At 39.5% G+C, this 62,653-nt stretch overlaps 1 protein-coding gene, 1 long non-coding RNA gene and 1 other non-coding gene across 4 annotated transcripts; all 3 read right to left on the bottom strand.

The window, feature by feature from the left end:
* Nucleotides 1-9,336: 9,336 nt before the first annotated feature.
* Nucleotides 9,337-19,394, bottom strand: LOC141569439 (uncharacterized). The gene is made up of 2 exons (XR_012493055.2): nucleotides 18,947-19,394; nucleotides 9,337-10,230 (listed from the first exon to the last, which is right to left on the bottom strand). It is a non-coding gene; the product is annotated as an uncharacterized LOC141569439 (long non-coding RNA).
* A 3,540-nt stretch (nucleotides 19,395-22,934) lies between these two features.
* On the bottom strand, nucleotides 22,935-23,065 carry LOC141570282 (small nucleolar RNA SNORA18). Its single transcript, XR_012494287.1, has one exon. It is a non-coding gene; the product is annotated as a small nucleolar RNA SNORA18 (small nucleolar RNA).
* Nucleotides 23,066-29,550: 6,485 nt separating this feature from the next.
* On the bottom strand, nucleotides 29,551-42,369 carry OSTC (oligosaccharyltransferase complex non-catalytic subunit). Of its 2 annotated transcripts, XM_019741923.3 has the most exons (4): nucleotides 42,146-42,366; nucleotides 38,411-38,504; nucleotides 36,870-37,067; nucleotides 29,551-30,115 (listed from the first exon to the last, which is right to left on the bottom strand). In XM_019741923.3, exons 1-4 carry the CDS (start codon nucleotides 42,282-42,284, stop codon nucleotides 30,097-30,099), a joined length of 450 nt encoding a protein of 149 aa, XP_019597482.1. In that variant the 5' UTR covers nucleotides 42,285-42,366; the 3' UTR covers nucleotides 29,551-30,096. The 2 variants fall into 2 exon arrangements, with proteins under 2 accessions (XP_019597482.1, XP_019597483.1); XM_019741924.3 differs by lacking the exon at nucleotides 36,870-37,067 and having other exon boundaries at nucleotides 42,146-42,369.
* Nucleotides 42,370-62,653: the final 20,284 nt, after the last annotated feature.

Below are 62,653 nucleotides of genomic sequence, written 5' to 3'. Positions count from 1 at the left end.
TTCTATATAGCAAACAGAGATATTTAGAAGTGATTTTCTAGAGAAGGGGTTGAGGGGCAGCAATCCCAATCAGATTGCCGAGAATTGGGGTCCTGCTCTTGGAGGAAATTTTGTAAGGTAAGCACCTTGTTTTTCCATAGGAGTTTGGGGGGTGGCTTTGGGGGACTGATGGAGATGCGGAGGCTGTCAAGGCCACTTGATGATGGCTGTACTGGCTCGAAGACTGCTTCTTACTCCTCATTTAGTGTAATCAAATATTACATAAGGAAATAGTAAAATCAGTTACAGAACTAAAAAGGAATCAAGTTCCCAGGTTACTTATAAATATGTTTAAAAGGCAGCTAAGGGAAAATACCTTAGAAGGAGAGAGAATGTAAAGTGTAGAGTGCTCCACCCTCTTACTCCAAATCCTGCTCCCACCACCAATTCAGTTTAATTCTCTCGACTCCTATGAGCACCCACATGGGGCAGAGAACTGAGCATTTTTGATCCCTTCAAAAATAATAGAATTGACTTCAGGCATCTACATGGTGACTTACGAAAGCCCTTACAAAATCACCTCCCTCTAGCACTGGAACTTCTCCAGACTGACTCTAATCTGTCCTGGTATTCTGCCGGATTTGTCCATTTGTCTTACTCTACAGGCTCTCTGGAAAAAATGCAAAACATAGCTTTATAGAGGTTTAAAATTTCTGCTGACTTTTCATATATGCTGCCTCTGCTGTCTTAAATATTTTAATTAAATGCTACTATATGTATTTCATTCTTGTGTCATTGCAGTGTCTCATCAAAGGCACAATATTATAACTATGACGATATCTAAGCATATTGAACAACTTTTTTCCTGAGTAGTTCATGTAATAGGTATGTAAACCTGGTTTTTCTTTTTTCATAGCAATAATATAAAATACAACACGGCAAAACATATGCAACTCACTTATAAGCTATAGACACCACATATCTTTGTCTTTAAACTGTTCATAATTGGTGGGTTATTTCTTAATGGTGTTGGGAGAACTAGGCAGACTACTGAAGAAAAATAAAGTTATATCCATGGTCCACACCTTACACTTGGTTGAATTCCCTTAGGTAAAAGATTTAAGTGTTAAACATAAACAAACTAGATAAAAATGGGAGAATTTTAGAAAATGTAATCGTGAGTGCAGAAAGCCTTTTTATATGTGTTACACAATTCAGAAACGAAAAAAGATTGAAAAATTTTTTCTACCATGTAAAAGCCCATTTGTAAGAAGCTCTTAATTACATATATTTGGAAGTAGCTATGTGGAGAATTATTAGCAAGCTGTAGTTAGAGCAACATAATTTACACATTAATTATTCTATGTATATATGTGTGTTTATGTGTATATATGGGGCTGTGTGTAGACTAGTGGGGTCCTCAGAGCAACTCCTTTCCTTGTCTCTTCCCAGTCACTCCAGAGTCTATATCCTCACACAGCATTAGAAAGGCTGCTTTCTTCCTTTTCCACCTTTGTTTGCACTGAGAGGTGGGAGAAACTGGGGGTTGGCAGAGAAGAAAATGACTGCTGGGCTGCCTACTAACAGGGAATGGAGTCAAATTGAAAGCTCACTGCCTTGAGGATCTTGAGGATCTGTAGCCCAGTCTGTAACCCCAACCCAAAGCCACCTGTCACTATCTGAATAAGGGCCTTCATACATGGAAGCTGTCCCTCATCTGACAGGGGCTGTTTGAAAATATTCAAAGAAGAAAAGCATGTGAAAATAGGATGGGTTTTATAGATTTTATTATTATTCTTAATTATTATTATTATCAGCAGTGACAATGACATGGGACTTGCAAATTGAATATATTTCTATTCATGCCAGGATGAGTTCTCTGACTGTCCCAGGGCCCAGGAATTCTAGGAAAAATACTGGGACAGAGCAAGGTTAACTTGCTGGCGTAGAACACAGGCAGTGGTTGTTCTTGCTGAAATAATTCCGCTGGGACAACAGAAGCGACTGCTAGCAGTGGGAGGGGCCTGGGGTGCACACACACACACACACACACTCACACACACTCTAGCCCAGGGTGTTTGGGCCATCTGGGGGAATGAGAGGAACTGCTTTTTGAGCCCAGAAGGATGTGGCATGGAAAAGGTGTTAGTATGAATAGCAAGCTGTCCCTGTTACAGGATTGCATATAAAAAGGAACAAAATCACAGCCTAGCTATCTAACCATCTGGATTACAGCCCCAAATACTCCTTGGGGACAGCCCAGTTGTGGCTTTCTCCTTTGCTCTGAGATCTGATCACAACGATTGGCTGTCATAGTCTCTGTGTTCTGAGATCAGTCCTTCTGCCCATTTCTGCAAACCTAGCTAAGTCTGGGTCTCCTCTTTCGTAACAAACATTCTCTAACTGCAGTTCCTCTGCTGTCATCACAGAGCCAGGACTGCAGAACTTCAGTCCCTGGTTCTACATTTCTTGAGATAGTCACCTGCTTTCTTTTGCCTGTGTCCTAATCTCCAAGTTGTCCCCTCACTCCTCTGTTTCAGGTTGGGTTTCCCAAGAGTCCAGCCTGATTAAAGCATTTGTGTGAGTAGTTACAGAGCGGGTTACCACTCTGGGCAGCCTGAGTTCCATCCTGCCAGGAACTTAGGGAGACAGTGAGAAAATGCATCAGAGTTTCCCACCCTACAGGGCAAAGCATTTACTTACTTTCAAATTCCCATGCATCATTAGCTGAGGGCTGCTTGGGGAGGATTAAGTTGCCTACAACTCTGGCTGATCCCTGCCTGGACCAAGTGCAAGAGCTCAGGCAGAGTCACAGGTCCTTGCAGTATGACACTTTCCACAGATACTGGAATGGTGAAGTCCAAGAGGACATGGGCAGGGCACAGCAGCCTCTGCAACAGCCTCCTGGTCCCAGTTTTCCTATTTGTAAAATGGAGGTAATACCTGCATCACAGATTTGTCTCTTCTTACAACATTGTGAGCAGCACTTAGCACAGTGCTTAGCATATGACAGATAATCAAAAAATGCTGATTCTACTCCACCCTCCACACTCCAGCAATCTCTAGTAGAATCCACCAGAGATGAGAGGACAACCTCTATGAGAATTATGTAATTACATGTTCAGGAGTCCCCTGCCCGCAGCCTTGAACATACACTGTCCTGTACAAAGGGAATATTGACTGGGGAGTGAGGTTATCGCCTCCTCTTTCTGGAAATCATGACATCTGTCAGTTTCATCACCTTAGGTGTAGGGCAAAGTGAAGCTTGCTTAATAATGCTTATCTCTAAATCAGCCTTCTGCCAGAGACAGCAATTGGCAATGGACTTTCTCTCCACCCCTTTCACTCTGTCCTGGCCTCTAGAGAAAGTGAATCTGTAGCCTTTGACCCCTGCTGGTAAGCTCTGCCACATTGTAGCAAATGATGGTGGTTTTTTAAATAATTTGTCCTTAATTGAGATTCTTTAAAATATTTCCATGGACACCTGTCAGATACATACATATATATATATATATATTCTCCTTTGCAGCTCTTATGAGATAGGCACCAAGATTAGTCCCCTAATAATAAAAATTAAAGCAATTAGGATTAAGATATTTTAAGTGGTTGCTAAATATGCCAAGTATTTTGCTTAAGTATAATGCACTTCAGGTGTATTATTTTATTTACTCCACACATGATAATGTGCTATTTTTATCTTCCATTTTACAGATGAGTAAACTAGGTCTTAGAGAAGTGGTGACTTGCCCAATGTCCCAAAACTAATAAATTGTACAGTATACCTTTACTGTATATCTAAATTTGTGTAATGACAAGTTACAGACTGAAGTGGTGGGTATACATACACATTCATGCATACAAACATGCTCACATGTCTTCTGCTTCTGCAATGAATGACTGTCACAGTAATGGTACGTTCTCCAACTTGTGTCATTTCTCTGTGGCTGATGGCCACATATCAGAGCACTAACAAACAAGTATGATGATTCTCCTGCTCAGACTGGCACAGTGAGTATACGTGATTGTGGGAAAAATGAGATGATGGAGGAAGAAGAACACACGCCTTGTAACCCCAATTGTCACAAGTACATTTGATAGCCAAATTGTTCCACATCTGAAGGATATACAATTACCAACTGCACACAAAATTAGCTTCTGGTTGGACCTTAGAGAAAGTAATTGTCTGTGGACACAAGAAATACCTGCCCCAAGACCAATAAGATCCTCTGCTGCAAAAATTGGAATTGGAACAAAGAGCCATTAGAGCCTCTCTGTTTAGCCAGAAATGCAACACAAAGTCGGGAGCTGTGAGGGAGCAATGTGCCCTGTGCCCAGAGGAGCAGAAAAGTCTGTTTACCAGAGAAAGATCAGTGAAACAGTGATACATAAAGAGGTAGAAAAATGAGGTTAAGAGAAAGAGCCATGAGGGCTTGGTGGCTCCCCTTTCCGGTGCCTCCTGGACCTCACTGCACACCTGTCCTGGAGTCCCTGAAATGTCCCATTATCCTTTTAATTCAGATCTATATTGGTTAGTTAGTTGGTTGGCTGTTTTTTGTCTTAAAGTAGTTTAAGAGTGGAAGGGGGTTTTAGAGGGAAATGTCCCCCCTTTTTCTCTGGTAAAACGTAGAGAATTTTCATTCACCAATCCTTCCAGCAGAGCCTCCAAGCTTCCCTCAGCGTCTGTTCCTGTCACAGCTCTTCATGCTCTTCTCCAAGTGTCCCTTTTAAGCTCCACCTGTGCTCTTTGAAGGTTGCTTCATAACAGTTCTCACCAACACTGTCATGCAGCCCTAATCCCAGATTTATCATGTGGTGCCCATTTTTACAATAAACAGGATAGACACCAGGACCTACCCCTTTTGAAAACAACCACTAAAGTACATCCCTCTAAACTGCTAGAGATGGCATGACACAGGCACTGGCTATTTTCCGAAAAAGAGCTAGAGGGCTCATGTATGTTCTTGGAGACAAGGAAAGGGTAGAGAATGAAGAGAGTGTAGACCAGATGTACATTGGAATTACCTGGGGAATTTTCATTTTTTTAAAAAGATTTTTATTAAAAATATAGTTATCATATAATATTATATTAGTTTCAGGTGTACACAATAGTTATTCAACATTTACATACCTAAATAAGTGATCACTATGGTAAGTCCAGCAACCATCTGACAGTGTACCATGTTATCACAATATTATTGACTATATTTCCTATGCTGTACATTACATCCCCATGACTTGTTTGTTTTATACCGGAAAATTTGGACCACTTACTGCCCTTCACCTTTCTCTCCACTTTTTAACTTTTCAGTTACAGTTGCATTTAATATTATTTTATATAAATTTCAGGGGTATAACCTATGGTTAGCCATTTGCATACTTTAAGAAGTGATCCCTATTGCGGTTGATATATACGATGTCAGAGGGGAAATAGATTGGGGGGATATCACTTTGTGAGGAGTGAAATGTCTAACTATTACATTGTTTTGAACACCAGAAACTAATAAAAATAATGACCCCTCTGACTAGTCTAGTACCCACCTGGCACTATACATAGTTATTACCATGTTATTGACTATATTCCCTGTGCCGTACATCCCCATGACTGTTTCGTAGCTATCAGTTTGTACTTCTTCCTCCCTCCTTCTTTTACAACGTGTCCCCAACCTCCTCCCATCTATCACCCCAACAAATCTAGTACCAATATGATACCATATACAGTTGTTAAAATATTATTGACTATATTCCTTATGTTATACCCTACATCCTCATGATACTGTGTAACAACCAATTTGTACTTCTTAATCCCTTCGCCTTTTTCACTCATCCCGAGCCTCCCTCCCATCTGGCAACCATCAAAATGTTCTCTGTATCTATGAGTCTCTTTCTGTTTTGTTTGTTTATTTTGTTCCTTAGGTTCTACATATAAACAAAATCACATTGCATCTGTCTTTCTCTGTCTAACACTCCACTCAGCACAATACCCTCCAGGTCCATCCATGCCGCCACAGAAGGCAAGGACCCATTCCCTTCCCTGGCTGATCAATGTCCCATTGCATATATGTACCACCTACTCTTTATTCTTCCATCAACAGACACCCAGGCTGCCTCCACATCCTGGCCATTGTAAACAATGCTGTAATGGACATACAAATGCACACATTCCCACAAAGTAGCATTTGGGTTTCCTTGGCTAAATACCAGGAAGTGGAATTACTGAGTCCTTCTTTGTCTCTTGTTATAGCTTTTGTTTTAAAGTATATTTTGTCTGGTATAAGTATTGCTACCCCAGCCTTTTTTTTTTTTTTTTTTTTTTTCATTTTTATGAAATAGCTTTCTCCATCCTTTTACTTTAAGTCTGTGTGTGTCTTTCAATCTAGGGTGAGTCTCTTGTAGGCAGCATATGTAAGGGTTTTGTTTTCTTATCCATTCAGCCTCCCTATGTTTTTGATTGGAGCATTTAATCCACTTTCATTGAAAGTAATTGTTGAGAGATAGGTAGTTATTGCCATTTTATTATTCATAATTTTGCTCTTTATTTTTCCGTGTTAAAGAAGTCACTCTAACATTCTTTTCATTTTTTTAAATTGGGGAATATTGGGGAACAGGCTGACTGGATGTAGAATTTGGCCACGTCCACAGTTGATGGGCTGCTGTTCAGGGCCATACCCCATGGAGTGGAATTTGCCCCAGTGGGCTCTGGTGCCTGTTGAGACCGCCCTTTGTATGTGCCTCTTGTGGGTCTAATTGTGTGGTGCTCTGCTGTGGTCTGAAACCACCTGTTGGCTCCTGTACGGTTCAGCTGATTAAGCTTCTGGTGGTATGCAAGTTGGGTGAAGCAGGGTCTCAAAGAGTCAACAGGGTGGAGCAGCAGAGCTCACCAGACCAATCAGATTTAGTTCTGGCCTGTGGGGGCGGGCACAACACAGGAAAGATGGCTCCCGCCTGCCAGCTGCCTGGGAGAAGAGCCCCATAGAGGGAAAATGAGGACTATACCTCCTTTAGTCCTCACCCTGAAGTTCCACAACTCAGTCTCTGCTCATATGTCCCTGATGCCGCCAGAGTCACCGTCCCTCCGCCAGAGCCCAGGGTGAGTGCCTGCGCGGGCCTTTTAATAGGATGTCTGGGTTTCTCATAGCTTTCCTTCCCATCCGGATGGTCTGTTTTTCACAGCCAGATGTTGCAGGGGCTCCTCTTCCTGGCACCAGTACTCTGGGCTGGGGAGGCTGGTGTGGGCCTGGGGTCTCTTGCTCCTCTAAGAGAAACCTCCGTGGCCAAGGTATCCCGCCCAATTTTCATCCGCCACATGGAGGTTTGAGGCCAGCCCATTTTGTGTCTCCATCCTTCCTACCAGTCTCGACATGGCTCTTCTTTATATCTTTTGTTGTAAAACTTCTGTTCAGCTAGACTTCGGGTGATTCTCCATGTTGATTGTTCTATAATTTAGTTGTAATTTTGATTTGTGTTCACGGGATGAGGCAAGCACAGTGTTTATCTCCTCTGCCATCTTGGATCTCCTCCCTACCGGGGGAATTTTTAAATCATGATCCCAGCCTCAGAGATTTGGATGCAATTGGTCTGGAACCCCTTGCCAGGATATTAAAAACCAGCATCCCAGGTGATTTCAATGAGCAGCTAAGGCTGATGTGGAGGAGATACATTGTTGCCAGAAAGTTGGGCAGGTTTTAGGAAAAGTTAAAGGTGGTGAGAATTATGTTGACTAAAATTTTTATCCTCCATGGCATCTAGTTTTAAGTAATGACTATCTGTTAAGCACCTGCTATGTGCCAGGAACTGCTTTACAATAATTACCTCCATTCATCACAGTGACCCTGGAGTTTTTATAGCTGAGAAAGCTAAAACTCAGGAAGTGAAATACCTCCACTAAGGATAAACTCCTCAGTCACAGAATTTGTATCTTTCCCGATCCAATAGCCATTCTAACGTTAATGTACATCGGGATGACCAGGGGCTCTTGCTAACAATGCATCCCTTTGTCCTATGTCACGTGGTTAAAATAGGTTTAGACTTGTTCAAGTCTTTCTCTCAAGCACCCCAGGTTAGTCTGATACACCTGGTTCACAGACAACTTTGGAGAGTTTCCCAACTATACTGTTTCCTCTAGCACAGTGCCCCCAATATAGTAGATTCTCAAGAGAAATTTATCAGAGGGAGGGAGGGAAGAAAGGAAGAAGGAAGGAAAGAAGGAAGGAAGGAAGGGAGGAAAGAAGGAAGGAAGAGGAAGAGGAATAGACTCTGGACTATGGTAATAATTGATTAATAATAATTGACTAATAGTTATTAATTGAGTATTCCTTGGGATGACGGTTACACAATAGTTACAAATAAATAGTTACACTTCACGTATCTGAGGGGCTGGCTTGTCAACCTTTCTTCCTATTTGATGTCAAAAAGGTAAAATGAGAAACCCTGAAGGTGAGGGGTTTTGAGGCAGGGAAGGGGCCGAGGCTGCAGTGGGAAGCAGACAGGATGGATATATCCTTCTGCAGAGTCACCAAAGTGGCTCAGATAACAGCAACATCCAGTGCCAAAGAAAGACAGGTCTCTTGAGCACAAAAGTGCTTTTTTGTCCACACACTTATTCTATTTAACTTGATTTTGACATCCATGAATAAAACACCCCTAACACATAAAACTGCAGAGGGTCAAGCCCACAATTCCAACTGGCATTTTAGCTCTGCTTAATAAATAGTACCATCCAGCAAGAAAGATCCCATACGTAAAGACAAGGTCTTAAGTGAAGTGGCAAGAACAATTTAGCAATTAAATAACTTCTTGCACAAGCAGGAGAAAATCACTCAGAGTTATAACCTTCACCCTCAAAAATCTTTGTATTGAAAAAGGAATAATTTCCAAGCCCCAGTGGCACATAATATTTTATCTAACCACATTTGTGGCCAATAAAGGAATCGGGACAGTCCCTCAGAGTCTGTCCACTGCCACTGGCAGAACTGTATTGTAATAGTGACAAAGGGCCAAGCCACATCTCTTCCTGCTTCTCCCTCCTCCCCAATTCTTGGCCACCACCTTAAACTGCCTGTCAAACCAAGTGAAAACAGTTGAACAGGGACCGAGAGATATAACTTCAGTTAACATTTCTTCTTTCAACCAAACATATTTGGACATAACTGACGTCTGAAGGACTTTGAGTATGTGTTTGTTGAATGAATGAATACGTGAAAGAATTAATTAAATGAAAAATAGCCTGGAATCATTGTAAACAATGTTACATAGCAAGGAAAAAGTCAAATGCTTGGCACTGACTCAGAAATTCTATAGTAGTTGCTCAATAAATGAATGTTAAATGACAGGGAATAAAGTACTCTTTGAGACACTGACCCAGGTAAAAAGTATATTTATTCAAAATCCCAGGGCCATGTTTCAAAAATTCGCCCACTACTAAAAAGCATCTGGCGTTTTTATTAAAAATAAAAATTCCCCAGTCTCCTGCCATGTAGATTCTGTTTCTGCAGATCTACTGCAAGGTCTGGAAATCTGTATTTACAAAATTCCTAAATACTCTAGGGTGAAAGTATTAAGGCAGTTTGCCATTTTTCTTCAGTGTAGTGGAGTTTGATGTTTTCCTTCATTCAGCTAACATTTATTAAGTTTCTACTGTATACCAGGCACAGGGTTAGGTGCTGGGCATCCAGTATGACAAGCAAGACCACGTCCTTGTCCTTAAGGGGTTACTTTGAGGGAGATTTACAACTCATTAGATGGAGTGAGATAACAATTCAAGAGCATCTGAGACCAACACAAACAAAAACCACTTTATCAAGTTCCTGGTCAGTGGATGAGAAAGGGAAGAGAGTAAACAGAAAGAAACTTCTCTACAAAGGATTAAAATTCAAAGTTCAGGACGATGCAGAATGTGTTGAATGGCTATTTTCTTATCATCACCACACCCAAGGTGGTAGGTATGGCCTGAGAAGGGATGCATTCCAGTGGTTTGCTCAGGTCACCTCAGTGACAAGAAGTTACAATGGGGCCAAGGCGAACGCTCTTGCCTGACCTCCAGAACAGGAATGTGTGTCTCCCTGGGGCCTGTGCGACTTGACTTACAAGAGTTTCCAGAAAATAAATGTGGTAATTACTGAAACAGATGAGTGAAGCTTTCATGGCTTTCTGAAGAACATTTGCTGTGAAGGTTTCCTCAGGGAGGTGCTGGAGAGCCTGGGACCGTGCGCGTTTCCATCTTTTTCACAAGTAGAAAGCACTTGGGTTACAGAGCTGAAGTACAAAAAAGCACCAGTTTTGGAGTTAGAGAGCATGAACTGAAATTCTGGTTTCTCTACTTATTCGTTGTGTTAGTTGACATAGTGCTTGAGCCTATTATCTCGTCTCTTGGGGTCTTTGGAGCATATGTGACAGAATACATAGGAGGTGCTTAGTAGAATTCCTGGGCCATAGTAGACAATCAACAAATCATGGCTATTATTATTTTCATAGACATGCAAAAAAGGATGCAAAGATCTGTGTGTCTATGGATGTCAGTTGTTGTGGCTGACATTTTTGCAAGTTCCCTACCTATGGAAGCGTAGTTGCTACACTTGTCTGCCAGGTTTTCCATATACAGAATTAAGCTTTGCTTCCTCAAAGGACGTAAGCATGATGACCTAGTGGGGTTAACACCACCAAAGGACGATCCCCAGGAATGACCTAGCTGAAGACATGTTTCCAAGGCCTCCGCTTTTGTCTCTGATTCCTAACAATTGAGAATAGTTTCTGGTGGCCAAATTTGGACTGCAGATGTTAATGACTGAATTATTAACAATATTCACTTTTAGCTCAGGAGAGAATATGAAGAAGGATGAGTGTTGGTAGATCATAGAACTTAAACTTGGAGAAAAAGTTGGTTTCAGTGAGTGAATGAAACACCAGAGGCGCTGGGGATAGGATGAAAGCAGTGGGGACTTGGGGTAAGGAGAATCCTAAAGGAAGACAGGGAGGAAAAGATGGTCAAAGAGAGGGCAGACTACCTCACTTAGGATCTTGGGTACTTTGAGTATCGCCTGGGTCTCTCCCTAACATTGAATAGGGTGCCAGGTCACGTGTTCAGTGGTTCATTCATTCAGTCAACAGGTATTTATTATGGACCTAACATGTAGCTGCTCATCCTAGCAGATCCGTAATAAATTCTTGAATTAGATCATCAGACCACTCCATGCAAGGACCGACTTTGGGCAGATTACTTTACTTTCATGCCTTCATACAGTAAAATAAGTATAATAGTAGTACTTACCTCATAGATATGTGATAAGGATTAAATTAATACATGTAAAGTGCTAAGAAGGGTGCCTTGAAAATGGTAAATTCTCAATAAATGTTAGCTGCTGCTTATTATTAACAGAAGGCCATTTGGGTGTCAAATTAGCAATTCTATTTTTAGGAGATTATCAAATCTTTCCTTCACCTCAACCCCCAAAATACACACTCCAGTTCAAGACCATATGATTTACAGTCAGCTCATTTCTCTCAGATTTCAAAATTTCAGAGCTTTTTCCTTTCCTTCCGTTTTATACTTAATATGGTGATTCTTCTGTTTCACTTCATTCTCATTCCTTTCTCTCATTTTAGCAGCTTTGGAATTCCTATTTTGTTCAGAGTATTCATTTTATTCATATACTTCTTGCTCTCTCTAATGAGTCCTTGCTTCTCTAACACCTATAACTGGAGACAGTTTAAAAGACCCAAATAGAAAGTGCTCAATAAATTTTCTCTTTTTTCCCCTTTGCTCTCATCATTTCTTCTAGGATGACTTTCTATTCTTGAGATCTGTAATACAAGTTTAAAATGACTGGTTCATCTTAAGTTGATTAATAGACTTTAATTCATTCTTATGCCCCTAAACTGAGGACTCTCACAGGACTCAACACAAGATTTACTTATATTTGAGCTATGTCTACAATTTTTTTTTTCAAATCTCCCTGTCTCCATTTGTCCACCATAGAGAATGGAAATCTCATCAAATTGCTGCTGACCCCACAAGGGTATTATAAAGGTTAATGAGGCAATTTCCCAGCAGTTCTTTGAGTGCTGAGAATGTACAAATGTTATTATTGCAAGATTATTGAGGACTTTCAGTGCTTATAAAATAGCAGACATTCTCCTCAGGTTATTATATAAGAATTCTTAATTTTAAATTTTCAGATTTTAGTGAATTTGATTGCTTTCATCTTTGAGTTTATTAAGTATTTTATTGATATTTGATGAGATGGAATTCTGAAAGTCTTATGTAAATTAGAATGTATATGCATACATACAAATACATGTATTTATATATGGGTGTGTGTAAATGCTTATATCTTTATACAACATCTGCGATTTTACATATAATACTAGAAAATCCTTCCAGACTTAAGTTTCTGAAAGAAAATATTAAAGACTTGAGAAAGGAATATTTAACCATCACTACATCCTCAATTTGGTACTTGAATCCTCCCTAAGTCATTAGTGACAAATGTTATCCTACCTATGCTTACATGTCTCCATTCACAACTAGTTCCATCTAGTATCAACTTCCTAATATGTAGAGAATTCCTCCTTTTGCCAGAAAACGGCTATTTCATGTTGTCATTTCTCCCTGAAATCTCCAGCTCCTGATTTGCTGAAGAAATTGAAGCAATCAGAAAAGAACATCCACAATCTCCAGCACCATACCTTCTCTCTACTTTCTATGGATGGATCAACTGTCTGTGCTCCCAGCTAAGGCCATCCTCTGTCACCTACTTTAGGACATTGCACCACCATTCTCCTCTCTGTCCTTTGCATTATCCATTTGTCTCTCTCTACTGAATTATTCCCTTCAGTTTACAAGTATATTGCTAATTTGCCTAGCTTAAAATAAGATTTTAAGCCCTACTTGTCCCTTTGACCAATACTCATTTCTCTTTCCATTCCTTTTTGGCAAAAATCCTTGAAAGTATTTCATGTACCCACTGGTCCAATGTCTCTTCTCCCATTCTAATACCAATGCCCTCACCACACCTCTGAAACTGCTCTTCTCAAGACCCACGGTGACCTCCACATTGCTAAACCTACTGATTATTTCTCAGTCCTCATCTCACTTGACCTAGCAGGGACATTTGATCCAGTGGATCACTCTGTCCTCCATGAAATACGTTCTGCACTTGGTTTCCAGGACATCCCCCTTGCCTGCTTTTCCTCCCCCTTTTCTACTTAGTCTCCCCTGTTGGTTCTGCCTTTGATATGCATCACCGCTAGCCCTACCCTCACTATCCCAAGCCTTGTCCAAGCTACTATCATCTCTCACCTATATTACTGTAACTCTCCTCATAACTAGTCTCCCTGCAACTGCTCTTGAGATATTCTCACCACAGCAACCAAACTGATCCTGTTAAAATATGTCAAGTTGAGTCATTCTTCCACTCAAAGCACTCCAATGACATCCCATCCCATTTGAATTAAAAGCAAAGTCCTTATTATGTCCTACCAAGCCCAGCATGATAGGATCCTGTGTTATCTTCTGACATTTTCTCTTCTACTGCTCTGCCCTTCGCTCACGCACCTCCAGATACATGGCCTCCTTATGGAGCCCTTGAACTCACTAGGCCCACTTGACCTTACGACCTTTATACTTGCTCTTCCTACTCTTCCCTAAATTGCCTCACAGCTCTCTCCCTCACGTCCTCCCTTTCCTTACTCAAGAGTTACCTTCTCAGTGAGGCCTTCATTGACCTATCAACAATTGCAAGCACCCTCCCCCAAATTCATATCCACCTTTTCTGGGGTTTTTCTCTTCTTTAGCATTTCTCATATCTAACCATATTTCACTCACTTATTTATCATCTGTCTTCCACACTAACATGTAAGCTCTCCATTGCCTAGAACAATGTCTAGAAAATAATAAGCATTCAATACAAATATTTACTGAATAGATGATGAATGAAACAGGCAGATCAGTTTGCTGTGATTGGTAAATTGTTAGGAAAATAAAATTCAAACACTGGCACCAAAGCACCTCTTTGCTGTGGACTAGGCCATCCATGGGCTCTGTTGGTTTCTCGTGTTGATGAGGTACTGGCTGGGTGACCTTCACCTCAACCCCTCAGTAGCATGGGCTGCCAACAATCTCCCTGCAGGAACTTGTGCGTGTTCAGGGAAGACAGGCTCTCCACCAGAAGGAGTTTGCCAAGTTTATTGTTGTTAACTAATCAACAGAGGCCAATAGGATTTTGTCGTTTTTCAATATTTTACTAGGTTATCAGGTCTCAATCTTCTTGGCTTTTGCCTCTTAGTTTTGTTCCAAATCCAATTGGTAAAGATTTCTATTCAGATTTAATTAAACTCATAAGGAACTGGCTGTATTATGATTTTCTGCTCCTAGAGTTTGTCTCTCAGTGTCAGCAGAACATAAACATTTAAGTAAGATATCATTCAGCATTCAGCAACATTTATAGAGCTACAAGATTCCAAGTACAATAATGGATGCAACAATAAATAAGACCCAGTCCTTGCCTTTGAAGAGATCAAAGGCTAGAGGGGGAAAGAGACTTATAGACTGATTCAACACACTGTTATAAGCCCAGTAATGGTCAAAGGGTTATGGGAACACGAAGTAGAAAGCAACAAAGTCTGCAGGGAGAACTGAGCTTGAAGAAAGAGAAGGAACTTGCTGCGAAGGGAAACTACAGGAGATTCTCCCACCCACAATGATCCCTGCTCTATCCAATCTGACACAAAACAACTGTCACCTTCTGCTCATCTTGAGGCTGAACAGTGACCCAATTAAAAATAACTTGATTCTTTACAAAATTTTGTATGTTTTATATTCATGTCATTTGATCCATCCCTAGGTTCCCATCATTGGCAATCATCAGACTAAATAAAATACCACAGGATAAAGTAACCCAGAGTACCTGCTTGATAGGTTTTCCACCTTAGACTCACAGACTATTAGAGCTGGAACTTTAGAGACTAGTTTTGCCCAAACTTGATGCTCTCCACCGCTGAGGAAGCCAAGGCCCTAGGAGGGTGACTGCCCTCCCCCAGTGAGCACAGTGAGTTAGGTCACTCCGTCTCTCAACAGGATCTAATTTGAACACATATTAAGTGAATGAATCAGTATCTGCAACATATTTTCTGCGTTTTCCAAGCCAGTCTTACTGTTCTCCAAGCCCAAAACAGGCATCGTTGCTCTGACCCATGCTCCCTGTCCACTCATCATTTTGGTTGCAAAGGGCCTATGTATCCAGGAGAGACAGTGCCAGGAGGCCTGACCTGACCACTCTCCCACATCTAAAGAAGTCCATGAGTCACCCCAAGTTTAGCCTTTAAAAAGGCCCCAGCGTGGCTTTTAAGGGTTGCAACTCAAACTCCAAACCTACATCTTTGTTGGGGTGTTAAAACCTATCACATCTTAGAGTTGCAGTGTTTTTCAGATTCCCCAGTGTATTCGTCATTGAACCACATTCCTCAGGGTTTGTCCTGATCAGGAACAACAAAGGGGATGGAAAGAATGATGTCCCCTGCTCAGCACTTTGTTTTCCCTTCCTGGTCATAGCTCCATGGAGCAAAAGTTCACAGCCATATGTAACCAGCATCATCTAGTGGACATTTGGCTCTTTCAGCTTCAGTTAATAGGGAGGTATTTTAAAGTACCAAAGGGAAATGAAGACAGAAAGCCTTGTAGCAGTCAAGGCCACTCAGGGTACCATGGTAGACTGGCCGTCCAACAGTTCCAAGTCTGGGTCACCTAGTCATCTTGACTCTGTTACTCTATTCCCTTCCCCTCTTCCTGCTCCTGTGGCTTTTATTAAGACTCTAGTGCCTCTCCTGCTTTGCCAACTACCATTAAAAAAATATCCAATTACATCATTTTCCAAGTACAGAGTCACAATTTGACATGAATGATCGATCATTCTTTTCCTCTGAAGTGTACACTCATGCATGTAGAGTCTTTAAATAATCTTGGTTACTCCTCAGCTAAGCCATGGGTCTGGTTGCTCCTTAGACCTAGATTAGAGAAGTAATAATAACATCAAGTGTTTGTGTAGCGCTTTGCCTCCAGTAACTTCATACCCTTATGCTTATTCATTTTGCTTTATAACATTCGTCTACCTGACATTATATACTTGTTTGGTTGGCTATATCGCCCCCTTTAGAATATAATCTCCACGAGGACAAGCTCTTTCTGTTGTTTACATTATATTACACATATATTATGTTATGTTGTTTATGTTGTATCACCAGCATCTGAAAGAATAACTTGACAATCAGTAGCGTTCTTTAAATATTTGTTGAACAAGTAAATTTAATCTCCTAACAACCTATAGGTGCTATGATAACCTCTTGTTTCAGGTAATAAAACTGAGGTACTGAGGGGTCAAGTACATTGCCCAAGGTCACACAGTGAGGTGGTGGAGGCAGATTCAAACCCGACTCACCCCAGAGCTCTGCCACTGTGCCCCACTGCCTCCTGGCTTGCTGCCTGGGTGCTCTGGGAAGAAAGCCTTCCTTTCAGGCCCTGCCTATTTGAATCAGACTCAGACTGGGTTTACAAGTAAATGAAAGAATTGTTCCCTCTGGAACTGTGCTGCTATCAGCAGCAGCACAACTCTTATCCCCATTAGAAGGAGGAATAGCATGGCAACCACTGCATCCAAAATGGCCAGGGGCCATTGTCAGACCCAGAGAACCAAACTGCCAGGGCAGCCCTGGTAGCTCCGCTGAACGGTGAAATAGCAGCATCTCAGAAAGTTAAGGAAGATGATTTTGTACAGGGATTGCTCAGTGGGGCTGTAATCTAAACTACTGTACGTAAAGGGCCTTTGGGACAGACGTTTCATGTTTTTCCAAAAGATGACCCATCAGGTCTTCGTAAGCAATAAGGGAAAACATGCCCCACGTTGACGTCCTGAAGGAGGAATGTCAGGTTTACTCCGCTGGCAGCCTCCTGGAACTGTCATGCCAAGATTGTCTCAGAGGACAAACCTTCGGGTCTGTCTCGGTTAAGAACACAAGTGGCTGGAGGCAAAAGTATTACAGTTGGGCAGGAATACTTTCGTCACAGGTGAACATGTCAAGAGAAGAATAGTGATAGAATTTAAATAGGAGCAGAATCATAGTATTTGAGCTGGACTTATATAATACGACTTCCCTTTCAGAACAATTTGTGAAATGTGACGGATATGTATGGAATCTCAAATGAATACGGTAGTTCCGGCCTAATAGCTATACCCTAATACACTTAAATATTCAAAAATATTTGTTTCTAGATAAATATTAGCTGGGATTCACTTCAAATTAACCTGGGATGGGAGTGAGGCCATGGCAGTGGGCATTGATGAAACAAGATTGGCCGTGAGTTCATAATGGGTGAAGCTGAACAGCGGGTAAGCTAAACTATTCACTCTTCTTTTGCCTGTGTTCAAAATTTCCATAATAAAAGTGAACAGATAAGCAAATCATAAAAGTAACCTTAAAAAAAAAAAAAAGTAACCTTTACCTGAGATTTACTGAGCCCCTCCCATGAGCACAGCTCTAAGCCACGTACAGCAGAGTGGGTACCACGGGTGCCTCCTCAAAGAGCTTAGAGCGCTAGCAGGGGAAAGGAAGCACGCAACAATGAACCAAAATCCCAAATCCGCAGTGGGCCTTAGTACTTTAAGAGAGATAAAAAGGAAACCCAAGGGGGCTCAAGTCCCAGTTGCCTGGTGAGTACTGTGCTAAGGGAACCGTCCTGTTATTAAGGTGTGAAATACGATTCCAACCTAACTTACAGTGCCCATGACACTAGTTGCATAGACTAAGCATTTGTGATCTTCCGTGGCATGGGATACGGAGGGAAAGTAGAGAAACTAATTTTCTCCCTGGAAGGACATGGCTGTGCTCACGCATGCTGTTTTAAACGAAGTGCAAAGATTTAGCTAGGAAAGAAGCTGGGAGTCGTAATGAGGGACATACTAGGTGCAGTCAGGGTACTGTCAGATGGAGGTTTTCAGTGGTTAGGTGATCCTAAAAATGTCTCTCCAATAAGAGTTGGAAGCACTTTTTTTCCTTTACTGCAATCATCCTGCCAAACAGTTCAGTATTCAAGTCTACTGGCCAAAGGGCCCCTCTGTCCGGGATGGACAGGAGAAACCTTGCCAAATGGTTTGGGGGTGTTCCTTTTCCTGGGCCAATCCAATCCTCCCCCACTTTTATCCCTGACCCACCTGCAGACCAGCCACAGCACAAGTGGGCAAGTCTCCAGACTGCGCCTAGACCACCTGGATTGGAGTTGTTGTCCCCAAACTTTCAGTGTTACGTTTACAGTTTCTTGATTTATAATTCAAGATGTCTAATTACCTCAATTATGGGAATCTTCCGCTAGTTTAATCAGTGCTCTCATTTGCATTTTTCTTAGTTCAGCTCATTGCTGAAGCCATGAACAACCTATGTGAGCAAATTCCTTGACTTACTCTGTTCTCATGCCTGAGTTTAGTTAAATGACATGCAAAAAGCTGCATTATGAAAAGGAAGTAAGCCACTTACATGTAACCTGGTACACAGAATTTGTATAGGATTAAACTAACATGCTTTCAAAGAAACCGTGTATAAAAACATTCCAAATTCCAGCAAATTAAAGGCTGTGTTAAATATCTGTAATTAGTAATAAGTCGAGCAATGTATTTCATAAACTTTAAAGCATTCCCCCAATGTTATTTCTACTTAAGTCCCCAAACATAAATCAAGCTCCTATTATATGCGAAGTTCTATGCCTACTTCTCAGATGCAAACGAGTGAGACTACACAGGTAAAATGTAGTAAGTGCTACAACAGGTGAATATGAATATAAACTAGAGCTATGGTGCAGAAAATCTCGTACAGAAGTAAATAAGAAACAGAATCAGACCCTGAACTCAAGCAATTTCCAATCTAGTTGATTCTTCTGTATAAAAAATAAAAGGTTCCTATTCCTGTGAGGTCAAATAAGGACATGTACCTGGAACACTCCATCGTGTTAAGAGCAGCGACTCTGGATCCAGACTGTAGGTCCATCACCTCGTATCTGTGCAACTTTTGCCAAGTGACGTGAGCTCTCTGAGCCTCAGGTTCCTCATGTACAAAATGGGACTAACAGCACTACCTCACAGCAGTGTGAGGGTGCGTGAGGGGACACAGGAGTGCTGGGAACAATGCCCGGCGCACAGTATGCCATCAGTAAACATTAGCTATGTTTAATACCTAACAAAGCTTTCCACACTCAAAGAAAATTCTCTGGAGGACAAGAATCAGGGGTTTAAAAGGTTAAAAGTCCTAGAGAACGGAATGCTGTGCTAAGGCTGGTGCATCAGCACTTTTCCTTATTTATTCCCTGTCTGTTCAGAAATACTGATTAACAGGCTCAGAGGAAGAGCTCCAAGGTGAATTTGAATGACAAGGAAAACAACAGACCTTCTTGATGTAAAAGCAATTTCCTCATTAAAGTTTGACTTTAGTAACAACCAGGGTATGTGACATTTGAGGGGTTCGGGGGACGGGAAAGAAAGAAAAAGCAAATCCTCACGTTAGACCAAAAAGACCCAGAGACAGAGTCACTCTTCAGCTTTTTTGGGTACATCTGTCTGCTCTTCTCAAAGTGCTGACCAGGCACGGCCCGGGGCAGAGGACACCCAACCACGTGGTCCAGGCATGTGATGAGCTTGTTGTGAAGCTCTGCACAGGTGACTCAACCTCCCATACCTCCTAGAAGAGGCTTACGCCAAGGGGGATGTGACCTTTCGTGAGGACACATTCCAAGCTGAGAAAATGGAAGAGCTAGTCGTTTGTCCTGGTCTACCTTCAGGAAGTGACTGAAAGATCTGGCAGACCTATGATTTGATTGTTGAACAGGGAGAAGTGGTATCACCAGCTGAAGTGCATTTCTATCTCGAGACAGCTCTTACTCAGAAATGTGCAAGTACAATATAACCACCACCCTGCAATGAACAAGGCTGTTTATGAAATAAAAATACTTGATTTTGATATTGAAAAGCCCTAAGAGAGCTTTGAGAGAAACAAAGAGAAAACAAAGTTTCAGAAACATCTGGATTTTTCTTTTTCCTGTTTTGAAGCATCATTAGTTGGTACCTCGGGGGGGGGGGGGGAAAAGATGGCATTAGTATTAGTATGTATTTACTGATAAAAGATACTAAGTATCAAAAATGTATGCATAAATTGAAAATATTCTTGAACTCTCTGCATGGCTTCACTCCTATATATGATCACTATAGCCTTAAAAAGATGCATTTCCCAGCTTCTGAGTTCCTGGGAGGTATTTGAAGGCCACAGAGGATCAGATGTATCAGCTCCTGTTTTAACAGGACAGTCGGGGATTTAACTCTGGGCCTCAAATCATGGCATTTAAACATTGGGAGATGTCTCAGTAATCACTGAATCCGGTTTTCCACATGAAGAAATTTCTTCTTCTTTTTTTTACTTTTATTTATTTAAGTGTGTTTTTCCAGGACCCATCAGCTCTAAGTCAAGTAGTTGTCTCAATCTAGTTGTGGAGGGCGCAGCTCACAGTGGCTCATGTGGGGATCAAATCGGCAACCTTGTTAAGAGCACCGCGCTGTAACCAACTGAGCTAACCGGCAGCCCCAAGAAATTTCTTCTTGGTAAATAGTAAGTGTTCCCTGGAAATCTTTACCACATGTAAAAACAATAATTTGAGATAGGCCTAAGAACATAATTATATAAATCTGAAGCAGCGGCAACAGGACTGTGCCTAGGCCTGGTGCCTGGGAGGCTCTCAATAAACGCTTCTGCCTATTCAATGATCAAGGGCCCCATCTGCTGGTCAAGTGGAATTCATTCGTAGCCCTACAGACAATGATTAGAAAAACCACGTGTCAAAAAATTTAAAGAGAAAAGGAATATCAAAGGGGAAAGAAGTGTTACAGATCATCTGATCCATTTACTTCACAAATGAAGAAGCTTATTATAATATTGTATATTGCTAACTAGAAGAAATGGAGAAAGTACGACAAGTTGTCAAAATTATAATTCACATATAGTAAGTCTGAAAAAACTTGACTGTGAACAGACAAGTATGAAATTTTATAAGCTAAAAATACTGCACATATTGAAGACGCTTTCTGGTTTAAAATTGCTACTTGCTCTTCTCAGGGAAAATGGTAAACTGGGAGTTTGGATTTGAAGTCAAACTAATGTTCGAATTGAAGTTCCACCCCTGCTAGCTGTTTCTTGGTTAAGTTACCTCTCTGGTTTAATATCCTTCATCCTTAAATTGTGAATCATAATACTCTGCTATAAGGATGAGCGATCACCTATCTAAAGCATAACAGGGTGCTTCCGGTAGGACCCCCAAAATCGGAGGAAAAGGTGGAAGGATGACTGTGGTTGTTGCCATTATTTACACTATGGACTAATCATAGCTTTCCTACATGCCTAACAGCAGGATTGTCGGAATTGAGGTAATGTACAGGAAAGGTCTTTGTCAATTGAAAAGGTGCAATGCAACTAAAAGTGAGAATTATGAGTTAGACACAGAGAGATGGTATACTAAAGATTAAACTTTTAATCACCAATTTAACAACAAAATCTTTTAAGAAGAATACATGAGAGACATTTCTTGGATAAACTATGTTTTAAATACACCAGCTTTCATTTGCTACCTGGAAAGACTGTTCTGGGTTCTCTGTTTCTCTAAACCCAGCTCAAAAACTGAGCAATTCCTTTTTTGGTACATCTCTGTCTTCTCACATTTCAGTATATGCAGCTAGAAGAAGGTAGTTCACACTTTCTGCCTGGAAATCTCCCAGTGGGATCCATGAGTTCTCAGTGCCCTTTCTACTGTCCACGTTACTGTAGGCAGCAGTGTTGGCAAACTTGCTGCCTTTACGTCACAAGGGTCCCTTTTCTTCAGCCTCCAAGGTCATTTTCCTCGCTGTCTTCAAGCTCTCATCAACACTTCTCTGAGGGCCTGTTGACTGTTACCTGTGGTCTTCTCGAAACCCCTCTAGCTTGCATTCTCCATCTCAAGACCCTGTCAGTTTCCATTCATCACTCAGTCCCAAAGCCAATGCCACATTTCCATCACAGTTATTTATTGCTGCATAATAAGCCACCCCAAACTTAGCACCTAAAAGCAAGTTTATTAACATTTCTGAAGCCTTTCAAGGCCAACTGGGCTCAGTGGGCAGTTCTCCTTTGGGGTATCTCATGCGGGTATAATCAGATGGCAGCTGGGACTGGATGTGCACAAGGCCTCACTCACAGGACTGGCCATTGATGGTGGCGGCCAGCTCAGAGCTCAGCTGGTATTGACAGGAGCAGCCAGACGTGGCTTTTCTATGAGGCTTGGGCTTCTCGTGTTCTTGCAGCTGGGTTCCAAGAGCCAACACAAGAGGAAACAGACAAAAGCTGCCAGGCCAGTGAAAAACTGTGCTCAGCACTGGCACAGGGTCACTTCTGCCATCTTCTGTCGAACAAAAATGCTGCAAGGGTTAGAGAAATCTAGGGTTTCCAGTAGGGCATTCCCACCAATTCTCAGGAATTTTTTTCCGCTTTCCCATTCCCGAATCCCGAGATATAAACTGTTTTCCGTTCTCCATGATGAATCATTTCCACAAAGTGACGGCCAACACTACCAACCACCTGGCTTCAAGGAGCCGATTTTCCCAATTTCCTGACAAATTTTTCTCAGGATTCGGGAACGAGAAAGCGAAAGAAATTCCTGAGAACGGGTGGGACTTCCCGCCTGGCAACCCTAGAGATCCTTTCCACTTTTAGATGGGGAGTGTGGCAAAGTCGCTCTATATAAAATAAGTAGGACAAGAGCTATTCTTGCAACCATCTTTGGAAAATGCTATCTGCCATTTAAGGATTAAAAAATAAATAAAAAATAAAAAAATAATAGATTGTTGGGATGCACCAATACCTAAAATAAAAAAATGTGTTGACTATTAGATCTTTCATAATAGCAGCTCTATCTTGTAGTTCCTTCCCACAGATCTAACACATAGATCTGCGAGTAAAGGAAACCACATCTTGACTCTATGAGGCATTTCCAACGATGTAAGTCTACAGAAAAAGCCCCATCAGGACAGACCTCAACTGAAAATAGTTTTTTTAAATTATGATCATAGTGAAATATTCCGTACATAATTTTAATTATCAATGTGTTAAACAGTAACTCAAAAACAAGCAGGACTAAATTATATATTATTTAAATAGTCATACAAATGTGGTAAAACTATTATTTAAAAAGCAAAGAAATGTTCAACACAAAATTCAGAGCAGTGGCTACCTCTAGAGGGAAGGCAAGGGAATGGATAAAATAAAACACAAAGATATGCTCAGTGGCACTGGTAACATTTTAATTCTTATGTTGGATTACTGGTTCACAAGATTTAATTCATTTTATTATGCTTCCCAATTTACATGTCTCTTTCATATATCCTTTTGACTGTATTACATATTATATAATAAAGTGTTAATATGAAAAATGACATGTATCAAGTTTTACAGGGGAAACAAAGGAATGTAAGATATCAAAGCTACAATTTCATTAAACTAATGATCTGAGTGTTTTTCCATAGTCCAGTCCTTTCTGAAAAAATTTCCTGTCATTTTTTCAACCTGAAAGTGTTCTTAAAAAGTGCCTATGGATGATGTGCTTCAGGAGGTTCATGCATTCCTTGAAATAACAGGAACGTGTGTGTGTGTATGTGTGTGTGTGTGTGTGTGTGTGTGTGTGTGTTGTGTATTGGAGGCCATGAGGAAGAGGGAAGAGTCCATTCTCTTGGCAAGAGTGTCTAGATAAGCAGTGCCCAGGAGATAAGGGGATGGGTTTGGGCGCCAGAAAAACGTGGGTTTGAGTCTTGGATTGAACATTCCGGAGTGTGTGATCTTAGTCAAGTTGCTTATCTCTCTGAGATTTGGTTCCCACATCCATGAAATAAGAATCATAATGTCCACCTCAGAGTGTTATGGCACAGATGAAATGAGATAGATAGATAGATAGATAGATAGATAGATAGATAGATAGACAGACAGACAGACAGACAGACAGACAGACAGACAGACAGAAGATAGATAAATAGGTAGTTTGGCACATTTTTGATATAGAAAGTACACGTTTTGATGATTATTCTTTTTATCATAATTGAATCAAATCCTCAGTTGGTCCATGACCCAAAAAATTAAGCAACACTCTTAGAAGAAGCAACACTTGCCGATTCTGTGAATTTGGCTCTCCTTTCTCCATCGTAAATGAGCAAAATGCAAATGAGCTCATTTTGTCTATTGCCGCGAACAGGCACACGGTTAGATTCTGGGGATAAGTAAAGAGCTCACACTTTGAAAAGAAAAACTGGCTTACAAAAATTTTGTATTGAAATACAAGATTCATAAAAGTGAACACGTCATAAATGCACAGCTCAATGCACTTCCTCTCAGTGCACACACCCATCTACGTAGTGCCCAGATCAGGAAACACTACCAGCAACCCAATCAGCTCTCCTCATGTCCCCTTCTGGTCACTACCCTGCCTTTCAAAGTATCCACCCACTCTCTAACTACGGAAGAGACTGGCTTTTAGACCATAAATTAGGATATAGGACAAAAAGCATATGATGTCCTTGCAGAAAGCTGAAGGGATTGTGAGCCAGGCACACTTTAGTTCAATCCCAGCCGATCCCTGTGAAATGGAGACCATGCTATCTACTAGAATGAATCGTTGTGAGGATTGGAAGTAATATGGACCAAGTACCCAGCACAGCACCTTCCGTTGTGGACTAAGCCCGCCACTTCCTCTTATGACAGTAAGAGACCTGGAAGATGGTTGGCATTGTTGTTAAGATTAAATAACAGATGTAAAGGCACTTTTCAAAGTTGAAATATGTTATATAAAGTGTCATGTTTTGCAAAGATACGGCACATTTGCTATGTGGGCTTAAAATTGTTAGATAATTTCCTGTCGTATCAAAGTAGGACGGCAGTTTGGGGACTCTGAATTACAGCTGTTCCAACCTATTAACCTGGTCAGACCTTGAGGGCGGTGTTTAGACTGGCACCCACACTGTGCTCTCAATAGAAAACTCTTTTTCTGAGGTGCAGCAATTGCCAACTTAAGCACTTAATGGCCTGTGTGAAGGTTCATCCTTGACAGGGGGCATCTGAAGAAATGGGCTTTAGAAAGACGAGATGCCATCCATTAACCAAAGGCAGCTCCTTGGTCTTCAGTGGAGCAGTGGCGTCATGTCACATGCTGCATAGAAACTGTTTCCACCTTGCAAAGGATACAACATAAATCATAAAACACTTTAAGTGGACATATATCTAAAAGCAGACATACCCTGCTTCAACTGTATTTATCACATATGCCTACGTGTGCACATTTCCACCACTCCCATCCCCAAGGGAGTACGTATAATCATGCATTAAATAAAACTACAGTGTGAAGGGGAAACCAACAAAAGATAAGTTCAGAGCTAACATTTCTGGAGCACTGAGTATGTTCCGGAGGCTGTGCATCATCTAATTCTCAGGACATCCTATGAGGTAGGCAGTCAGCTGCATTTTACTAAGAGGAAAACGACGCTCAGAGGATCTAAATAATTGTCCATGGTGACACAGCTAGTAATTGGCAGAGTTGGGACATGAACCCAAAGCTGATTGGTCCCAAGTGTCAGGTCCTAGTGGCTCGTGGTTTTGCCCCTCTAGATCTGTAGTGACCTTTGCTGAACCCTGATACCAGCATATGATTTGTCCCAAGGAGCAGGCAATTGTGCTCTTATTAGAAATATGTGACTATTATGTTTATTTAAATTGGACAAGGTTCTAAAGGGCCAGAATATTTAGCTGTGCAGGAAACAGTGCAGTGGGGAGAAGGGCGCTAATATTAAGATGGGACATACCGTATGTTTAAGCGGAATAGCACTGATTTCAGGAAGCTGAGATGTACTGGAGTAAAAATTTCCATGGATCCCTTAGAGTTATTTGAAAAAAAAAATTTACTGGACTTCAGAGGGAGGAAAAGATATTTCTTTAAGAATTTTCCTGAAGAATTTCAGATTTAACCTTTTGAGTGATCAGAGCACAACGTGGATAAGACAGTGTGCAGGACAGTGCTCAGAACTGGCGGTCAGGAGACTTGGTTTCCTACCTCTGGCAAAGCTGTGTGCCCAGAGCAACACACTCCACCTCTCTGGGCTTCAGTTTCCTCATCTGGATAAATGAGTTTGAACCTACTGGTCTTTGAGATCCATTGCAACCCTCAGATGCTGATGCCCGGGGAGAACCAGCCATGCCTAGAGGTGACCAGGTTTAACATGAGTCTGTGAAAGCTGAGACTGAGGTGAGATATGCCCTCCTAAGGATGTGCTCCTAAGCACAGCTTTGGAGAAGTGTGTAGCCACCAAAATAGCTATGTCAATCTCAGTGTAAGCATCCCAAAAGCAGGACAGAATCTCTCGGGAGACTTATTTTTGAAGGAATATAGACACTGCAGTGAGAGGATGATCATAAAGGAATCAGTCCCCATGTTTCTGAGTCTGAAAAGCTAGAAATGGTGAGCCTGGAAAAAATGGAGGCTCCTGAAAGGGTTTTAATATTTGAAATGTTGGCTTTCATTACGTACTAGTTATGTATGTCTAGATCTAGACAGAAGGGATGGACCTGAAATCAATGAGCTAAAGCAAATAGGACATTTCTAAAAGACACAGAGATCTGAAGATGGAATTCACCTTGAGAGGTAAAAACATTCCCAGCACTGGCAGGTTCAACAGAAGTTCGAGGGCCGCATCGTGGATAATGCAATTAAGCTTTGTGTTGTCTCACATACTTTATAGCAAATTATTTAAACTAAATGCCATAAACTTGGTAACAACTGGACTTGGGGTAACCTTGCAAGGAGGGAGCTCGACAACCGGGTACAGGAGGGCTGGGGGTGGTGGTTTAGGGAGGGATAGGCAGAGATGAGGGAAGATGTAGGAGTTTCCATTCAAGAAAATGCCACTAAAATTTTATCAAATCGAGGTAATTTCCTCTAGAGTGGTTGAAGCTGTTGAAGGTAATGATCAAAAGAGGCTGGCAGCCATGATTCCCACCACTCTGACCCAGAGTAACAGAAGTGATCAGTTTTACGGGGAGAAAAGCATGCAGCAGACCCACAGAGTAAGTCAGAAATAAACAAGGGACCTTATAGTACTAAGTTCTCAATTCCAGGACACCTAATCCCCAGCAGCCTGTCTGTCTTAGCATGATACTCTAGTATCCTAACAGCCAACCCTCTAAGATAGCTTAAGTGAGTTTCTCTAAATGCAATTAAGAGTCTTAGTACATAAATAAAACAAAGAAAAACAAGTAAAATAATTTTTGGAAAAAATATATTTGTACTTGAAACTTGTAGGCAGATTAGCAGCCCATGATTCCAAAAACAAATGAAAGCCTTACCTCTTCCCAAATCTGGGTTTCAGGGCTCTTCCCATGGACTCTTACAGCAAAGAGAACTGGCCTGTTTGTGTAGATTCACCAGATTAGAAATTCCTCATGGGCAGAGGTTGTCTTTTTCTTGCTCACTGATGTAACCCATCATCTGGCATTGTCTTTTATAAATAAGTGTACACTTCTTATTACTACATTCAAGAAGTGATCTTCTGTACCAGAAAATAGCACATGATGGAAACAATTAGCCTGCTATGCAGAAGACCTGGGTTTTAGTTCAAGCTGTGGTAGCAAATGAATGTCAATTTACTTACTAGCAAAACGGGAAAAGAGTCCTTATTCCAGCTTTACACTTTAGAAACACACCATTTACTGAGAACCTGTTACCTCACACTTCCCAATTCAAGCAAACATTAACAATATAGTCTAATTTTTCTTTTATAAGCAAAATATATAGGATTTCCTCTCACTTTAATCTTGTAAAGAGGATGTTTTCTTTATAATCTGTGGCAGAGATGTGTGGCTCAGATCCATTTGGACTCACTGTCGAGCTGCAAGAAGTGGGGCTCGCTGACAGCACATTGTTAGTTTTGTCAGGGTGCACCTCAGCTTCTAGCCAAGATCCTGCGAGTAATTGCAAGGTGGCCAAAGACCTGACAAGGCAGTGGGACAATGGCCTAGCCATTTCCATCCAACATACTCCTGACAGGCAGGCTCTGCTGTAATGCTCCCCACTCGGCTGACGGCAACCGTCAGCTATGCCTCACAAAGTAACAGCTTCCCCGGGCTGATTCTGCGTCCTTCCTTTACCTGTAGCTGGAGTTCCTCTTCACTAAACCATCTGGCACTTCTAAGTATTTTAGCACCCACTTCCTGGAGAATCCTGTGATAAAATCAAAGACTGGTTTGCTTCAAATCTAGTCTACTAATTTACTCTCTCTTTCTCTCATTTACTTAACCTCTGCTGATGTTAATAATGCTTGGCAGGCTTGCTGTCAGGCTGTGACCTTTTAGTCTAGTATCTCCAAAAGCATTTTAAATCTAGTACAAGGTACAACAATTTTTTTCCTCACGTAAAACATTGCAATTTTACCAGAAACATTATTTAGATATATTTCATTGTAGTTAGTAATTGTGCATTTATTATAAAAAGAAAAAACAAAACAAAACCTTAAGAGCTGTGACAGAGAAAAAATACACCAAATATCAATAGCACCACCTGGTGGAGCTTAAAAGGAACTGTCCACAACTCAGTCGTTTAGGAAAAGACCTTTGGAAGCCATTAACACCTTATGTTATCTTCTGTCCAACTAGTTTATGTTTTATAACACGTCTAAATAATGAAAAATGTAATTAAGGTTAAATCAAATCTTCTAAGTTGGTGAGTACATGCAGGTCTTGTTTTCCATTTTTGGGACTTTGGAGTATAGCAGAGCTCTCCCCATCTCTTATCACCATAGTATAAACTATTATCTTGCTTGATTTTTGTGTGGCATTTAGAAGAATCTGACATTTTATAAACATTTTTATCTTTTGAGTATCTGGCTTCCCTACAAGATTTTGATTATCTTCTCTTCCCTCTATGAAGACAGAGACTTTATCTGTCTCATTCACCACTATAATCCTCAGTGGTGCTTGGCATATAATAGGTACTCAAAACTTCTTGAATAAATGATTTTCAGTTTAATGAACAGCAACTTTTAGATCAGCCTTGGAATTCGAAAAAAAAAATTCACCTGAGAGAAACTTTTACTGTAAACTTACAGGTCTTGGGATGAGAACTGAGCCACTAGAAAAGTAACGTTCATGGCCACTCAGGGAGAACGGAAAGGCCTGGCGGGAAGAAATGAGGAGAAGACCAGACTGGTCTAGAGATGTTTTTAGATGCACTCAAAATTGTGTTAGTTACTGCAAATGAATGGCTGCAGGGAACTTTCATCTAACACATCACATTTCCAACAGCTCTGACACAGATATGCAGCCCGTGCCTGAGCACTTACAGGGATGTGGAGTTGCTACTTCACAAGACATCCTGCCACCTGCATTTTGAGGCCTTCGGCCACAAACAGCAGCTAAAGTCACAAGATGGGACTGAATAACTGTAGACCAAAAGGTTAATATCATCAGTCAATTTAAAAACAAACATAAAAGGTGTTCATTAGAAAATTATTTATTTCTGCTCCTTTCATACACCTAAATGTTCAGGAAACAGTCTTACATACGTATCTGAAATAATGTACTGTCACACACTGTTTAAAGGCAAAGCACCATAGGTAAAGCTGATCAGCTGTCCAGAGTCCTCAGCTTTCTGTTACATTAATTTCTGAAAATCAGAAATGTCATCTCCAAAAAATGTTAAGGGGGTTGTAAAAAATAATCACTCTATTCAAAATTATAGTTGTAGAAATGGAGTATATTTTCCTTAAGAAATGAAAAACTGAGAAGAAAGTGCTACTTAACATTGTTGGTACGTCAGTATAGGTCAGCAGGAAAAAAATACTATGATAAGCTTCTCTCTTCAATACCAAGAAGATATTGTAGTCCGAGTTTTAATATGCTTCCCATGTTTTCCACTAGATGCTTCTTTTCTGCGGCTTTTCATCCTTTTCTATATTTCACATCAGAGGATTGGTACAGCCTTTAAAACTTCATGAACAGGAGCAAATCCAGTATCCACGAATTTCTTCTCAAAAAGGTACTCTAACCCATCAGATAACCCCTGTAGAAATAAAATTTAAAAACACAAAAAGTGAAAAGGAAGCAACATTGCAAAATGCCCAAACAAATTTTGTGAGTCAAATGACAATCTAAAAATATAATTGTGTGATCCTTTTTATGGCTCTTATTTTATATCTTGCCCCCCGCACATTTTTATTGGGCCTTAGTTCCATTACCCTTCCCCCTCAAAGGATAAAGTTACCAACCAATATGCTAAACAGCATAGAATGAGAAAAAAAAGGAAAGAAAATGTTATGTAAAAGTTAGAGTCAGAATCAATTTCCTTTGGACTCTTACAACTGCAACAAAAATCACAAACTTTTTAATGGAAAGAAGCTGGTTTGGATTTTCTAAAGACCTCAGTATTATCAAAGGAGAGGGTGGGAAGATCAGGAGCTACTCACACCTGGGCAGTGAGGCCTTGAGCTCTCAAAAAACAGTGTGCAGAAGTGTCCGCCCCTGCACCTCTATTCCTTTAGGAAATGTCCATGTACCAGGGAGGGACCTTAGTTGCAGCTACTGAGCAGGTCAAACTCCATGTGGATGAAACAGGAGATCCTTTTACAAAATGTGCAAGTTAGGCCCTGGAGCCCCCTTTAAGTTAAAGCATTAAGTTTGATTTTATAAAGTTCCAAACTTTCTCTTTTGCAATAAATCCTGACAACCTATTATTAATTAAGGATCCACAAGATCAGGGAAAAACAAGGAAAACTATATAAAGCTATCCACATGAAGAAAGGGTTTAAAACACCCTGTTCCCACTGATGCCTTCAGAACGTCTCTTCTTTTGACCCTGCCTCCAACACTTAGTGAATAAGCCTGACTCAGTTCCTTCATCTATAAAATGCAGTTACCTCAAAGAGTTTTAACGATTATACCAGGGGTGCCAAAAAGTGTATACAAGTGGACACTTTGAGCACAAGCAGTAGTTCGCTGTAATCACAAGTGTCTGGACACTGACGGTAACTACTCTGAGCACCGCTTGTAACTGCAGAAGTCAAACGTGACTTGTATTCATCTCTTGTTATAGGTATACATTGAGTATTACAATTTTAATAGTTTTCCTTTCTTAAAATGTGTATACATTTTTTGGCACCATCTGTATAAGACAAATCTACTTACATAGGAACTGCTATGCATGGTAATAAGCACTTGATAATGTTAGCTGCTATTATTAGTTCAAGTTTCTTTATCTGTAGGTTAAGGAATCAAAACTCCTCATCGGATTAGATCTACTACAGTGCTTGGCACATAGTAGACACTCCAGAATGTGATTTTCCTCCATTCCAGCTTCTGGACTCACTTGATCTACAGGTCCTAATGTGCAGACAATGGGTCCTCCCTAGAACTCACTCACTTTTCCTTCTGTTCTATCAGCCTGGCTGATCCACACTGAGTACAGAGAGAACTTTTATCTCACACAACCACCTTTGTAACAATTCTGATACAATCCAGCACTTCTCACCCACCCCCCAGCCCCTAAACGCAACTGAATAAAACATGAAAAGGCTCTTAGGATATATATTGACTTTGAAGATCCCCACATAAACATGCTATTATAATGACTGATACTTCACAAAAAGCATACTTTTAAGACCCAAACTTCACAAGAAAAAATAAGTTCAAGATTTTAAAGAAGTATCCACTAATATCTGTAGCAGTGGAAGCTGCCCAATAGCTAGCTTACACTTTACAGCCCTAAAGTACGAGGAGTCTTTAGGGGTCGTTGCCTGTCATCTGCGTGTGCTGGTATGTGAGCGTGCACTTTTCACATCGATCTCTGGATACACAGTATGTAGTGATGTTCTTCCTTGTAACTAGTGTGTGCCCTATGCCTACGTAGTATAAATCACGGATTATTGTCAACCTAAATGTAGATGGAAGAGAGTACTTAAATGGACAAATCCTTGTTCAAAGCTGCCAAACATACATAGTCCTTTAGGAAAAAATTGGGGGGATATTAAGAAATACTATAATGTTATAAAGATACTATGTTGGAAGAAAAAACAAGTAAATATACTTCTTGGTAGGGAATAAAAGTAAACTTCTTGAAACATTTACTATGGTTTGTCCTGGAATCATTTAGTTCCCTCTCAAGGCCCAAAAAATGTCATGATCTTTAATTATTATATTCAGGCCTGTGAGAATTTTATACAAGTAAAATTATGGCAAATACTAAGTACTTAGATAATACAAGCATTACAGGTAAATAAAAGTAAATCGAGAGCTCAGAAAACCACTAGACATAGAAGCCAGCATGTAGGATCTTCTATTTCACCTTTATTTTAAGGTGTTCATTCTTTCAGAGTGCTTTCTGCGTAGGAGGCAGGCACTGTGCTAGGGTGGCACTAACACAGAAATTTCTCATAACACTATGATATGCATTCTTGTATTTAATCCTTGCAACAATCCTAAAAAGGTGGGCAAGATGAATATTATTCTCATTTTACAGTTGAAGAATGTGAGACTGTGGGGACAGTTAAGCGGTTTGCTCAAAATCACACGGCAAGAACAGAACAGAACCAGCTTTAAAACACAAGTGTCCTCACTCCTGGTCCATTAGCTTCTGTAATGGTCCTAAAACAGAAACCTCACTTTCTTTTAGAAACAGAAATCGCATTATCTATTTATTTTTGAAATGGTGGCCATAGTTCAAAACGAAACATAGAACTTTTAGGATTCTGTTTATCTTTACAATAAAAACACTTATAATTAACATTAATATTATGCTTAAGAGAACATAAAACGCCTTCTCATTAAATCTTGAGACTAACTCTCTCTGAATCACATAATTAACTCCATTTAACAAGTTTGGAATCTGAACATTCACAGAACTGACACAAAGTCTCAGCGAATAAGCAGCAAGCCCCAAACTGGCCTCCAAGTTCCTCCCTCCTCCCACCACACACCACCCTCAGCAGCTGTACATTTTGTTTTGTTAGAATCACCTCTCTTTGCTCACAATGAGCCCTGGATATGAGATTTCACTCATTGAAACAACCTTGCTTATTCAGACGCCAGACTCTCTACCACCTTAACTTTCTGAATACAGCCCAAACCTGAAAGCAGATGAAAGAGACTCAAAAGGCCAGGCCATCAAGCTCTCCTTCAGCCAGGACTGATTTAAAATGCAATCAAATGCCTAAGTTATCTATTTCCTCAAATCACAGAATAACCAGTGAACCAAAGAGATGGAAGGAAAGGATGAAATTACAACAGGTTACAATGATAACAATGAGAAGTGACAGGTTACACTGAAGAAGTTAACTAAAAAATGGAAAAGTACTTACATGTCTAATATAAGTATAAATGTAAAATGACCTTGAGTCAAAAAGCAAAATTTTGCATAATGTTCAGTGTTCGGCAAATAAGTTATCAAATAGTAAATATATGCTAAATACAAATGTGAATGTTAAGGAGGCAATAAAGCAAAACCCTTTTGAAAGAGGTCTGTCAAAAACGAGTAAGAAAGTTTTAGTACATATAGGGTTAAATTTCAGTTATATGAAGAAGCAGATATATGCATCATCTTATTCCCTAAATTATATTAATTTTAGTAAAATATTATTATATTCTTATTTTTCATGTTCCCCCTCCCTTTAGGAAAACTTCTGAACTGATCCCATCTCAGGATTTACTCAGGGGCTCCTTAGCTTTTTCTCATCAGCTCAAATTGCTAAAATGGAAATTTTTGCCAGTCTGAGTAAAGCAGGCCTTTGTCTTCAATTACATAACAGTATCTAATTAGACTATGTTATACAGCTTTATAAGTTTAGGCAAGTCACTCTGAGACTGCCTAAATGTAGGAACCCATCCCTCTATTCCCAACCACTGTGCCTAATTTTAGGCCATTATATCATGACACTGCAGGCCATCTTTTAACATTTTTAATTTTAAGATTCTGCTATTATGTCAAAAATACCCTAATAGTGGAGTCTAAAGAGAATCTAATGACCATTCACTGTTTCTCAGAAGAACCCAGAACAAACCTGTACCACAGTCTTCTACCCAGTGTACAAACATTATTTCATTGAGCCTGTGTACATTTAAAATGTACCTCACACACACACACAACTTCCCATACGTTATCTTATGAACTGTATTAGTAAATTTTTATTTTCAAAATGAAAACTGTTTCTTTGTAACTTTGTACTAGTACAAAAAACTATTAGGCATTAAAATTTGATTTTTCATTTTAAATGTATTGTCATGTATGCAAACAGTCAAAAAACAGTTATTCATTTTATTAGCTCCCACATTTCTTCAAGACAAGGCATCAAAAAAAGCCAATTTTTATTTGTAAAATTATATCAGTAGGAGAGACATCAAGTGTTTAAAAAAGCATAAATCAGAAACTATAAAATTAGTAGTACCATTTCACCACTACTGTTTTCTCCTTTTTAAAGGTACTTCTTGCTAACGATAACATACTCTTTATGAAAGAGTCCAACCGTGGAGGCTATCATGATACATCCAGCATAGCCTTCCTTTATCTCAGGTGCTAGCAACTTATCTAATCTGAAAAAAAAAAACCATGGTTACTGGTGTTTTTAAATGTCTTCTTGTTGCTGTTGCTGTTCTACTTATATGTATCAAGCTGTTTACATATGTGGGGATCAAAGATAATGTGTGTGCAAGAAAAGCATCCCCCCTCGTTGGTGGTACTAACCACAACCCTACCATGTGCAGTATGTACACACAGACCTGCCTCGTCACTGCGTGTGGGGTCTGCAAGTATTCCAGAAAATGCAATACTTGCTTTTCTAAAATTGTTCATTGTTTTTCCCCACTCCACACCTGAGGTATCAGACATTAGGAGCTGTAGGTGGAAATTGTATTAAAGAGGGAGTCATAAATTCCTTCCTCTTAAATATTTAAATCCTAGAGTTAGCTGCATTGACAACTTAACAGAAAGAAGCAATTTTCTGCTTAGATCATTATTCTGCTTTGGCTACATCTAAACATAATCTACACCTGCAACCCAAAGAGTATATCCTACTTTCTATTTCCTATTGTTGGCTTAGTCAGCAATCTTGGCTACTCACCTTCTAGAATGAGGATAGGAAGACAAATGTTTACATAAATAAGTGCAAAAGTAAGGTGGAGGCAATCCAAAGAATTAAACACTTTCCAAGTTTTTTTGTAAGCAGTCGATAGCTCTATTACCCTAAAAGTCAAACGCCTGAGCTCAAAGAAAACCACACTCACATCCTAAGTATAGGACCTAAGACCATAAGAAAGAATGGGAAGCATACGAAAATGAGAACAAATCTAGTTCTAAGGGTAAAACCAGCCCACTTCTGTTCTGCTGTCTCCAAAAGTTCCTTCTGTTTTGATTGCTAATTTTTAATAGCCTCTTTATTATTTCTGGGAGCCTCCTCTTTTCTTGTTTTGCTATGGGAAACTTCAGCCTCTTCCATATATTCTTCCAGTGTACCTTTTCCAACAAGGGCAGGAAAAAGTCGAACAAAAAGAGGAGGCTAGAGTACCTAAGTCTTCATACAATTTAGCCAATGGCCAAAATTGTCTTCCCAGGACAAAAACAAGAGCCACGGGCAGAGTAGTCTGAGGGAACTATATGGGCACACCAATATTCAGCTGACAAAGAACACTGTGCTCTTTTTTCCCATCCTGCAGGGCTAAGATGGGAACATGACTGCAGGATAAGTACTTCTGACTTTCTAGGGGGAAGTTTCTAGGGGGAAGTCTACTCCAGATGTGTTCTAGGTCATAGGCAGGTTAAGCCATAGAACAAGTGAACTTGTGAAACTCAAACACATTACTGTACTCCCTTTTATTGTCTCTTATGATAAAGGAATATCAGTTCTAAGAAATCAGTTTAGTTGACACTTGATATTTAACATATTCCCTAAAAACTGAATTTACTAAGAGCTGATCTTTGTAATGTGTTTCCCCGAAAATAAGACCTAGCTGGACAATCAGCACTAATGCATCTTTTGGAGCAAAAATTAATATAAGACCCAGTCTTATTTTACTGTAAGATAGGGTATAATACAATGTAATAACAGGTCTTACATTAATTTTTGCTCCAAAGACACATTAGAGCTGATTGTCCGGCTAGGTCTTATTTTCGGGGAAACATGGTATGGTATGCTTGCTCAAAGTTCATGTGGTGACTAATGTATCTATAAGTGAAATCAGAATATAGGGAAATGTGAACAAATTTGTCCACATCACAAATTAGTGATCTCAAATGGAATTATGAAAGTTGCCATAAAACCAACTTATCTTCTTCTTCTAAAGCCACAGTTAAGTTTTCTGAATCAACATGGTCTAATTACATATATATGAAATTCTTTCCCAGCTTTTTGGGGAGGTAACAACTCCCCTTCCCCATCCAAAGCTTAATGGGTTTTCCTTGTACCAATATTCAAAGAGCAGTAGCAATTAATGGCTTGAAAATATTCCCTACTATTACCATTACGACCAGAATCCCATGTTACAGACTAACTAAAAAGGACTTTAGAGAAACAGTGCTGAGTGATGCTACAGCAAAATAACGGAATTTTCTCATGAACATGTATGAAGATAATAGTCAGGACGACCTATTAGTCTCAAATTTGCTACTACAATAGCTATAACCTTGAGCAAGTCACAAATTTCTTTAGTTTTCAGAATTTTCATCTGTTTTACATGAGTTAAATCAAATCGCCTATGATTTTATGTGATCCAGGTAATTATTTTACCAACTGGCAACAGAAGTTGCTGATTACACAAAGTACTTAATAACTTACGGCAGTTTCATTCTCATGAATACTCTAGCCATGAAAAAACTCAATAGGACACAGACGAATCCAATGAATAGAAGAAGAAATCTATTGAGTTTTGGAATGTTTGGTGCATTGGATCGGTCGAGGATTATGAAACCTAAACCTCCCATTGTAAACAGGAAGCTGGATGCGAGTCCCTCCATAATATATTGTCCATTTACTCTGAAAAAGAAAGACCATGGAAAACAAAAAAATGAAAATTCTCAGAAAAACAAAAAATTTTTCCTTAGAGTGAAATTCTGCTAAAACATTTTTTATTCTTACCCTTACAACTATTTTACTACATTTATGGATATTCATTTTTAACAAATATTTATTGAAAGCCTACTATTTATCGAGCACTATTTTAGGTTCTGGGGCAACCACAATGGAGCACATGTCCAAAGAAAATTTTAAAACCTTAACTAACACAACTGTCTATGAAAAGCAAGTCACATTTTAATTATTAGCTTAAAAAGCCAATTTATTATATATGAACCCTTTACCCAGAACTTTAATTTAGCTTTTAAAAGCTATGCTGTTTAAATTTCTACCAATTTCAAATTAATTTTGAATTGGTTAGAAATGTTTCTTGAAAAGTTTTATAGTAATTAATAAATCTCTTGTTTCAAAAGGAAAAATTTAAAAGCAAGCATTCTTAACTAAGGCTCCATGAACCCCACAAGGATTCCCAGTGATCTATAAACCCTTCCAGTTATATGCAAACTTTTGTATCTATCTGTATCTGATTTTTCTAGGGATACAGAGCTTTCAAAATTCTCACAGTTCAAGGACCCCCGAAAGGTTTCTCTACCATCAAGATCTCCTGTCATCTACATCCCCTACCTAGAGAATCACAATAATCTTTCCAGGAACATTCTATGCCTGGAATACCATTAATGTAAGCATAAATACAAATATGTTTAGGTAGACAGTTATCAAGTGGATTTTAGAAAGCAATACAATAACCATTACTACTAGAATCCCATATATTACAGACTAACCAAAAAGCACTTTAGAGAAAACCACACTAGAATGGTGTTGTATTGCTGAAATGGAACTCCCTGGTCTCAAAAATTATTTTTATTTTAGTCCAGGGATCCACAGATTTTTTTCTTAAATGGCCAGACAGTATATATCTTAAGCTTACAGGCTATATGGTTTGTGTCATACTTACCGATGTGGCCTGAAAGCAGCCACAGATAGTATATAAACAAATGGGCATGCCTAGTTCCAATAAAGCTTTACTTACAAATTGGTTTGCTGATCCCCAGAATAGTATTTTAAACTGATACCCTCCTGTAAATAAGTGATCATATCATTGTAGAATATTACATTTCCTAATAAATAATACACTTCTACTCTCGCTGCGGCCCACTTCCTGCCATCTCCAAACTTAGCATTTTAAAACAGTTACTGTCTAAATACAGACGGACGCCATAGGTTTCACTGTCTTTTTAAGTAAGCAGGCATGCCCCAGCAACCTTCTTTCCCACCACCAAATCATTCGAAAAGGCATCTTTTACCTGTAGGCCAAGAAAGCTACTGGTCTCTGATGCCCGTGTTCATCCGTCATAGAGCCAACACTTGGAGGTTCAACAATGACATCATAAATTATTCCTACATGAAAGACAACGGTATAAATTAGACTGGATTCCTAATTTTTTAAATAGGATTCATTTTCATCTGCCTCTAAAGGTTCATTTATATTTAAATATAACTGTTTTTATGTATTATTACAATCAAATAACGTACGGCTAATCTAAACTTCAGATAAACCATTCAGAATTCAACTCAATACTGTAGAATGACTTATAAAACAATATTATCTCTACCAATGTAACTTTATTAACAATTGTCACCTTAATAAATTTTTAAAAAAAAGTTGCTAAGAGAATAAATCTTAAAAGTTCTCAACACAATAAAATTTAGTAAATGTATGGTGATGGATATTAACTAAAAAAAAAGGTATTTCATAAAAGAAATTCATTCAGTAACTATTCTGATACTCAAGAATGACTCCACAATAAAGGAGATTTAACATTAAAGACTGTATTTCAGTTCAAGAAACTGTTCCACATAAGCTTGGATTTGCTTCTACAAATTGAGAGCTACTAGAGAAATTTTCTTGCTTAAATGTGAAATAAGGAAACATTTTAAAATCTCACCATTAGCTCTAGAGATTCATGATCATTCATGTTAATGTCCATCAATATTTCACGTTTTCCGAAACTCCCACCATCAACATCTACTCTTTATCTTCTCCATTGTTTTCCAACATCATTTCCAGCTTTTCTTGAGCATAGAAAGACTGTCTCCCTCACCCTTAACTAACCCCACCCCCAAATCTACAAACTGGTAGCTGCATCCATCCTCACCTCCTTCCCTCCAGCTCCTGTCAAGGAAGAATCACTTCTCCTACCGAGGTGGGACGCCTTCTGCAATTATCAGGATTCCATCCCCTCTTGCCTTTTCAGACTTTGTTCCTTCAGTTATCTCTTCTCTCTCCTGTATTTTCCACCTGTCCTTCCCCTGTATCAACCTTCCCTACACTCCAGACCCTACTAGCTAACATCCTATTTCTATGCTTCCTTTTTGAAAGGGAATCAGGCTTCCTTCTGGAAAACAATTGACAAACTTGCTACCTCCCCTTGCTCACTTACCCTACATTATTCAGCTCACTCCAATCCACCAGTGTTGCATAATTCAATGGGCACTTTTCAATTCTCTTCTTAGGAAGTTTCCTAAACAGCACTCCATCCAGTTTTCTAAATCCATTTTCTTGGGGGTCGGGGGGTTCTCATGGGCTTTCTAACACTCCTGTCCATGATTTCTAGCTATCTCTCTAGCTGAGCCTCCTCTTCCATAAAACCACTAAGTGTTGGAAGTTCCTTAGTGCTTAATCCGTCCTCCTCTTTTTCTGTCCTCTTCTTTTTTTTCCTACATTCTTTCCAGAATTGAACTCATCCCTTCCCAGGGCTTTCAATTCTATGTGCTAATGACTGTCAATGTGCCAACACCTCAAATAATGTTAGCACCATAGAATGCGATGTAAGTTCCCCAAGAACAGGGATTTTGTGTATGTTCTTCAACATGTGGTTTATCGGAAGAATTCAGAAAACATTTGTTATTGACCAACTTCAACATAGACCTCTTTTCTCAATGTTATACTCATCCCTGCAAACTCACATATGCAACTAACTATAGTTCGTTATGTCCAACCATTATATATCCTAAAGTTACCTCTCGTTCACCAAAAAATACTTCATTTCTCCAATCTCAGAAAATGACACTTTCATCTACTCAGATGCTCAAATCTGACACCAGCAAGATTTCTTTACACTCAATTCTTCCCTTACATCCAATCAATCCATCAAGACCTACTGAATCTACTTCCAAAATATCTTCTGTTGTATTTTTCTCTTTTTTTACCACCAGCCCAGTCTAGTCTAGGTCAACTACAAAACCCACCTAACTGGTCTCTCAGTCCCGTATCTGTCCATCGTTTTCCCTCTGTCTAGTATACCCTTTCCCCTAATCCTTCACAGTTTGGCTAACATGTCATTTCTTCAAGAACCACACTCTGATGTAAATGATATTCCCAATTCCTATTATTTTCTCATAACCTCTTGTCCTTTTCCTTCAATGCATTCGTGGCATTTTGCAATGGCAAAATAATGTAAAAGGTTTAAAAATGTGATACTTAATGTATGTCAACCATGACATTATAAGCTTCAGGAGGGCGGGACCCTTATGTTTCCTTCACAGTTGTCCCCAGTACCTCGTGCCTGCAGCTTAACAGGGACTTGATACACTACTTGCTGAATGTTTCTCTGTAATGAGTATTGTTTACTTACAAAGGTACACTCAGTCTTTAAGAGACTCTTTTCCAATGGCAAAATTGATTCCTTGTATGAGATACCTCATGACCTTGGCCACCAAAAGGTGTCTTTTTCACTTTTCCCGGGGGTTAAGGCAGACAATCTCCAATCTTACAACAACCAACAGGGAAAAGGTAGCATGACAACTGTGAGGCTTCTAGCAAAGGCTCTGGCTCCAAGGGAGGTAAGGCTAACAGGAATGAGACTAGTAGATAAAAGCAGATGAAGACCACTGTTTATTTTTAAAAAGCCACATGCATATTAAATTTCTTTTATTCAACACACTACCTATTATATGCTGAACAAATGTTAATGCTGATGCAATGCTAGGACAGTGTCTTTACCAACATAGAAAAATATGTCTTCAAATGTAATTTACTTAAACAACCATTAAGTTAATTGTCACTATTCTAGATGGGGGGAAGGGTGTGATTCAAAGGTACATTCTCGAACTAAGCTATCATGGTTTCAGATTCTTCCCTCTTCAGTGCAACTATTCTCACAAAACATCTATGAAAATGAAGATGTCTGTGACTATTCCCTTAAAAGCAGAGCCACTCTTACTGTCCCTAACCTGCAGACTTTGAATTTTATAATTTCCAGATTAAGTACTCCCACTTCCCCAAATCTACTACTACAGCTGTCCAGTCTTGAGTACATCGTGGAACTTAGCTTGAAAGGGTGGTGGCTCTGCAAAGACTAGCTGGACTGCCAACTCACCACTGTACAAAGCAACGCCCCTTTTGCAACTTTATGTATGAAAAGAACAGGATACAGTAATTCGTAAGCTTTTAATAGGAATGCTATTTTCCTTATTCTTTAAATGCTCAACTGTTCTCTGAAATACAGTATTACCTGCACATATATCTCAAATATTAATCAAAACCATGGTTTCGGAAAATTCCATATTCATTGTCATCGGGGTAAAAACCAACACCGGAGCCTTAGGTTCCAGCTAACAAACTTAAGAATTCTCAAGTCTCTTCCAAGGTTCCAGGGGCCGGAGACAAAGAGAAGGTAACAGTCCTATACCCTTTTGACCAATGATGGAAGTAAAATGGGCCGGACTAGACTTTTCCAGGATCTCTGTCAAGCAACTTACGGCAAGCAATAAAAAGGACAACAATCTGGTCTGGAAAAATCTATTCGACTTGGATCCCTAGGATAAGAAGCTAGGAGAGTGAACGCAATGGGAGTGAGAACACGGGTGCTCTCAGGGCGTCCGAGCAAATAAAGCTTGGGGCCGTTAATACTTGGAACCCCAGAACTTCCCTCCACCCTCCGAAAAGATCACGAGCAGAGCGATGCTTGCCCGGGGGCTGCGAGTCAGCGGAACCGACGCGCCTCCGCGCCGCTCGGGCCCCTGCCAGCCCGAGTTACCTCCGGTGATGAGGAAGTAGGACACCACCACCAGAGCGTACACCGTCATGGCCGAGGGCATGTGCACCCAGGGCGGCTTCTTCAGCTTCAGGTTGGGGCATTCAAGCACCAAAAACGGCACTCGGTACAAGGTCTCCATGTTGGTGGTGGCAAGGGCAGGTCTCGGCCAGGAGCCCCACGCGCCGCCCGGAAACAGGCCAAGCCTTCCTTTTGCCGGCGCGTGCGCAGAAGAGGGAACGGAAGGTCCGCAACACTCAGAGGCAGCATATATATCTGTAGAAGAAGAAACTATGAAACACAAACAAGTGGCATGACTTAAAACTATGTGTTATTGGAAATTTTTAAACATAGATTTGAATAAGAAGCTCAATAAATAATGCCAGTGAATAAACTGGTAATTTATGTACCTTCAAGGACCTGCAGGGCTCCTGACGTGGCCCAGCCAGACAAGCTGAGGGAACCGAATCTCTCAGAGCCCGCCTATTTGCTGACGCTGAGAATGTGGAAGCTGATTGGACAAAGGCCCTCTAGCTAAAGGATGAATGGGAAAGTTTAGAAAACGTTATTTTATTAGCGTTATTTTTCCAAGAGCTTGAGAAAGTCCTAGGTTGCTGAGTTTTTACTTCTCGATGTATTAGTGGTGATACTAGTAATAACGATTGTTATTAATTGCTAAAATAATATAAATTAAAAAATATATATACACATATACAAATATATATGTATATGTGTGTGTGTATATATATATATATATATATATATATATATATATATATATATATATATATATATATATATATATATATATAACACATATATCCAGTCCAGATTTATCACAAATGTCAAGAGGACATCTCCATAGGACTCCTAAAGCTGACCTGTGTCCTCCGTTCCAATTTGCTCCTCTCTCAGCCATCCCTATATCATAAATGCTAACATTTTTCAGGTTGAAAATCTTGAAATCATCCCGGTTTCTCTCTTTATTAAAACTCCACACCGAAAGTAGCAGCAGGTCTTTTTGTCCACTACCAAAAATATCTTTAATTCATCCATTTATCTCCATTCCATTGCTACCGCCCTAGTGGCAGCCACATCATCTCTTGCCTGGGCTACATTCGCAATCCAAGTGGATGAAAATATATGATGAAGAATTAGTCTTTGGGGATGGACCTGGTGGCCTAAAAAGTACTTTGTTTTCTGTTTAATTTTTATTTTTATCCACTACTTTAAGATTCTGCAAATGTCAATTTCCTTTTGGAGTAAGAGTGAAAAGTGACAGATTATATAAATCCAGAACGGACCAATACCTTTATTATTGAACCAATGTTTTCCTGATTTTTGTTTTTTGGTTTGTTATGAGCCCATGGTTTTGGATGGGCTCAGTAACAAACAGGATGACATGAATTAATTCTGCACTTTTACTTAATGACTCAATTATTGAGCAATTGTTTAAATGCCATAATAATGAAAATATTTATAAAATACTGCAACATCTAATTCTAAATACAGATGAAGCTTGCTGCTCTTACCATTCAATAGTGAGAGTCTCCCCGGAGTCTTACTCAACTATATATTAAGGAAGGTACATTAATTTTAGGTTATGAGGGGGTCACTAATAATACCAATAATGAAGTGTGTTTACGCCAGCACCAGCATTAATATATAGGAAGTTTTTCTGGGGACTATAAAGCAGAATGTTTCTGAAATTCTTATAATTCCATAAATAAGGAAAATTTTGAAACAATTAAAAATGTATTGTCTTGAAAAAATAAATAAAAACATAGAAATAAGAAGTTAAGCCCCTTTTATAGCTTCAGGAAAGAAACTAACATTAATTAACCACTGCTTAGCAGATACTGTGTTAAGTGCTTTTCCTTGGTTCTTACTAGTCTTCATGGCAATTCTATTAGGTAAATACTATTATCACCACTTTACATATGACAAAACGGAAGCTTGGGAACTGAAATAAACTCAAAAAATGTGGTATAGTTTGTAATTAGGTGAGACCTAAAGGCAATTGCCCTAAACGTAAAAGAGATTTAAGATGTTTAAGATGGGACAAGTTTGTATACTTATATAGTTTCTATATATTCTGGGGCCAAATAATTCTATATATACTGTGGAAAACACGTAGAAGTGTAAAAAATATAATTTTTAATAAAAATAATATTGCCTAGTCAGAACAGATTACATTTATCTATATGTTGAATTTTCACTGTCATTTTTTTTTTCCGTTTTAAAAAGTAAGTTTGTTCAAGGAACCAATTCATTATTATTATTAACATCTTAAATTTTGAAATATACTCCAACTTGAGTTTGTAATAGTCTACAAGCCAGGTATAAAAGAAACCTTTCTTGAGTAAAATATGCACATCTGTTATTCCATGTCCTAATAATAATATTCCTATAGAAAACATTTTGTTTAAACACAGCATAAACTCTGTAACTGAAAACCAAAGAAATAATGACTATAACCATGGACATTAGATTTTCATCATTCAGTGGGTGCTATTTTACATAGATAAATAAGGATAAATGTTAGAAGAAACGAAAATTTAAAACATTATACACAGTAGGGAGTATCATTTTTAGCTACGCATAAAACAAAAATGACTAACTCTTACTGTGCACAAGCAAATCTATACTCAAGGAAGAAAGGAGCCTAAAACGGATATTTACTAAGACTTTCATGTCTAATGTAGAAAATCTTAATGAAAAGTCTTGAAGTTAGGAATGGCCCTGCCAGTCAAAAGAGAAGGGAAACCCCACAAATAAGCTTTTAACTATTAAATTCTAAACAAATTAGAGCTACCAGGGCTACCCTGTTTCCCCAAAAATAAGACCTAGCTGGACAATCAGCTCTAATGCATCTTTTGGAGCAAAAATTAATATAAGACCCAGTATTATATTATATTATATTATATTATATTATATTATATTATATTATATTATATTATATTATATTATATTAAAGACTCAGTCTTATAGTAAAATAGACCAGGTCTTATATTAATTTTTGCTCCAAAAGATGCGTTAGAGTTGATGGTCTGGCTAGGTCTTATTTTGGGGGAAACACGGTATTAATACTGCTGACTTCAGTTTATTTAAATATGTATTAGGGAGAAAATTGGTAGCTTTGTTTTTTGTAAGATAATTACATACAATTTTATCCTAAATTTGTTTAGAAAACATTTTGCATTTTCAGTCTCTTGAACTATGCTCTTTCCCTCTGTATTCTGTATAAGCATCAGTATGTTTGTTTCTCCAGCTCAACAATTATTTATTGTGTGGTAATTCCATGCCAGGTACTCCGGTAGACACTATTATGTCTCATGATCTAAATACAAACCCTTTCTAACACAATATTAAATTGTGAATTTTGTTGTTGTTGACATTATATTAACTTGTGAAGATTAAAATGTCCAAGTAAAACATAGGTACATGCTCATTGTTAATTAATGAATTAATTCAAACAACAGAGCCACATGTGGAGTAAGTTTCCTTTTATCACTGTTCTCATTTTAGTTCTCTTTCCAGAAGTAATGAGAACCCTGAGATTAGTCATGTAATGTACGATTGGAATAAACATACTCAGATATGAAAGAATCACCACATTGGTTTTCTGACCCATACAGTGAGGGCTCTCATAGTAGGAAAAGCTACGTAAGTGGAACCAACAGAACTGTCCTTACTTACCAAGACAATAAATCAGTGACTGCAGAGATTGATGCCACTATCAAGGACTTGAAAGATGCAGGGTGGCAATTCCAACCACATTCCATTCAATTAGCCAATTAGTCCTTATAAAAGAAAGATTGCTCTTGGAGAAAAGTGAATTAATTAATGTAAACTTAATTATGTGATGACTCCAGTTGCAGCTGCTGTCCCACATTTTGTTTTGTTGCCAGGGCACATCAATACAACCCTTGGCACCTGTTAGGTAGTTTTTGATCTGGCAAATGCTTTTTTATTTATACCTATTGGTAATGACCATTAGAAGAAGTTTGCTATAACTGGCAGGGTCAGCAATACACCTTCACAGTCCTATCTCAGGACTATATATAATGTTCAACTCTATGTCATAGCCTGATTTGTAGGCACATTTATCATCTTCTAACTCACAGGATATCACACCATGCCATTGCACTGATGATATGCTGATTGGACGTTGTGATCTAAGTGGCAACTACACTAGATACATCAGTAAGATGTATGCATGCTGGAGGATGGAAAATAAACAAAATAAAACAATCGGGATCCTCAGTGAAATTTCTAGGGGTTCAATGATCTATAACATGAGAGATATCCCTTCCAAAGTAAAGGATATTTGCTGCCTCTAATTCCACCTTCCGCTAAGAAAGACATACAGTATTTAGTGAACCACTGAGGATTTTTCATTTGGTAATACTATTCCAACCTATTTACTGAGTAATCCAATAAGCTCCTAGTTTTGAGTGGACAAGTGATGGCTTTGCAACAGGTCTAGCCTGTTGAGCAAATTGCTCTGTCATTTGGGCCATATGGCTCAGAAGATCCAATATTACTTGCAATGTCTGCGGCAGATAACGATGCTCTATGGAGCTTTTGACAAGCCCCTTTAGGTGAATCACAGCATGGAGCCCTAGAGTTTTGGAGCAAACCTATGCCATCCTCTGCAAATAAATAATCTCCTTTGAAATTTAGCCTCTGGCTTGCCACTGAGCCTAGTAGAGACTAAAGTATTGACCATGAAACCTGAACTACCCATTACCAGTTTGGCATTGTCTCACCTATCAACCCATAAACGTGGGTGTCCACAAGAGCATTTCATCATCAAATGAAAATGTTATGTAGGAGATCGGGTTCAAGTAGGTCTTGAAGGTACACGTAAGCTGCATGAGAAATAATCCAGATGTATGTGGCCCACATTCCCGCCTCATTGCCTCTTCTCCCTCCACCTATACATGTGGCATTGTGGACAGTGTCCTGTGAACAGTTAGCTGAGGAAGACAAAACAGGGGCTTGTTTTACAGACAGTTCTGCCCTGTGTTCTGGCACTGCCTGAAAGTAGATGGCTTTGCACTACAGCCTCACTTGGGTAGGGGGAGGGAGGGGACTAAGGGAAGTGATGAGAGAAAAGTCTTCCCAATGGGCAGACTTTTAGCAGCATACCTGGTTGTTCATTTTGTCTGGAAGCAACAAAGGCCAGAGTTACTGATCTACAGTGATTTACAGTTACAGATGGGCAGTGGCTAATCATTTGGCTGGCTGGGGAATTCAAAAGAGCACAACTGGGGAATTGTTGAGAAGGCCTGGAGGATAGGCACATGGATAGACCTCTCTGTAGAGGTACAAAGTGTGAAGATATTTGTGCCCTGTGTGACTACTCGCCAAAGAGTAACTTATATAGAGAAGAATATTCATAATCAGGTGGATAAGATGACTCATCCTGTGGACATCAGTCATCCTCTTTCCCCTGTCCCCACTGTCCTTGCCCAGTGGGCTCACAAAGTGGCTAGGGCAGCAAGGATGGAGATTTTTCAATAGACTTTCACTGATCAAGGCTGATCTTACCAAAGCCACTGCTAAGTGCTCAAACTACCAACAGTAGAAACCAGCAATGAGTCCACAAATGGCACCATTTTCCAGAAGTATGACCCACCCCCTCGATAGCAGGGTAATTACATAGGACCATTTCTAGTAGGCACTTGGTTCTTACGGAAATAGACACTTATACTGGATACAAATTTTCCTCCCTTGCCCAAATGCTGCTATCAAAGTCACTATTATGTGGACTTAAGGAGTGCCTTATTTGTCATCATGGTATAACACTCAGCATTGCTTCTGGCATAGGAGCTTGCCTGACAGTAAATGAATTGTGGCAATTGGCTCATTTTCATTGAATTCACTGGTCTTAGCATGTGCCCCATCACCTTGAAGCAGCTGTGTGGAAAGGTGGAAGGGCCTTTTGAAAACTCAGTTATGATGCCAGCTGAATGACAGCACCTTTTGGGGCTAGGGCCATATCTTCCAAAATGCAGTATGTGTAATAAATCAGTGATCAATATATGATGCTGTTTCTCTTAGAACAAGGATTTATAAGTCCAGGAATGAAATGTAGAAGATGGGAATGGTGCCTCTTATTGTTACTTCTATTGAACCACTAGTGAAAATTTTGCTTCCCATTCCCTACAGCTTTGGGCTCTACTGGTCAAGAAGTTTTAGCCTCAAGAGAGGACTATTTGCAATGAAGGGCACATCAATATTTCCATTAAACTGAGAGAGGCAATTGTCATTTCAACACTTCAGTGTTCTCATGCCAGTGAATCAAAAAGCAAGTAAGGGGTATCAGATTGACTAGAGGAATTGATGCTGACAATCAGGGAAAATCAGATTGTCACTATAAAACGGCAGTAAGGAGGAATGTGTCTAGAATGCAAGAGATCCTCTGAGGTGCCTGAAATATTCTTATATTCCAGGATAAAAGTCCATGGAAAACTACAATGACCGAATAGGGGCAGGACTGTTAATGGCGCAAACCTTTCAGGAATTAAGGTTTAGGTCACTCTAGCAGGCAAGGGACCTCAACCAGCTGAGGTTTCTGCTGAGGATAAAGGGAATATTGAACGTGCAGTGGCAGAACGTAGTTATGCAGTGGAAGTGGAAGTATGTAGTGCAGTGGAAGAATGTAACAGCTATGACCATCTGAGCAAAGTTACCGGATATCAAAGGAATATGACTTATTTAGAAGAGGGATGGTTATTACCCCAAACTGGATAAAAGGACTTTCTTTTCTCTTTGGAGTGACCATGTTACAGTTGTATGAAGGATAGTTGCATTATATTAAAAGGAAGCAAACTGTTGCTATTGCCTTTATTTAAAAATTATGTTAAATATGGTTAAAAAGTTATATATGGATACAAAGTTGACAAGAAGTAGATTGTGTTAAATTTGTATTTGTATTGTGTCAATTTAGCTAAATTGGAACTATATTTCCCCAAATCCCTTCACTGTGTAGTTCTGAATTAGTGTGTGCCCAAGAAACATTATTTTTCAAAAAAAATGTTAAACTAGTGAAACAAATTTCCACTTGATCATCAGTTACTTCTGAAACATTGAAAAACTCAATTGAAAATAAAGGATTAATTAAATGAATTATGAAGCATCCACGTAGTAGAATAGTACATGCAACCATTAAAAATGATACTGTAGACTTTCATTTTCTAAAAAGACAGATGCTCACAATAGGTTTAAATTTGTGAAAATTAGACTGGAAAATTGTATGTAGGGTATTGGCTCATTTATATGCATTTAGATATTGAAAAAGTCTAAAGGGATATAAAGATGGTTAATATCTATATGATGAGATTACACATTATTTTCCCTTCTTTGAAACTGCATGTTTTCATAATTTTTCTTTAATAAACATAGATTGCTTTTGTAATTAAAATGAAGTTTTAAAAAGTAGTTTGTTGGAACACAGCAAAAACCTCCTTCCTGCTCTCACATCAGCATACCTGTCTTTCCAGCTATTGTCCGCTGCTGTATTCTGTAAGGGATGAATAATAGTGCTTCCCAAATTTGCTTCCATCCTAAGAGAAGCTGGATGTTCATGCACCATCAGACAGCCAATGATAGTATCAGAAACTCGGTGTCAGGAACGATATGTTTTTCACCACTGAATTCCCTGCAACTTTCACAGTGCTGGCACATAGCAAGACTCATTAAATATTTGTTGAATGAATCAATGAACAAACCCTTGACTCTTCCACCTCTTTTGATCTTTCAATCTTAACCATTGCATTTCTTTAACGTTTCTTTAGTTTGTTCCCTTCTCTTCATCTCTACCACCACCTATTAGTGTAGACCCACATCTCCTCCTGCCCCAGGTTACCCCACATTGCAGCTAGAGTGCTTGTTCTAAGAACTGAACACATCTCATTATGCCAATCCAGGCACCATCCTTACTACTAACTAGAGAGAAGTAAGTTGCTGGATAAGAAGTAAAAGTTGGTTTCTTTTTATTCATTACTATCTTCTTTCTTTTCTATCTCATAGCTCCTTTCTATATTGTAATGCCTCTTTTACGAAACTTGTGCGTGTACTCTGAAAGCATCTGCCTAATATTGCATACTTCTCTCCCTTCCTCAGGAGAGATGGGGACCAATGAGGGCTGTCAGTAGTGCTTGTGATAACATTCACCATTCATTTCTTCCTTCATTCAGCAAACATTTATACAGCACACAGCAGAGACGAACTCTGTTCTAAGCACTGGGGTGTGAGGAGCGAGCAGGCAAGATAACCAAAGCCTGATCCCTGTCCTTAAGAAACTGTCGTTCTAATCAGGGGAGAAACACACACACACACACACACACAATCAATGGCATTGTTGTCTGAGAAGTTCATGCTTATTGGAGGTTTGGACCAATGGCCTTGAGAGTTCTGAAATGGGACTGACTCATTTTCATAGGTAGGAAAAGGCAGGTCTACAGCAGAGCTCATCTTTGAGCTGACCATCAAAGGAGGAGCTGGATTCCCTAAGGGTCGGGGAAAGGATTGTCAGGCATGAGGACCAGCCGGAGCAAGTGCAGAGACATGGGAAAGTCCAAGGGAAGACAGGTGGTTGTGTATGACAGAAGAGTAAAGGAAGAAAGGCTGGAGAGATGCCTCAAAAAGGGAGGATGGAGCGTGATGGTGGAAGGTCTTTCAATGCCATGGTGCCTTTAGATTTTATCTAAATCGTTCGATTGAAAACACTGAAGGATTTTTGTTTAATGGAAATAATCACTTGTGCACTTGGAAGATGGAGGAGCTATCAGAAAGGCGTGAGGAGTCCAGGGGAGCGATGATGAGAGCCTGAGATAGACTGTGGGAATGAGGAGAGCAGGGAGGTGGGTTGTAACAGAAAGGCTTTTGTAAAAGATGTGTTGCGGGGAGAAGGAGTGGAATTTGATCAACAGATGGATATGAGGCTTGGTCACTCTGAAAAGAGAGGGCTCTGATGAAAGTGAACTGTGTGACAATGGCCCCGGGCAATTCTGCAGCTGTGTCCAAGAGCTGGACCAAAGAAGAAGGCTTCTCCTGGAGTCAGGGGAGGAGACCGAGGAAATGGCCGGGGTCAAGCAGGGCTTCAGTGGATGGCAAGAGCCAGGTCTGAGCCGAGCAGCTTTCCCCCAGGGACTCTGATTATATGTGCACAACTGCCCGTCAGCCACAAACCACTCAAAGCCTCTCACAGGGAGTTGCAAGGAGTGGGAGGCTGCGGTCCTGCCATCTGCCTGGTGAGAACTTTTGTTCTAGACAGACCCTCCAGGAGGCTAGGAAAGAGGCCAGAGCTAGAGATACAGGAGTCAGCAGCATCTGGATGACAGTGGGAGTCCTATCAGTGGATAAACGTGCAGTAACACGAGATGTAGCAGGCAGGGGGGCTTTGTTTGGAGGGGCCAGCAGTCTCCTAGCAGAGCTGATAAAAGCGATGCGCTAAATGCCCACACGTACCCACCAAATGTAGCTATAATTATAGGAGGTTCACAGACTAAAGTTAAAAGAGAGAGAGGAAAGAGAGCTGAAAAGGATGCCTAGGGAATCACCCACATGATTGCCAGGATACTACAAAGCAGATACAGCAGGATCAAAGGAGCAGGAGAGCCTTGGGAAAGCAGCATCCCAGAAGACTTGGAAGGGGGAGTTTCCAGTAAGTCAGGTGGAGTGAAACCGAACAGAAGCCACTGGGTTTGACAATTGGTCACTGGTGGCTTTTGGCCAGTGAGTATGTTGTTGAGTGCACAATATTAGAATGACTTGCGTGTGGATCTGACTCCATTACTGAGCACAGCCCTAGGACATGGTATCATGATCAGGGCTCATAAACGTTTGGCGAATTCATTTATTAATGTCAGTAGTATGGTGGCAGGGGAAGCCAGGTTGCAGAGGGGAGAAGTGGACGGGAATTTAAAAAATAATAGTAGTGATTTAATGTAGAATTTATCCCTCCCAACACAGCTGAGTATGAAAGAAATCTCCCGTAATATACACATATGTATTTTCTGTTAAATTATTTAAAGGGAAATAACTGTAATCGGAACACTTTACACTTTTCCTGAGAAGCTGTTGCAATTCAACAAAATAACACTGTTTTTCTAACTGCCCACATGTAATTCCTTTCCGTGGCCACAGCAGGGCAGGAGTTCTCTGTACACGGATCACAGTCCTGTACAATTTTAACTTCCCCAAAACGTTATTTCCGATACCTTGAGGTGTACAAACTATATTCGCAAGCACAATGACAAGGCAAAGTTATTTAAAAGAAATTCGTTTCAATACTGTGATCAAATAAGTGCAATGAAACATTACACAAATGGAAAAGGCTGTTTCCCATGGCAGTCAAGCTTATCTTTAAAATGCAAATCGTTTACTCTTCTAATGATGAAAGAAAAATCTTGGGAAAGCAGCATTTTCAGATGAATAAAATATCAAACCCAAGATATTTTCTTTTACATCTAGTTGCCTTGCAAATTATATAGACATAAAAAAAAGAAATGTGTATTTGTCTGGCATGTTTTGGTTATTAAATCTTAAAAAAAAAGGAATAATTTCTAGCTAAGCTTTTTAAAGTAAACTTATTAGGTTTCATTTTTCAATACAGAAGTTTATAAAGAATAAATAACAAAAGTGACCTATGACATCATCATTCCGATGATCCCTATTTTTAAAAAAAGAAAATTGCATGGTCAGGTATAAAATTCTGAGTACAGATGATGAAAATATGAAAATCAAATGCCATCTTCCCCTTATCATCCTCTCCCTTCCCTATTCTTTCTCACGGAAAGTAGCCCCTATTAATAGATTTTTGTGATGAATATTTTCCAAGGAATGTTTTACCCCAAGATTAGGAACAGCATTTAAAACAAGACTTTAATCTTTTCAAAAGAATTTGAACCAGAACCAAGATTGCAATTTCGTTGCACATGTGAAATGTGGCAATGGCCTCAGAACCAGGCCTGTGTAAACGGCCAACCAGACCACCGCCATCATCCCCACTGACACCTTTCAGAGGGAATGAGAAATCAAAGTGCCTTCTCACCTCCAGAAATGATCTTTCCAGAGGTAAGGTATTTAGGGTACATTTGAACAGCAGCTGCTCCTGCTGGCGGCCAGAAGCCCAGAGAAAAGACCACTCTCTCCAGGGCTGTCATTTTGGCCCTTTCATAATACACTTAAGTTGATTTAAGAAAACAAAACAAAAAACAATTCTAGCTTAGAAATGACAAGAGACTCTTTAAGACATTGATTTATCTATATATTTGCACACATTGAAGAGAAAAGCATGTTTTATATATATACTGAATAAAATATCTAACTTTTTAAAAATGTTGTAAAATATTTCCATATGTACATTATATCAAAGTACTTTTCCCCCAAGTTCGGTTGAAAGGAAATACCCAGAGCATTAGGCCCATCAGAATAGATGTCTCCAGTTGTGGTTTTCAGATGCCCTAACGTGCTTCTGCCCAGAACTAATCAAATACAGCTTGGCACTTTCAGCAGTGTGTGTGTGTGTGTGTGTGTGTGTGTGTGTGTGTGTGTGTGTGTGTATTTCCTTACAAAGACAAAAAAATCATTTGGGGTAGAACATGATATAGGAGAGGGTAAGCTATCAGTTGACATTTTGGTTTATTTCCAGCATTATCACTTGTCTTTAATCATTCAAAACGAGAAGACTCCATCGTGATCATCTTGATGTGCTTTAGTTTCTCCATAAGTATATAAGAAGGCAGGCCTTGTGTTGGACGCAGGAAAGGGTCTTGCATTCTGTGGTGTGGATAACACAGAATATGTCATTGAACCGTTAGAGCCTCTAAAGTTATATTATCTTCATTTCATAGGTGCGGTGACTAAGATGTACAGCGGGTAAGAAACTTTTCCAACTTCATCTAATTAGTTAATGGTGAACCTAAGATTTAAACCCATATTTGTCTAACAGCAAATTTTATATGCTTTCTACCATATCTTGTGAAAGGGCCATGTAGGATCCATTTCAGCTAGGAGATCTTAAAATGCATGTTCTGGCCCAACTTTCAGAGATTCTGATTGAGGAAGTCTAAGGTGGGGCTCAAGAATCTGCAGTTTAACCATCTTCCCAGCAGATTCTTAAGTTAATCTAAAGTGTGAGAACTACGGTCTACAATGCTCAGACTTTTAAAACAGAAAGGGAAATTTCATATGGGAAACCTTATTCGAGCCCTGCTGGCTATTTGTGAAGAGGTAACAATCCCAGTGTGTTCTTCACCATTGACTTTGTCTTTAACACTCCCTATTAGCTTTGTATTTATACTTAATAGAGGGATGCTTGAGTCCCAGCAGACTGAATTATCAGCTTCCCCTGTTCAAAATTCCTTTCGCAGAAATCAGCCTTTCAGCCCACCATCAGGAATTATAAACTGAAAATGTAAATAGCCCACAGGGAACACACCAACTCATGTTCCCATGATGGCTGATGGCAGATGTGTTCTGAGATGACGTTTTGAGGAGAGATGGAAAGAGACCCAGAACTAACATTTATTAAATACCTACTAGGTGACAGGCACACTTAATCTTATAACAATCCTGGAAGATAGGTATTTTTATATCCATTTGCGGGGTTCATAAAACAGAGATTGAGCGAAAGTAAGTCACTTCTCAAGGTCACATAACGGGTAAGTAGTGGAGCTTATGGTTGTCCACTAAACCAAGCTATGTGCTTGTGTGTATGGAAAGAGGGGGTAAGGAAAGGAGATTGGGGAGATGGGAGACTTTGTATACTCCAGGAATTCCCCCCAAGGTCAGTGTCAGCACAGGGCCTGGTGTACGCCCAGTGCACAGTTAGTGTTTGTTGAATGAACTGATATGAATTCTTCATGCTATCAAGAAGAACTTTGTAAACCCTAATGTACTTAAAACGCCTTGGTGCTTCCCAATTGCCCATAGCAGTAGTTCTGTAACTTGTTCAGAAAGCAAAAACACTTAGAAATCATGGTGCTCTTTTCAGAACACAATAGATTTATATGTTACGCCACAAATTAATTTATTGTTAATCAGAGTTTGTGCAAACAATATCTAGCACAAAAGATTTAAGAAAAAAATGTAAATTAACATTCACCCATACATTCATAGTTTTTTTTCTAAAAATTGAGAATATCAGCTTACCTTACAGAAGACCAAAATTTTATGGTTTGCTATTTCTTTTTCCCAAAATGTTGACTTTCTCCAGCTAATGTTCAGAAGAAAAATATAATCTCCCTTACATTTAGGCTCTGCATTCCTGAAAAATTCAGTATTTATTAACACCATGCAAAAAAATAGTTTTTTGTTTATATTTAAAGTGGAGTTTACCAAGGCTTAATCAATGAAAAAACAGGTTTCCCACCTACATAAAAACCTGGTTGGATACTGGAAAGTCATGTAGGACTCGGGACAACTTGTTTGTAATGGCTGTCCTACACCATTTCCAAAATGCTGTATAGGTGCCATCTACTGGCTTGAACCATTGATTTAAGCTAAACTACCAAAAGTCGTAAGTAGCTGAACTGAAAAGCTAGATGGTGAGCTCCCAGAGGGCCCTAGTGGCATCATATTCACCCTCAGAGCTCCATCCAGTGCCTGAAGCACAGCAGATGCCTTATTCATTATCAGGACAATACAATGAATTAATGAATCCAGGAATGAGAGACTTTGGAAATCACTAATCTTCCAGAGCAGGTGAGTGACTTACCCAAGATAATAGAAGCAGTTAGTGGCAGAACCAGGACTATAGTTCAGGCCTCTTTGTTTCTCGTTATAATGCTCTTTCTGCTAAATCAGGGATCTTCAAATTGTGGTACTTCATACCTTTAATCTCCAGGGTTACCTGAAGACATTCTAAGGGTCCTGGGGTGTTGCTAGTTTTAAGGAACGCAATTCTTGATTATCAGCTTCCATATGTACTCTTCCCTAAAATTGATCTCCCATCCCCCCTTTTACAATCATTTTGCTCTCATTTTACAAAGAGAAGGGAACCTCAAACTAAGTTGGTATTCCATGGTGCACTGACTGGATGCATACAACATTTGAGGGGAGTAAACAGACAATTTTAAACACTGGGGTCAGCCCAGCCTTCTTTAAACAAAGCACCTCTGATGGCTTTCCACACAATCTAGAGCCAAAGACCTGCCCGTAACGTTTTGCAGGATTCAGCACAGAAGTATGAATAGATGACTAATAGCATGCCAAATGCCATGTTTAAACATTAAAAAAGTATAAATCAAGCTAACAAATGGTTCAACAAATTAGTTCTAGCCTCCCACTTTGACAGACATAATCTTCCAAAAGCCTTAAAGGCTGGCTTTGGCATTAGAATTGTAGGGCTCTTCAGAGTTCTCTGTCCAAACATTGCAGTGATGTCAGAGCAGCCTGTTCCTGGTTTTCTTTCTGCTTCCTACCTTGGGGGGTGTCATGTGCAGGTGCGTGGACAGCTCAGCCTACACATCCAATCTCTTTCCACAGCCCCTGCAAACACCTGTGGCTTCGGGTGATCCCCTGAGGGACACAATCCACCCTGAAAAATGGGCCAGGCAGGAGGAGTGCTCAGGCCCTGAGGGGGTCTTGGGGTGCCTTGGGCAGGTGTTTCTGGGGCCACGTGTACCCTCAGGGGGTATAGAAGAGAAGCACACATGCCCCTCAGTCCCCTGGACTCTTTTTGCATATTGCCAGGAGGAAACCCGAGCAGGGCCCTCTAACGTGTGGGGCCCAGGGCAGAGGTCTCTCCTGCCCAGATCTGAGGGCCACAGTGGTCCCAAACGGAGCTCTAGGACCCGATACATCGTGGCACCCTGTGAACTTCCTACCCTCATCTCTTCCTCGGCTCCAGCCACACGCACCCTCCTGTCTTCAGACTACTCTGTCCTCAGATGCTCTTTCCCAGATATTCTCAGCTCTTTGCTCACCGCCTTCAGGTCTTTATCTAAATGTTCCCTTCTCAGGGAGGCTTTCCTTTACAGCACTATTTAAATTGCAACTCCCTGCTTCCTTTTGCCTTCGGTCCCTTTTCCCTGCTTTCTTTCTCTCGACAGCATAAATCAGTTATACCATATGGTCCATATATTCACTCATTTATTCATTTATCTTTTTATTCAGTCATTGTCTGTCTCCCCTCATTGGAATGTAATCTCCAATAAGGCAGGGATTTTTGTCTATTTTGTTTATCCCAGTGCCTAGAACAATTCCTTATAAATAGTAAACGAATTATGAATAATGCTCGATTGATTGATTTTTGAAGAAATAAAAAACCAGTGGCAGGATTTTGTGTCTTTCCCTGCCTTACACATAAGGGGAATGTTAGACATTGGAGCAGGATATCTTGGCTCACATTCAGGAGACCTAAACTCAGATATATTCTCGAATAGGGTGGAAGGGAATAATGACACTTTTCATTTAACATCCTCACCTCTGTCATCTCCCCCAAATTGTTGAAGAATGGATCATTCCTGAGAAAGAGTTAGTTCCTTGAGAGTGAAGCAAAAAGAGCACAGATGAAAAAGGTAGTGATACCTTATTTTATCCAGAGGACAAATGGGTGGCAAGACTCCATGCCTCTCTTTTGCCTTTCCGTTCTTAGAAATAGAATTGTGGGAATTACCAATCATGAAAAGACTTTCAACATAAACGCATAGTTTAAAATTCCATGTAGGAAATGATTGGTAATATAAGTCTAGAAGAAAAAGGAAGAATATGAAACTTCCAACTGTTAAAAGCCTATTCCTGTCTTAAAAACAAAAAAAAAGCTGCAATATATCTTCTTTTTGATATATTTAAAAATAGAACAGTTTTTTAAAAAATTATTCATATCTTTACTATGCTGTAAATTATATCCTCTGCAGTGTGTAAGGGTCTACATAGCTTTTCAAAATTGTTTCAGGGATGTGCAAGCAAAAAAATATATATTTAAAGATCATTGGATTGTACCAGTTTTAGTGGTATACTGCTATATAACAAACCACTTCAAAATTTAGTGAGACTAAACAACCACTTTATTTTTTCTCACCATCCTTTGGGTTGATTAGACTCAACAAGGCAGTTTTCTGCTGGTCTTGCTTGAGGTTTCCCATGCAGTTGCAGTCAGATGGCAGCTGGAGCTGGAAACAGGGGTCATGTAGAACAGGAAAGTTCCATAAAGTTCCATGGGCCAAATCTGACCCAACATCAGTTTTTGTAAATAAATCTCTATTGGAACACAGCCATGACCATTCATTTAGGTATTGTCTGTGGCTGCTTCCATGTTGTATCACTACTGTGTTTCCCCGAAAATAAGACCTAGCCGGACAATCAGCTTTAATGCGTCTTTTGGGGCAAAAATTAATATAGGACCCGGTATTATATTATATATATTATATTATATTATATTATATTATATTATATTATATTATATTATATTATATTATATTATATTATATTATATTATTATATTATATTATATTATATTATATTGACCCAGTCTTATATTATAGTAAAATAAGACCAGGTCTTATATTAATTTTTGCTCCAAAAGATGCATTAGAGCTGATTGTCCGGCTAGGTCTTATTTTCGGGGAAACACGGTAGGATGAAGAGTTGGAACAGATCATGTAGCTTACAAATCTTTATGCAATTTACACTAAGATGCAATAAACATTTGAATTTTCTTCAAGACCGTTTGTTCTTTAGGCATGGCAAGCTGTAAGCTTATCCTAATGCGAGAGAGACAGAGAGAGAGAGAGAGAGAGAGAGAGAGAGAGAGAGAGAGACAGAGAGAGAGACAGAGAGAGAGAGTGACAGAGAGAGAGACAGAGAGAGAGAAAGGGCAGAGCCCTCAGGCTATTTGCACAGGCCCAGAAATATAGAAGCAGAATGAATATCAGGGGAATTCAGTCAATAATTTTGATCTTTTCCTCCTTATTAGATTGATGCCTAAAGTATCTAGAGGATTGCATAATTTAAATATCCTCTAATGCAGAGTAGAGAGTCTTACTCCTAACTGAAATAAAAAGTTTAGGAAAGCTTGTCTTTCACTGGTCTCCCTTAGGAAGGAAAAGGTGGCACAGATCTTTTGGGGCCTCATTGATGACTAAAAGCTATGTGCTAACAGGGATGTTATTTCTTAGTGATTAACAATATGTTTGCAAATATCAGATTCATTGTGTTCCAAATATTGAGAATGAATAGGGTTGCACAAATTACTTGTTTTTAAATACATGTTGTTTCTTTACTTAAGACATTTGCACATGTTGGTTCTTATGGCTGGAATGTTCTCCCTACTTTTCACTCAGTTAACATCTACTTATCCTTGCTCTGAGCTTAAACATCACTTTCTCAGAAAAGCCTACCTTAACTGCCCACGAGGTTCTGTTGTTACACTGTTTTCCTTTATGATTCCTATCCCAATGGGTGCAATTAAAAATGTATTTGTATCCTCATTTAACATGATCTCGCCTATGTACCAGCAGAGCAGGGGAAAGTCTGCTTTGTTGACTATTGTATTAATACTTAGCTAGCAGCACAATTTCTGGAACATAGTAGTTCCTAATAAATCTTTGTTGAGTGAATGGAAGGAAGCTAAAGCAAATTAGAAAAGAATTTTTTATATGGCAAAAATATTTATATAATTCTTCAAATTAACTAGAAACATTTAAGATATACTCAAAATTATTGAATAGCTCATATTTTGGAAATTAGAAAGTATCTTTTGATCCAGAAATACTGAGGATCTTAACCTTTAGAAGGGAAATTCATATAGCTTGCTGATTTCCCAGGTGTAAATACTTCCACCATGCCAATTTCAAGGTACCAACCTGACATCACTGAACAGATGCACACAATTGGCTCTCACAGCCAGGATGACCTGTCTCCACACACCACTGGCTCTATTGGTAATGTCTAATCATTATAGAACTCTTACCAGCAATAAGTAATATAATTCAGAGAAAAATCATAATATTCTACCCTGCTTCACAATCTTACTCCAAAAAACGGTAGAGGCATACCTTGTTTTATTACGCCTCACTTTATTGCACCCCACAGGTACTGCATCTTTTTCACAAATTGAAGATGAGGCCCTCCACTAGCAAAAAGATTAGGATTCTCTGAAAGCTCAGATGATGGTTAGCAATTTTTAGCAATAAAGTATTTTTAAATTAAGGTATATGCATTGATTTTTTAAGACATAATTAGATTGCACACTTAATAGACTACAGTATAGTGTAAACTTAGGTTTATATCCACTGGGAAATCAAAAAATTCATGTGACTCACTTTATTTTGATATTTGCTTTATTGTGGTGGTCTGGAACCAAACCTGCAATGTCTCCAAAGTCTGCCTGCGTATGATTTTAGTTGGTGTGATAAGACAGTTTAGAGTTAAAGCTGGATACAGCCTTGCCTATCAAAATTTTGGGTGCCCAAGCTCCAAATCGTTAGGGTAAAATTGTAAGTATGTTATTACACTGCTGAAAATAAACTTGATTTACTTATTTAAACATATGGCGAGTTTCTGCTTTTAAGGGTGAAGCCTTCCCCCACCCCGCCGTGCATCCTTCTAATAGAATTTATAAGCAATTCGAGGGAAGGAGAAATACTAGACTTTAAAAAGAAACCACTGACTACATTCACATGTCTTTTTAGGAACCTGTCAAGAATACTTTAAGTCATACACACAGAACTGGATTCAATAAAAGCTTTTTTTTTTTCCCCCACAAAATCAAAACCTAGAACAGTGCAAAATCCATTTTGGTCACTTGGACAGAGTTGGTAGTACGTTCACAACACTCTATGGTCTTCTGTATCCATGCACCACAAGACGACCGTTGCACTACTGAGTGTTGAGGTGGGAAAAGGGAACTGGACTTGGACAGTGAGATGGAAAGGCATTATCAACAGGGAGAGTGAAAAAGTGTGATCTGTGGTCAAGAAGTTAAGTGGCTAAACTCACACAGGTGAAGAAATGGTCACCAAGCAGGCACATTTCACATCCTTAGTGTTATGGATGTGAAACGTGTTATGAATGTTTGTGTTCCTCCAAAATTCGTACATTGAAACCCTATTCCCCAAGGTGGTGGTGTCAGGAGTTGGGGGCCTTTGGGAGGTGATTGCAAGTCAGGAGGCTGGAACCATCGTCATTAGCACCCTTGTAAGAACACACAAGAGAGCTTGCTTCTTCTCGGTGCTCTGTCATGTGAGGACACAAGGTGGCCCTCTGCAAGCCAGGAAGGGAACCCTCACCAAGAACTGAATCTGCCAGCACCTTGATCCTGGCCAAACCAGTTTTCAGAATTGTGAGAACTACATGTTTGTTGTTCAACCCACTCCGTCTATGGCAATGTGCTACAGCAGCCTGAGTAGACTAAGACACTGAGGGAACATCATTGTAAGCCCCCAAATTAAACTTGACTGCTAAGTACTGTACTTCAACGCCAGCTCATAAATTAAAAAAAGAACTAAGCAGCATAAATGAAATCATTAGATATGCAAGAATGCTTACAAGTGTTAAAATAGAGAAAAATTGGAAATAGCCCAAGTATTCAAAAGAAAGGGGATAAATTGTGGCATAGATGTGATGGCATATGCAGCCACTAATTTTCCAAAGAAATATGTTCACAGGGGTTCAGTGGGGGGAAAGGGTTGTAAATTTATATATATGCTTCCAATTTTGATTTAAAATATGTATCTTATGCCTCGAAAACAAAGTGGGAAGACATTAAACTATTAAAAATGATTGTCTGCATGTTGAAATTAAAGGGAATTTTTTTCATTCTATTTTTCCATACTTTTCAAATTGTCTACAAAGATGTTTTATAAAAGAAGTGAAAACATTCCAAATTTGGAAAAGGTTAAACCATTTAACATATGAAGAATTCTTTGAAAAGTATGTAACTTTAATGCTTTGGCTTTCTCAAATTTCTAATTTAACCCATTTATTTTGCTGAAACTTGATAGTCCTCACGTTCGAGGCTGTGCTCAGTCCAGTTGTTCTATGGAATTTTGCGTAGCAGGAAGAGCCCTAACAGGCAAACAGAGGCTTTCGCCTCCGTAAGTATTATTTAAAAATTATCTCTCAAGCTTTTCAAGAACTAGATTAGTTTACAAAGCAATCAAGTAACTGAATTTAATTTTTAAGGCATTGTTTTTGAGTTCAAGACAACAATTTTTAAATTCTTACACCAACACGTTACCTGAACACAACACAGGTCCATGAAGTATACATCAGCCTGAGTCATGGAGAACTGAGTTAGTCTACCTCAGAATTTAATGCTTTTCAAGTATATTCCCATTAACACTTTTTTTTTTAATTAAACATTACTCAAGGTAATTGTATTATTCTGGTTACTTAACAATCCTCGGGATTGGCAAGCATTTGGGGAAAACTGAACAGATCTGACATCTGAGACTATGAATGTTAATGGGGGCCTCAACTATCATTTCTTGTGCTAGTGTTTATTGGGGGTATCCAGTCATTTAATCTCAATTCCCTAAGTAACTTGCAAAT

Source organism: Rhinolophus sinicus, chromosome 1, assembly GCF_057876585.1.
Source record: "Rhinolophus sinicus isolate RSI-liver-muscle chromosome 1, RSI-T2T, whole genome shotgun sequence".
Lineage (NCBI taxonomy): Eukaryota > Metazoa > Chordata > Mammalia > Chiroptera > Rhinolophidae > Rhinolophus > Rhinolophus sinicus.
This window is presented reverse-complemented; position numbering and strand designations above follow the sequence as displayed.

Coding starts and splice junctions, on each gene's coding strand:
- OSTC (XM_019741923.3), bottom strand. CDS start 42,284: ATGGAGACCTTGTACCGAGTGCCGTTTTTGGTGCTTGAATGCCCCAAC. Junction 38,505..42,145: donor CTACTTCCTCATCACCGGAG/GTAACTCGGGCT, acceptor TCTTTCATGTAG/GAATAATTTATGATGTCATT. Junction 37,068..38,410: donor GTAGCTTTCTTGGCCTACAG/GTAAAAGATGCC, acceptor TTTCTTTTTCAG/AGTAAATGGACAATATATTA.